The sequence below is a fragment of the Myotis myotis genome, unplaced genomic scaffold (genome assembly GCF_014108235.1).
Source record: "Myotis myotis isolate mMyoMyo1 unplaced genomic scaffold, mMyoMyo1.p scaffold_m19_p_2, whole genome shotgun sequence".
In the NCBI taxonomy this organism is placed as follows: Eukaryota; Metazoa; Chordata; class Mammalia; order Chiroptera; family Vespertilionidae; genus Myotis; species Myotis myotis.
Window position 1 is genome coordinate 165766470 of NW_023416324.1, and position 70850 is coordinate 165837319.

The 70850-nt window shown below is 48.5% G+C and overlaps 1 protein-coding gene and 1 long non-coding RNA gene across 2 annotated transcripts; one reads left to right on the plus strand and one right to left on the minus strand.

Annotated features, from left to right (window-relative positions):
• Window positions 1-14901: 14901 nt before the first annotated feature.
• Window positions 14902-17421, minus strand: HES1 (hes family bHLH transcription factor 1). The gene is made up of 4 exons (XM_036350303.1): window positions 17056-17421; window positions 16824-16919; window positions 16499-16586; window positions 14902-15824 (listed from the first exon to the last, which is right to left on the minus strand). Exons 1-4 carry the CDS (start codon window positions 17161-17163, stop codon window positions 15274-15276), a joined length of 843 nt encoding a protein of 280 aa, XP_036206196.1. The 5' UTR covers window positions 17164-17421; the 3' UTR covers window positions 14902-15273.
• Window positions 17422-18214: 793 nt separating this feature from the next.
• LOC118676421 lies at window positions 18215-31910 on the plus strand. Its single transcript, XR_004974108.1, has 3 exons — window positions 18215-18593; window positions 22609-22684; window positions 30342-31910. It is a non-coding gene; the product is annotated as an uncharacterized LOC118676421 (long non-coding RNA).
• Window positions 31911-70850: the final 38940 nt, after the last annotated feature.

The following is a 70850-nucleotide window of genomic DNA, read 5'->3' on the forward strand; positions in this document are numbered from 1 at the left end:
AGAAAGAAAGAAAGAAAGAAAGAAAGAAAGAAAGAAAGAACAAAAGAAAGAAAGAAAGAAAGGTTGAAATTGAAGCCAAAAGGAGAGTAGAGCAGGGAAAGACAGAAGCTGAAATTAGGAGTGGGCAGAGACTGGGGACAAGGGTGGATGAATGAGAGATTGAAAGGGGCTCTGTGTCCTTGAGCAGATAACATGCACTTGCAAAGCACGAATGATAACCGTTAGCATGAATGATAACCATTCGTTTCTAACAGCGGCATCCGGCATACATAGTTCCATGGCTCACATTGTCTGCACATAGTGACCCTCACTGAGGGGACAGGACTATTGGGAGGGCATTGTGGGGATTGTGGTATCAAGTTGGAGCTGGGACCATATGACCCACTGCTCCCATTTTACAGGCAAAGAAACTAGAGTTAAATGAGGGCAAGTGAGAGTGTCAAGGTCTTGGTGAGTTGGGGCAGAGCCCATCTCCAGATTAGGCTCTTCTGCCTGTATCTGGGCTCCTCCGGGAGATTTAAAGAGGCAGCTTTTTCTGGAAAACATTGACTGATGGCCGTGACTCATTAGCACATGAAACCAGTCAAACCTGGCCTTTCTCTGCCCTCCCTCTCTAAGTCACACCCAGCCCTGCAGCCTCTTCATCTACTTCTTCAACCTCACTCACCTACCACACCATCTGGAATCTCCAGCCTTAAAAGAAGTACTCATTTTTCTTAAGGGACCTCTTCAAACAAAATCTTTATTTACACCTAAATGCTCCAGAGATTGAGAGGCGGATGTCCCATTCATCTGTCTCTCTACAGCAGTGGTTCTCAACCTTCCTAATGCCGCGACCCTTTAATACAGTTCCTCATGTTGTGGTGAACCCCAATTTCATTGTTACAAATTGAACATAATTAAAGCATAGTGATTAATCACAAAACAATATGTAATTATATATGTGTTTTCCGATGGTCTTAGGCAACCCCTATGAAAGGGTCGTTCGCCCCCCAAAAGGGATCGCGACCCCACAGGTTGAGAACCGCTGCTCGACAGGATAGCACATAGTAGGTGTTCAGTAAGAGTTTAATGTTAGTAGGGGATAGAAAGAGATGGAGACCGAAACTCTAGGCAGCCTGGGGCACCATGAGTTTTATGAGCTCTGAGAAAGAATTTACCTGTCAAGACTCCTTGTGGTTAAATGAAACTAAAATGTAAATCTCATGAACCTTGCACCCCAGGAGAAACCACACACTGAACTTCTAACCTCCTGCACCATCCTGTCTGTCTATGCTGGTTTGAGCCCATCACTGTAGGGAAGTTCCTCCTTCTGTCGCCATGCTACATCCAGCCAATAGACTGCAACCTGCCCGGACCAATCAGAACTACACAATTTGGAAACCTCATTTGCATGAAATGGATCAAAATGGGAACTCTGGGCAGGAAGTTTCTCCATAAAAGGTGGCCTCCCCTTTGTCTCAGGGGCACAATTTAGGTTGCTACCTGAATCTGTGTCTTCCCAACTAGAGCACTTTTTGCTCAAATAAATGATTCAATTCCTTATTACAGTTTAAAATTAATTTTGTTTCACAGCTTTGTCTGTAGGTTTTCTCAGTAGAGCCTTGGACCCGTGGTCTGGAAAGGAGAGGGCCTTTAAAATGTGCCTATTAGACAACCAGGAAGTTTGCAAAGGACTGAAGGAGGCTCCCAAACCAAATTAAAATCAAGTCAAATCAAGTTAGTAGAGAAGATCTAGGGAATGGGGACTCCAGCTGGAACAAGCTCATGAGCCCTTGGCCTTTCAATATTAGTTTTCAGAGATGCAAGCACAAGCTTCCTTCAATAGCAAGTTATAACTTCCTTCACTTCCAGCCCAGCTCTGGAGTTAATATCTCACACCCATAAATAGGCAAGAGCAGCTGTGTGACATGCACCGGCATGTGGCCATCATGTGAATTTTGTCTTGATGGCTCTTTTGGAATGGGGTCTGCAAAAATTACATATTCAGTTACATACAAGTTTCAACCAAGGGAAAGAAGAAAAACATGAGGAATGGCCTGCAACCACACTTCAAAGAGGGTGGTTAAGATGCTCTCCCAAGGTCATAACCAAAGTTGAGGAGGATTTTAGAGATTCCCAGCCTGGACTTGTTATATCCTATAGTGTTTCCTGTAATTTCAAGTGATGTCATAGGTTTTTAAAATACAATTAAGTCTATTTTAGCTTAAAATTTTACACACACACACACACACACACACACACACACACACACACACGTGTGATGCTTGTTTACATACAGTTGCCATACCTCACTTTTGCTAAGAGTTGGCTATAGGACAAGAACAAACAAATCAAGCAACAAGCAGGCAACTCATATCCAAACATTGCAGGTCACTGGAATTGCTTTTAAAATAAATTTTAAAAAGCTTTATAAAATAAAAACTATCAACTAAAAACTAGAAAAAAAACCACTTTACAAAATAAAAACTATACAGAGAAGAAAATTACTATTAAAGAAAAATAATAAGCAGAAACAAATCCTGAAAGCTTCCAATGTTTGAGTATAATTAATCCATGGTGTTTAATGATATTTTGGGCAATAACATAACTTCTGTGAGTCACTGGGGGCAAGCGTAATGATGTGGACCAAGCTGGGACCTGGGTTTTAACTGTGTTACATAAAGAGGGCCGTGGGAAAGAAGGCTAAAAGGACAGGTGGGGCTATTTTAGGAGGGGTCTCGTAAGGCTTCCAAAGGAGTTTGAACTGCAGGGCGCAGGGAGCTATGGAAGATTTTGAAGGGGAGAAGGGAGAAGATGGAAGCTGCGCTTTAGCAGAGCTCATCAGTAGCCTGGTGGGGAGAGATTGGTGGAGTTAGAGCAAAGGCAGAAAGCCCAGATCAGAGGATGTAGCAATAACTGACGTACAAAGTATCAAAGACACTTGATCTGGGGTAAAGATGATGGAAGAGACGAGGCAGTATTTAGATGGAATTATGCACGCTCTTGGATAATGATGGCAGGTCAGTATGAGGGAAGAGAGAAATGAATGCTCTGAGGATGATGACTGTTAGACCCTCCATGCTGCTCTGGCCATTACTGCTCCTGAGCACTGTAATGTGGCTAGTCTGAATTGGAGATGTGCACATAAACCAAAGACTTAGCACCGAAAAAAGAACGTAAACTATCCCTTGATAATGTTACATAGGGGTTACATGTTGACATAATATTTTGGATACATTGGGGTAAATAAAATATTAAAATTAATTTTAGTAAATAACTACTTTAAAAAAATGTGGCTACTAGAAAATTAAAAATTGCCTATGTTGCTCCCATTTGACTTCTAGTGGGCTGCGCTGCTCCAGTGGCTTCCCATTGCCCTAGGTTCAAATCTGAGTTCCTCACCATGACCATGGCCCTATATGATCTGACCTCTGCCAGCCTTTCAGGCCTCATCCTGGGCCCCACCCGCTCTGGTCTGCATGTTTCAGACATGGCAGTGCTCTCTCCTGCCTCACGAGCTTTGCCCTGGCTGTGCCCCAGTCTGTAATGCTCTCTGCTGAGAGCTTGGCTTGTTGGGGCCTTCCACCATTCACAGGTCACCCAGCGCATCTTCTCAGGAGGACTTCCATTGCCCTATTTTATTTTCCTCAGAACACCTCATTCATATCGAAATTACCTTGTTCATGCTTTTGTTTAATGTTTTACTGTCTATCTCTTCCTGACTACAATTTCAGCTCTGAAAAAGCAGGGCTCCTGTCTTTGTCTCCTCTGTATCTCCAGTGCCTAGCCCTGTGCTTGGCACATGATAGGTGTATAATATTTGATGAGTAAATGGGGAAATACAGAAACGTTGAGAAGCGGAAGGTTTTGGGGAGTGTCTCAATGGTTAACTGCTGTATAACAAACCATCCCCAAACTTAGCGCTTGAGAACCGAAATCAGCCAGCCCCACACTCGGCCTGGACATGAGAACATAAACCACATCTTACTGTTTATTTTAACAGGACTCTGTGCTCTTTCTCTGTCTTTATTAGCAGAACTTTAATATTCCTCTGCCTTCATTAATATGACTATTTCTTCAGGAGTCTCCTGCCCAGGGAAATGGTTTGATTGGTCATTAAAGAAACTTCTCATCAACGCTTCATTGGGAAACGTCAACAGATTGTGCTGTAAGATTCTTTGAATTGCTGCAGTAAAAATCCCTTGCCTTGCTGTTTCCACCAATCTCGGATTGTTATGTGGTGATTCTTGCCCAATTCTAATCATGTCTCTGCCTTAAACCAAGCTTCTAGTTATCAATATGTACCTCCCTCGTTGGTGATACTGACAAAGCTTTGCTGCGTGGTGTTTTCCCCTAACCACAGTAAAAAGTAAGCTAAGGTTTGTCTTATCAACAGGTTGTGCTGGTTTTATTTGCAAGCCAGCTTGATAGGCTTAAAAAATAAGCCAATTATTTCTCATCATTCTGCAGGTTGACTGGGCTCAGCTGGGCAGCTCTTCCGTTCCATATGCCACTGGCTGTGCAGCAGTCATCTCAGGACTCCACCAGCTGCAATATCAAGTTGTTCCCTCTCATATTTGGTGCTGGTGCCTTGGTGGTGCTCCTGGAGGGTTAGGCTCAGCTGGCATGCTGTGATGGTGGGTCCTCTCTCTCTCCATGTAGTTTTTTAAAATATATATATTTTTATTGATTTCAGAAAAGAAGGGAGACGGAGATAGAAACATCAATGATGAGAATCATTGATTGGCTGCCTCCTGCATGCCCCCAAACTGGGGATGGAGCCTGCAACCTGGGCATATGCCCTGACCTGGAATCAAACCGTGACCTCCTGGTTCACAGGTTGACCCTCAACCACTGAGCCACGCCAATTGGCTGCTCCATGTACTCTGGAGGCCTCTCTCTCTTCCTCTTGATGTGGTTGCCCCCCGCCCCCTCTCCCCCCGGCCAGGTCTCTCCATCAGTGTAGCTGACTTCTTACTTGGCAGCTCAGGACTCCCCAAGGTGCAAAGGCAGAGGCTGCCAGCTCTTCTTGAGGCTCAGGCCTGGAAGTGGCACAGGGGCAACTTTGCTGCTTTTGATTCATTAAAACAGTCATAGGGCCAGACCAGAATCAAAAGGGGGAGAAAAAAACTCTTCCTCTCTACTGGGGAAATAGCAAGAAATCTGCCTCCACCTTAATCCACCAGAGAACTGAACTCAGAGACTTACTGGTAGACAGTCATTAGCCATCATGACTGGGGAAGAGAGTGGTCAGGCAGGGCCAAGCCCACCAGCTGAAGCCCTGGGGCTGCCCTCCATTTGCTGCATGAGCAAAGGAGCCCAGCAGTGTCTCTGAGCAGCCCAATGTGCCAGGCAGATCCTGGACTGATCTCAGCAGAGGAAAGCATCAGAGTGCCTCTGTGTGCCAGGCTAGCGGTGAGAGACCCAACAAAGACACTCAGGACTCAGGAACATAATAATTAAATGCTGAGCCAAACTGTACCGAGTGTTGGCATAGCCGGCACTTAGAAAAGAGAACTACTTCCTCTAAGCTGTTGTCAAAAACTCATTTTTAAAAACAAACATTTCAGCTAGAAAAGTAGCATAACCACTTTACAGAGTATTTGGAAAATGGGAAGAGGGGAAAAAACCAAACCCCCACCCACATTCTCTTTCAACACAGCCACCCTGACCTCCCAGCCTAATTCTGTGCTGGGTGCTGTTGGGGTACCTGGGAAACTGCTAAGGAATTCTGGGTAGCTTTTGGGGGCCAATCAGTGTTTACTCACAGAGAGATCTTCCCAGCCTTTTGCAAAGGGATGTAGTTGGGAGAAAAAGACTCGGTCAGGGCTTTTCTTGGGTCTTCTGTCCACTCATCAAACCAGAACGCCCAGACTGGGCAAGTGTGGTGTGAATAGTCCCCCGGCACTTGGCGGAAGGCTGGTCTCAGTGAAGCCCTGGTGGGCGAGCAGGCACACTGAGGTCTGGGGTGCTGCCTGGAGGTGAGAAGGGCAGGAAGGTGGGAGGTGAGGAAGAACGGAGGTCTTGGAGATAATAGGACGCCTTTGGAAGTTTTCTCATAGAGACATGATTGGATATGTTACAGCTGATGGATTGGAGGGAGACAAGACTGAAGGTGAAGAGATCCATTTAGAGGAGGTGAACCCAAAAAAACTCGAAACTCCTGAACAAAGGCAATGACGATGGGGGTTGAGATTCAGAAGACAGGGAAACCTGCTGGTTCCTGGTGACCTGTGAGATGTGGGGATGAGAGAGGTCATGGGGCTGAGAGGGACACGTTGAACCTGGGAAACAGGGGTAGGGTACCTCATAGAGATGAAATCCGGGGTCATGAATTGAGTTGGAAACTTACTGACTTGCATGTGGAAATGTCCCGTGGGCAGCTGGGTCCATAGTATGGAGCTCAGGAAAGAAGATGCCCATCACTGCCATGAGTGGCTGAGTGACAAGAGGAAAAGGACATGGATAGAATTTCAGGGACTGTGACCTTAATGGAGTGGGTAGAGGGGAAAAATCCATGATGGATGTTGAAAAGTCATCAGAAAGATTGGAAGCAGTCAGGAGAAGGAGATGCCACAGGGGCTAAGGAAGGAAGGAATTGCAAGGATGGAGTTTGCACATGGTCAAAAGCTTACACATGTTGGCAGAGGAAATGACAGGAAAGTAATCATCTGGTGTGTTCTCTGAGTTGCCCTGGCCAGAGCATGCCAGTAGAGATGGGGTTAAAGAAGCCTGGCCTTGAGCGGGGGCAGCGAGAGACAAGTGGGGCAGTGAAGCTCTGAGCAAGGTTTCCGGAGTCTTGGTGAGAAAGGGGCAGAGAAGTTGCAGGTAGAGAGGGAAGTAGAGGGTTGGAGAAGTTGACTTTTAAAGATTGTAGAGGAATAAATGTGTTTATACGCTGAAGAAACAAGGCAAAAAGGTAAGGCAGGTTGAAAATTCAGGACTAAAAGCAGATGTTCTGTGGGCCACCTCCCCGATGAAGGAGAAGGGATGGATCCAGAACACAGGCCCTGAGAAAGGAGTGCAGGAGGAAGCCGGGTGAAGGTAAGCTGAGGGGGAGATGTACAAGGACCAGAATGGCAGGAGGACAGAGTTTTACTTGAGGAAGGAGAAGCCCTGTTTAGCATGGGTAGGGGAGGCAGAAATGTGTCCTCACTCCCAGCCCAGTGTGCACTCCTTGGTCCATGGTACCCATGCTCCCAGGTCCAGATGCAAACCCCAGCTCATAGTACCCCACTCCTGAGCCCAGGCACCCACATTACCCATCCCCCTGTAACTGCTCCCCACCTTAGTCACACCTGAGGTGGGAAAATGAAGTCATCAACCCAGCAGGCTCAAAAGAAAGGCAGAACCAGGCAATGAGGGGGTTCATATTGAGGCTGCAGTTGGAGGGGCATTTACTTAAAACAGAACAAGTTTCCAGGGAGTCCAGTGAAAGTCTGAGGAGGGACCCACCCAATTAGGGGAAGTACGGAGCTGAGATCTGGACCTGTGGCTACAGGTTGTATATTAAAAAAGAAAACTTGGCTTTTTAAAAATTAAGTTGAATTCAGCTCAATATCAGTTTAGCTATATTTCAACATAATCGATTGTTTGAAACTCAACTTCTATTTCTAAGCCAGTGTATGTGTGTAAATATGATGATAGCCTTAGGTCTTTGATATGGGAGCTGTGCAAATATCTGAAGCAAGAACAACATTTTAAGTTATTCTTTTGAACTGTTCCCAGCATCAAACTGTTTCAAAATGTCTCTTCTTTGGATGCATACTCTCTGTTTTGAACTTAAAATAAAATCTCAAAGAGATCACACAAAAGTAATTTCAGAATTGTTTACATGATTATGTATTACTAGAGGCCCAGTGCATGAAAATTTGTGCACTCCGGGGGGGGGGGGGGGCGCCTGGGAGCCCTGGGGGGATGTCTGCAGTCTTGCCTCCCTCTGCAGGAGGCAACCAGGGGGCCAAATGGGGGATGGTGCCAGCACCACTGGTTGTGAGCCACCCCCCTACCCTCACCCCCCATCGCCATCCCCTCCCTCTGCCCACTGGCACCCGCCTTGGCTGGCCTGACACCATCCACTCACTGGCCCCGCCCCCCACTGACTGGTAGTTCTGCAGTGTGGTCGATTTGCATATTAGGCTTTTATTATATAGGATGTTCCCCCTCCCAAATCTGGGCCTCCCCATTTTGCTCCTGTCCCAAACTCCAAAACAAGAAAACAAAAATGACACCAATGAGTCTTTGGTTTCAGAGTTCTTTAGAGACTTGTTCTCCCCTGAAAAGCATTAATGGACAATTCCACAATTATTCTGTTTTGTAGAATTTTAAGGGAAATATCCATCGTCTCCTGCAAGATTCTGTTTGTATGAAAATAATTATATGGGTCCTAATTATGGAGTAGAAGACAGGAAAAAATAACTTTGTGTGCTGAAAAGTATTTGTTTTTCCTAAATCTGGGGTGTGGGAAGCCTTCCCACAAGTTTTGTATCCCATTCCTGACCCTAAATATCTATTAGGTCTTCACTAAAATGAAGAAATGCCTTAAGCACTTTTACACTTACTTTTACTTTGAAATGTCACATATGGCAGTGGCTTCTGAAACTGATTTTACATGGCATTTGCCCTGTCATTGCCCTGTTAAAGAATAATATTCCTGTTTTACATTTTGATGCCTTAAGGACAAATTTTATGGCTCAGGGGAAAAGCTGAAAGAGGGAAACTGTGTGGCAGAAAACATGAAGTCATGGGTGGTGGTGTTTGACAGTATCAATAGGATTTTTCTAGGCTGGAGATTTTTATAAACTGGATTTATAAATTTCAGGTCTCACATTGATGACTAAACCAGCAAAGTTAGTTTAACATGAAAACAGATCACATTAGTGAATAACAAAATAGTAAGTTACAAACAGTGCTCTTTAACTTCACCATCATTAAGTGATATTTGCAATTCTAAGGGGGAAAATGCATTGATCCCTGCTGGACTAAATATAAATCACCACTGAAAATATATCTGGACATAAAAAGAATAGTAACAGTAACGCCTTATTATTAATTTAGACTGAAATTATTTACGTGGACTGCAATCATGGCTCCTCTTATTCTTACTGTAAAGAAAGATTGATAGTATAAATGATATTGCAAGAGGCACGTTTCACCTGCTTGAGAGAATACATTCTTTACATGACTTTAATGCATTAGTTTTACGACAGCAAGTGCCTTTGTAAGTGGTGAATTCAGACCCACTACAAGTATTTGCAAAGTTTCCTGCTTTTCCTGTTGGATATTTAAAATTCAGAGTTTTCACTAATTTAGACTGACATTCTTGTCTAACAGACTAATTCAGCAGTGTACCAGTGGAAAAACTCTAGCCCGTTGGGGAAATATGTTTCCTTGGTGGAAAGAGTCCTGATAACCAACAAATCATATTCTCCATTCAGAAAATAAGTGGGGGGAAAAAATAATAATAAAGGAGTGAGAAAATGGACAGGGTGGGAAGACATTTTTTAGGATGAAGAGGGAGAGTGATGGTATTTTTAACTCTTGCTAGTCTGTTTTCCAGGTAAGATAACCAGACGTTGTGAGCAAATCCCATCAGATGCAGCCTCCTTGGATGTGGGGCACAGTTGTCACTAACAGGGCAGGTCTCCAAGCATCTAACGTGTGTCCTATTTCCTTACAGCAGTGGGACTACAATGCCCATCCTTTAGGTCTGTTATCACATCTTTAACTGTAGATAAATACTTGGTTGTAAAATCACCCCAGGACTTGGTTGAAAGTTTTGAAATATGCCCCATGTAGGCTCTTATAGCCATAGAGCACATGTTAAACTGTACCAGGCACAGAGAAGCATGCTGAGCAAAGAGAATCACACTGACTGTGGAGTTGAAAAGGACTTCCGGTCTAGCCTTCTCACCGTATCAGTGAGGGGACTGAAGCCCAGTGACTTATGAGGAATTGCTCAGCATCTCACAGGGAGTGGCCCATTTGAAACCAGGATTTTGTGGCTCTGGTCGAGTTCCTTGACCTCATCAAGGTGATGATGCAGACTCAGAAAATATTAGCATTGTAAAATAATTAATCTAGAAATTAACCATTTGACAATAACTTTTTTTAGGTGGAATTTGACTCTTTACTGCCCCAGGAATATGGTCACAAAAATTCACAAAGATTCATCATAATTTGGAGGACCAAGAAGTTACCTGTCATGACCTGTGACCTTCTTTTGTACCACGATGCACACTACTCCTTTATGGCATTTAACACAGAGTAATTTTTTTTTTAACTGGTTTGTCTTCCCACCAGACTGTGAGCTTTATAGCTACAGAGATTCTGTCTTTCTTCTCCTTTATTCCCATAGTGTGTGGCTCAATAATTATTGAGTGAATACTTGAAATTCAGAAACCAAGGATGAAGCAGTGATCCTTTAATATGAGGCCTGGTGCAATTACAAGCCGATCCTGAAATCGCCGGGCAAAAGGACTGGGTTTCTTATTTGGCGAACAAACTTCACCGTGGTTGTTTAAAAATCATCACAGCTGACATGTATTGAAGACTGATGTCCCAAGCACCATTTTTTTTTTTTAAATCCTCACCCGAGGATAATTTTCCATTGATTTTTAGAGAGAGTGGAAGAGAGAGGGAAAGACAGAGAGAAATATCGATGTGAAAGAAACACATGGAGCAAGGGCCCCAACCAGGGCCCTGGTGGGGAGGAGCCAGGGGAGGAGCCTGCAAATGAGGTATGGACCCTTTACTGAAATGGAACTGGGACCCTTCGGTCCGCAGGCCGGCTCTCTATCCACTGAGCCAAACCCGCTAGGGCCAACCGCCGTTCTTCATGCTTTATGAACGTTTACCCATTTCATCCTCACAACCCTATGAAATACCACCCGAAGAGCCCTAAGTTCCAAATGTGGCCCAGAGTTACAAAACTGAGGCACAGAGAAGTAATAATTTGCCTTGGTTTTACAACCTAAGCATCCAAAACCAGATCATGCGCTTTTATATGCCCTCCCCCCCCCCCCCCCCCGCCCCGGACTACACTGCACTAAGCCAGGACTGATGCAGACAAGGCAGCCTTCTCTTTTTTTACCTCTAAGGCAGCCAATGGACGTATTTGAAAAGTAACAACCACGGGCGAACTTCCTGAAATGTCCCCAGACTGGCCCTACCTGCGTTTTCCTTCACCTCCCTAGTCCTCTCTCTTCCTGCTGAACTCATCTTCCACCTCTCCACTTCAAGTGCCAACTCTCTGCAAACCTTACCCAGTTTCCTCTCGAATCAGAATTAATCTCCGCGCTGAGATGCCCTTTGTTCAAGCTTCGGTTTTGGCACTGACCGCCCCACGCCCGGGATGAGTCACTGGCGTGCGTATCTCTGGCTAAACCGAGAGCGCTGTGCGCGCAGGGGCCGCGCGGGACCCGCTGGGTCTCTCCTGCGCTGGCCGTGGCTTTGCGGCGCACTTAGTAGGTGCTGGGCTTTGGGAAACGAGGCTGATTGCTTAAGGAGTCCAGGGTGACCGCCTGGTGACTGTCTTTTGGGGGGGACGCCTCTGTGGGCCGAGATGCCCCCGCCCCGCCCCCACTCGCCCTGCCGGCCCCGGCCCCCGCCCGGCCTCCCGCTGGGCATGGCTCTGCAGGCCGCCAGGGCCTCCGGTGCCCTGACACCGGCCTCGGCCCAGTTTCCCGGCTGCTAACCACGGCCGGGAGCTACCGGGAGAACTGGAAAAACACTGGCAGGCGGCCCCACCCCCAGGCCCCGGCGGGCCGGGCGGCCGCGTTTCTGCGGCGAGGGCCTGCTGCTTGGGAGGCGCTGGGGCCCGGGGCGGGGGAAGCGGGGGAGGCGGCCGGGCGCGGGCGGCTGCCTGCCTGTCAGCAGGAGCGGGCGCGGGCTCGTGTGTCAGCGGCTCCCTCCTCCCTCCCCCGCCGCCGCCCGCCCGCCCGCCGGGCCTCCCGGCCTCCCGCCGCCGCCGCCGCCCGCTCCCCCCGCGGCCTGGCAGGCTGCCGGCTGCACAGGCGGGGGTTCGCGCCGTTCTCACGACCTCTCAGGTTGCCTGAGCTCATCTGGGAGCTATTCATTTCCTGCCAGAAAGCAGCCGGGCCTGCTAAGCAAACCACCTTGGCCGCAGGGCCGCCGGGGCTGGCCCGGTGTGGCCGCCCTGGCCTGCTCCCGCCCGGCCGCGGGCCCCGGCCGCCTCCCTGGAACCCCCTGCCGCCCCGGCGGGCGGGCGGGCGGGCGGGCGCGCGGCGGGGGCAGCTCGGCCGCCCATCTGGTTGCACTTAGGAGCCGGGGAGGAAGCTAGCAGCGAGTAGTTACCGGCCAAGGGGTGTGGGAAAAGTTAATTGACTTTAATGACAGGTTTCCCGGGACGGCGGTGACGCCGAGGGGGTCCAGTTTAACCCCTGGGTCCCCACTCCAGAAACACGTGGGGTGGAAGGGGGAGCGAGAGGGTGCGCATCGCGGAGTCGCGCTTAGTCACCATTTAGGGGAGGCTCCTTTTTTGACCTGGAGAGACCCCCCCTCCCTCCTTCCAGTTCAGCGGCTTTCCCGCTCCCGGTGCCAGGGTCCGAGAGGGCCGGGCCCGGGAGGGTCTCCAGAGAGAGGCTAATGCGGGGGACCCAGGCCCGTGGCCCGCATCCCTACCTGGAGCTTGGGGCTGTGCCTTATCTCCTGGAGCCATCAGCGCCGCCGGGGGTGGGAGGAGGGCTGCTGGGGGTGCCCCAAGGCGGTGTAAGTAGGCAAGCCCGAGGGATCCTGGTGAGGGGGGGCAAGACTGAAGTGGCCTTTGAAGCTTCGCCTCCCCGCACTGATTGCTCCAGAATCAGCCTGGGTGCAGGACGGCGCAAAGTCTTAGGAATAAACCTACTCACGTTACGGGTGTAGAATTGTCCCGGAGAAGGGAAGTGACTCGTGCAAAGTGACACAGTGAGTTTAGTAGCAGAACGGGCATCGGAGCCCAGGGTCTCCCCTTGTCCATACTGTACAGAAACAAATGCCTCATCTAGTAATCTAAACCCATATTTCAGGGGAAAATACCACTTTTATTTTCAAGTGAACAAATGTTTACTTCTTTAAAAAAAATTATTACTACCCTCCCCAAGATACCTATGTACTGTTGATATTAATAAAAATTCACCTTTCCCCCCGTTGTTTCCCCTTAGCACAGGGAAAGACAGAGACTTAGTTTAAATTTGGTGTAGAGATTGCAGGGGAACGGGAAGAAGGGAGGAGAGAATGTAGAATTTTTTAAAACACAAATGTACTTTTATAAAAATGGGACTGATGTCTCCATTGTTCCTGCCAGGACAGTTAAGGAAGGACTTCTAGTGGGGCCAGAAGACAAGTTTACCTAATGAAGTATTGGAGCTTGGGTTGGGAGTCTTGATAGAACAATTATTATTATGTTTGTGTTTAAACAAGAGGGAAATCTTGGAAATTTATGATGAAGAAGGGTGTGTGTGTGTACTAGTATTTATTTGGGCGTAGGGTGTATTGGGCCCTTTTCACATACACGAAATGAAGCAAGTAGAAGCCAAATTTTTAAAAGTATCTTTTAAATCTCTTCCTCTGAGTCTGAAGTTGGATAGGAGGTATCTGAATAGGAAACGAACCGCTGTCTGCTAGATCATCCCTTCGATAGAGCTGCTCTCCACACTGGCCTGTGGGAAAGGCCAGAGAAGGCAGGGGAGGAGGTAAAGCTTTTGAAACAAGACAGAAAATCGTTGGTTTTATCTTTGTTAGGAAGGCTTCAAAGATTGATCTCTCCCGCCTCATCCTCCTCCCAGAAGCCCTTCTAAAGGAAGGGCGGGGGAGGGGGGCGGGTGGTGGTGAGAGGAGGCTGGCGGGAGGGGCCTGGCCGGGAGCAGGACTGGCCGGCAGTGCGGGAGGAGGGCGCGCCCGCCAGACCCACAGCGCCGCTGATGTGTCTGGTCTCGTAGGGCTCGTGGTTTTCATTTCCCCAACACCTGGATGCAGTCAAACACCTGGCCAAATCTGACAAAATCTGACAAGCCTTTGTGATGGGATTTGGAAGAAATTCCCTGCAGATCCTGGCACAGTTTAAAGCTGTCCGCTTTGAGTTAGGACTTGTTAAGGAGGGTTATGTGAGCTGAAACCCGAGACAAGCCTTTTGCTCCTATCTGGAGCCCACATCTTGCCTGGAAATGGGGCATGACCAAGCGGAGGGGTCGCTTGCTGTTTGTATTAAAAGGGGGAAGATGGCCTGTGTGCCTGCCAGCTCGGCCCCCACATGCTTTCTCTATTAGAGCCAAGCACAGAAACTTATCAAAAACATATGTCTGGTGTTAATCATCTGGACTTGGGCTCCACATGGGAGTCTAACTAGCTGTCCCTTGGCAGAAGGAATCTGTTGACCTTCTCAGCTTGCTTGAAGAGGGTGCAGAGAGGCATTTCAAACTTTTGGATGCTGGTACGAGGGAATGTCTAGCTGAACCTAAGGGCTGACTAATTAAAGGAAGACTTCCAACTCTTGAAGGTTGGAGGCTGCACTGGTTAAGAGTGTTTTTACTTTGAATGTTGGTAAGCTACCCCAGGGGGGAAGGGCTGCAGGAGCCTCCCTTAAAGTGACCCGGGCAATGGTACTAGATCCATTAACTTCATGAATTCAGTCCTGTTCAACCTTTCTCAGAAGGAGCAGGTACCCTGAATGGCCTACCCAACTATAAACTGTTTGAAATTCTTTAAGGAATTTATCACAAATTGATCAGAGAAGCCATATTGCGTAGGTTCTTGCAAATTAAATGGAATATAGTTCATGGTGAAAGGTTTGATGGATTTTTAAAAATGTTCTTTGAATAACAACAGAGCCAGTTCCTGAATTCTCAGATTATATGTAATTCAAATTCTGCCAAGTGCCTTTATTTTTTTACATATTCTGAAATAATCAGTTCTAAGACATAAAAGCCTTCACTTTTTTCTTTTATTATATTTTCTCAAATAAACTTCCCAAAAGGAAGATATTTTAAGAGCATTTTCAAACATCTTTGGCATCACATAAAAAAGAAATCTCGTGTAAAAAACGAAATGTCATCTGAACTTTTATAATACAAAGGCGCAATCCAATATGAACATATAAAATATATACAAATATAGTGCATGGTCAGTCACTTAATACAGCTCTCTACAAAAAAAGTAACTTTTTAGAAATTAAAAAAACAAAGTAACGACTTAATCACAAAAGTTCTCTTCTTTCCCAGCATCCAAGTTCCTGTTTAGTGTCCCGAGAGGAGAGAGAGAGAGGTTGAGTTTGGGGGGAGGGGTGGCCTGAGCCCCTCAGTTCCGCCAGGGCCTCCACATGGAGTCGGCCGTGAGCGAAGGTCCGCTGGAAGGCGACACTGCATTGGGTCCCACGGTGGTCCCGCTGTTGCTGGTGTAAACTGGGATGACGGGGCCACTGTGAGCAAAGGCCCCGTTGGGGATGAGGAAGGCGAACTGGCCGTCTGGAGCCGGCACCACCTGGAAGCCACCGAACACCTTAGCTGCCTCTCCGGCGGGGCTGCCCAGCTTGCAGGGCGCGCCGCCGGGAGGGGGCGCCGCGCCCCCGGGGATGGGCACGAGTGGCGGCGGCGGCGCGAATGGCGCGTGCTGCGGCCCGCCGGGTCCTGGCGGGGGTGGGGGCGGCGCCTGCAAGACCGGGTGCGGCTGCCCCGGGTAGGTCATGGCGTTGATCTGGGTCATGCAGTTGGCCAGGTGGCCGAGCAGCCGGGTGCGCACCTCGGTGTTAACGCCCTCGCACGTGGACAGGAAGCGGGTCACCTCGTTCATGCACTCGCTGAAACCCGCGCGGTACTTCCCCAGCACGCTCGGGTCTGTGCTTAGCGCGGCTGCAGACCAGAAGGAGACAGACAGGTCAGGTCACCGTAAGGCCCTGGCCCCGAGGCCACCGCCTCCGCCCTGGGAGGTCCCCGCGGCTTGCCTTCCTGACCACTGGGCCCGCAGAACTGCCTCCAGTTAGGGTGGGTGGGTTTAGTAAAACCATCCACTTCTCCACACTAGCTTGGCGACTTAAGCCAAGACGCTCCTTCTCTCCATTCTTAATCGCTGGATTTAAACCGATCTCGGCCCTAGATCTTACCCCCCCCCCCCCCCCACACACACACACAGCGCGTGCGATGTGACCTTGGGTAATGCCCTTCCCGGCCATCCGAACCTCATTTTCCCTTCTATAATGGGGGAGGAGGGACTGCTAAAGCACAAGACCTCCAGGCTCTACGCAGCTCAAAACGCCACAGTTCTAAGCCCTTTGGCCCCCACCCGCTTTCCCCGCTGCCAAGCCGCCCGCCGCCCTCGCCGCTGCAACCACTCTCCCTCCCTTTCCGGAACAGTAACAACTTGGAGTTGTGGCTATAAATAAGCCCCAGACCGTGGGAACGTAAGAGTGAGCCAAGGCAGTAAAATGTAGCTGAATGCCTCTCACAACCACGGGCGGAAGTCTGGAAGAAATCACCGCCCGGTGAGAGGGACGCCCGCAGAGGGGGATGCGGCAAGCCGCCCTCACCCGTCATCTGTGCCCGCTGCAGGTTCCGGAGGTGCTTCACTGTCATTTCCAGAATGTCTGCTTTCTCCAGTTTGGAATGCCGCGAACTCTGCACAGAAGAGGAGGCAAGGAAGGCAAGTGAGACCCCCGCCGGCAGCCTCGGAGTGCTGGGGGTCCCTCCCATGGCGCCGACCTCCCCAGACCCCCACTGAAGGGGACCGGCCCTCCCGCCTCAAAGAACGCAATGCTGGCGGGGAAGATCCGCCGGTGAGATTTCATTCTTACGTAGTACCCGAGAAATAGTATTTCATTTATTAAAGCTAAAAAAGCAGCATTATCCACTTACATCTTTCTTAAGAGCATCCAAAATCAGTGTTTTCAGCTGGCTCAGACTTTCATTTATTCTTGCTCTTCGTCTTTTCTCCATAATAGGCTTTGATGACTGTAAAGAAATGAAAAAGTCCTCAGTTCCCATGGGATCTGCCATTTCACCAAGGGAGTTTTAAGGGATAAAAGACCCCCCGCCCACCCCAGCTTAATTTCTTGGGGCTTCAGAGAGATACAGGTACTGCCCTTACCTTTCTGTGTTCAGATGCTGTCTTTGGTTTATCCGGTGTCGTGTTGACACTGGCTGGAGTAGCAGCCACCGGGGACGAGGAATTTTTCTCCATTATATCAGCTGGCATTTTCTGTTGATGTTTTTTTTAAATCCCTAGAGAATTTTATTTTTGGAGTCCTTCACACACACACGAAAAAATTGTTTTATGTCCCTTTTATTCGAGACTTTCACAAAACTACTGAGCAAGTGCTGAGCATTTATTATAATATCTTATGGCTACTTGGTGATCCGTAGCGCTATTCCAGGACCAAGGAGAGAGGTAGATAGGGGATTCCGCTGTTATCAGCACCGGCTCCGGATCCTGTGTGATCCCCAGGCCCTGGCGGCCTCTATATATATCTGGGACTGCACGCGAACGGCTCGTGTGAAACTTCCCAAACTTTCTTTCCCACAGTAACTTTCAGCCAATGGGAGGAGGAGACACGCGGCACCGCTCGTGGACCGCGCCCCCCCATTGGCCGCCAGGCACAAGCCCTGGCGGCCAATGGCGCGCGCCTGAGCCCGGGGCACCGGAGGCTACAACGTCAATCAAAAGGATTTTAACCCTTTGATACTATCCCTGCTGGGCTTTGCTTTAGGCAGGATTTTTTCCGCGTTGGTTTTGCTCTAGTTTAGTTTATTTCTTTGGGGGCTACGGTCTTTGCTCTTCATTTCCTTTCAAATGGGTAATAGAGCTTTGACGCTAAGTTAATTTGAAAAATATTTTTAAAAGGTTTAGAAGGACAGGGTAAAAGATTATACTTGTAGTGGTTAAAAGGGGGAACGTGTGCAAGGGTGTGAGTTACCGAAACATCCAACCAATTTCCCGCTCAGACTATACATTGGGGGGTGGGGGTGAAAGTCGATCATGCAGAAAAAGAACAAAAAAAAATGTCCTTTTGTCATGCAGAAAAGGGAAAAAAATGCCTCCCACCTTACATTTGCAGGTCGTTCAGAGCAAGGTGGTTTTTGATCTTCACCCCTCATTCCTCTTCAGGAGTTGGGGCTTGGATCCCGCTCTTCCCCTGGAAATAATCAGAATAATTTCCAACTGGGCAGAAAGGAAATAGAATTTCAAATGAAAGATGAACAAGGAGGACTTTGATGGCAATGCCTTAGGGATGCGCCATCTCCACCCTTTCCCTTTCCACCCGCAGGCTCTCGCTCGGTTCGGTGGCACCTAGAGGTGGCGGGCTGTGCAGGAGCCTCTCTCCTCCTCCTCGCCAGGCGGGCGGGCGGCGGCGGCGCAGCCTCAGCACCAGGCGCACGCGGGCCCTTTAAGAGCGACACCAGCCGAGCTGCAGTTTGACATCAGCCGGCCGGCGAGGGCGCGCCTGGAGCCGGAGCACGTGCCAGGATGTTTTATTGCCGCCGCGGCTGCGGCCGGGGCCGGGAGGATGTGTGTGTGCGTGCGTGTGTGAGTGTGTGTGCGCGCGCCCCGGGGGCAGAGAGGCGGGGGGCGGCGGCGGGCGGCGGAGCGCGGGGGCTGGTTCCTGGTCCCCAGGAGAAGCCAAGAAGGTAAATAGCAGCTGCTGTGCTCGAGCCTGGGAAAACTCCGCCCCCTGCCCCTGGCCAGGGCTCATTGGCGCGCGCTGCGTGTGGGGTGTGTGTGTGTGTCCGGGGGCCCCCTCCTTGGGCTGGGAATCCGAGGGGGCGGCGGGAGGGCGGGCTGGGAGCCGAGTCCCTGTGCTTACTGCCCCCCTCCCCCGCGTTCCCCCTGGCCAAGGTCAGCCCTTCGGGGCGGGGAGCGCGAGCCCCAGGGTGGAGAGTGGGGAACGATTCCAACTTCCCACTCCACCCCTGATTTCAGGCTTGGGGTTTTAACTCGGGCGAAAGCCTCACCAGCAACAGCCCGGGGGGGGGGGGGGGAAGAGGGGGAGGGCCTTCTTGTTTGCTCCTTGCCCCGGCCAGCCCGCCTTCCCTCCCCCCGCGGGGCCCCGGGCGCCCGCCGCGGTCACGAGATGCCTGACCGCACTTAGGAAGCGGCCGGGTCAGCCTCCTGCCTCCGCTCGGCGACTGCGGTTAGAGCGGCTTCGCGCCACCCGCCTCTTCCCGGGGTCCAGGGCGGCCGGGCGGCTCCCCCTTACTGCGCCCGGGAGGCCGCCGGCGGGCGGCCGGGAGGAGGCGGGCGGCGCGGGCGGCTGCGTGCTGCCGGCTGGCCGGGCCGCGCGCCGCGAGGAGCCGCCGCCGCCGCCGCCGCCGGGTGCCACGTGGCGGGCGCCGGGCCGGGAGCGCCAGGGCTCTGGCGGCGGCCTCCCTGGGGGATTTGCCGCGCGGGGCGGGCGACGCGCACTGCCCCGGCCTGCCGGCCGCCTCCTGCCCGCCCTCCCTCCCTCCGGCTCGCCTGCCCGGGTCGGCCACCCCTCGCCGCCACCCCCTCCGCCCTTCCCGCCGCCCGGGCGCTCGGCGCGCTGTTCCGGCGGCTCGGGGCAGCCTAGGCGTCTTGTTTGATGTCGCCCCCCCTTCCCCCCCGCCCTTCCCCAGGCTTGGAGGCCGCTGAAGGCCTGGCACACATTTCTCAGACACTTCATTCCTTCCTTCCTCCCAGCTCCCCACTGAGATAATGTTGTAAATGATTTCACCAGATCTCGTCCCGGCTGAGAGGAGGCGATTCCTGACTCTGGGTGACCTTGTGCAAGCCCCCCTCTTCCTTCCATTATGGAACGCCACTCTGTGCCAGACAGTGTGTTAATCCCCCGGATTACCACGTTGAGAGAGACAGTGGCAGCCTGCAAGGAGTTTCCAGTCCACTCTGGAGGCAGACAGACCCTGATTTTCTGATTGATGACCAGGCATTCCTCTACCGTTCCTTTTTCTTGGGGCTTAGATGATGGCCGGAGAGTTCAGGAGAACCTAAAAGAAACACTAGGGCACACATGTGTGGGCAACAGTGTTGGTCTATTTGGGGATACAGGGATGCCTAAGATAGGTATTACCCCCAGGAAGCCCACAGACTAGAGATACTATACTCATAAGGGCAACTAATGTCTATTTCCCAGTATATTTCTCTGGTATGTCCTAGGTTCAATAGAGACAGTTATATGCCTAGATCAGCGGTTCTCAACCTGTGGGTCGCGACCCCTTTGGGGTCGAATGACCCTTTCACAGGGGTCGCCTAAGACCATCGGGAAACACATATATAATTACATATTGTTTTGTGATTAATCACTATGCTTTAATTATGTTCAATTTGTAGCAATGAAATTGAGGGTCACCACAACATGAGGAACTGTATTAAAGGGTCGCGGCATTAGGAAGGTTGAGAACTACTGGTCTAGATAGAAGTAAAATGCTGAGGAGGTTTAGGATGATTAAATTACTCATAAATTGGGGTATCCTGGAATACTTCCTGGAGGAAGTGGCCTATGCTTTGTATCTTAAAAAATAGGATGAGGGGCATTGGAAATGTGGTGAGTCATGGGGCCGGGAGGATGGAAGTACCCATGGCATTTAAGTCATAGGCTGTCAAACTTGCGGTCCTCATTCAGGGAAATGATTTGGACCCCAGGGTGGGTGACTGGGAGGAGTATAAGAAGCGACTGAAGGAGGAGGCTTGAAGCTATGTCACAAGACCCTTAGATAAAGGACTCTGGACTTATCTTTAGACAATGGAAGGCTATAAAATGCTCTTGAGCAGAGAAGGGACATTAAGGTTCTCCTATACAAAGATGACTCTGGCAAAAGTGTGGAGAGTGGGTTGTAGGATTTGAAGGCAGAGAGCCCAGTTAGGAGGTTCAAGCCAGTAAAGGAGGTTCCTAAGTGACAGGTGTAGGCTGATACTCTCCTGGAAGCACCTGCCCAGAACCAGCTCACCTGGGCATTGACTGCACACTGTCCAGTGATCCAAGTTTAGTGGAAACCTGCCTTCCCTTTAATGTACCCCCTGTGGCCTGGAGTCTAACTAAGGAATCATTGTGATTATGACCATATTTACCTTCCAAGCCTCATTTCCACCTTTCAGATCAGCCCTCAAATCTGCAGCCAAATCTTAGCTCATTGCAGGCTTGATTTACTTACTCTTGCCCCTCAGGCTACTCTCTGAGAGAGAGAGAGAGAGAGAGAGAGAGAGAGAGAGAGAGAGAGAGAGAGAGAGAGAGAGAGTTTTCTTAACATTGCAGAGCAGGCTGTGCCCTGTCATGTTCTGAAGAAATGATGAACAATGTCTCCTTTGTTGACCTGCAACCTGGGCCAATGGGGTAGTACTTTGTTTTGTTATTTTAAAGAGATGGAAAAGTGATGATGACAGAAAATTGTCTGTTGCTTTTGAAAATGGTGGTGTTTTCCTGTGTGTTTGAAATCCTCTTGGTGAAAGGTGATGAGCCTATGAAGTTACCCTCCTTTCTGCCTTGCAGACGTTGTAGGCCTCTTAAAATGCTTCTGCTCAGCACCCGACTTTTTAAAAACTGCCTAAATACTCTGACCCAGATTCTTCCAAGGAACTAAACTCTTCCAGGGAAGCATGTTAACCCTTTCTAGGTTCCCCCAAATTTATGAGAGTCAGTAACTTCCTCCAGGAAGCTCTGCTATTGACTGCTGTCTGCTCTTGGGCCCTAATTAACTAGCTGGGTATACCATTCCTGTCCTTTCTAGCCTAAAAGTCTTTTATTTTTGGTCTAACTTCCATCTCCTCAGGATTGGGCACCCTGAAGGTACATGGAGAATGTTGAATGAGTGTTGACTATAGTCAAGTTAGGGTCTCACTGCAGTGCCTACAGCAGCCTCCTCAGTCAGTTAATCAGCAACTTGTTTCTGGCTACTTTAGGAGTGCTTAGATTGGGAGAATGAGCAACTAACTCACACACACACTTTTAGATAGACAGAGGGGTCAATTAAGTAACCAAAAATTTGCCATGAATTTGTGTTTGGGCCAAACAAACAAAGATAAAAACCAACCCAGGAAGTTGTGGCCCTCCACCCTAACTGTTTAAGAAGAAAGCTTCTTTGCAAATGTGCTCACAGACTATTTTTCAGTATCCTTTTCCTGGGCAGCGAAAATAGCACCACGTTGACACACTCTCCACCCCTTTCTCAAATGGAGAATTAAGCTCCTAAACTCGAGAAAAGACTTTGGCTTTGGAAGGCTCCTCTTAGATCGCAACAGCCTTTATTTTTCAGTCATTCTCCTTTCTCTCCCAAAGCAGAGAGAATATTGGACCGTGTTCATCAGCGGTCACGTCTTTGATCCCACTGTGAGACCAGCAACTCACAAGGCGTCTTTGCTACTGTATCATGCCCCTTTATTAGGACCAGAGGCTGCTGCGTTTCCTCTTTCCCCTTTTCTGCCCCCAAGAAGGGCTGTTCTCTGTCTTATTGCTTTACCTGTTTGCTTTAAACCGTAAAACAAATAATGCAGCTACATGTAGTGAGACTCCCCTTTGTCCTGGAGTATCTGAATGATTTGTGGGTTTGGTTTAAAGCTACAGAAAGGAGAGAGAGCGAGAGAAGAAGAAAAAGGTATTTTGCCTGAGGACTTGAAGGCCCCCCCCCCCCCCCCGCCCCTTTTCCTCCGCTTGACTGACTTTCTCACACTCAGATTCCCTGCAGCCTGCCAGAGACGTGGTCGCTGCCCTGCCAAGAGCTATCTGGGAGAGCTATTGAAAGAGTCTTGAGTAAGTACACACTGGGCGGATTTTCTCCTCCCCTTGGTACCTGCTCCGCACCTGTACCAGGAGCAGTCCCACACATATCACCTGATCGCAGCCCTTTCAGAGACCGTGAGAAAAATAAAGCCCAGGATAGAAGAGATGTTTGTCGCCTCTCCAGGGCTGCAGCGGGCTCCCCGCAGTCCCAGTGCCCAGGAACAGCACATTCCAGGCCTGCGGTGCTTGCCTGTTTGCCTGTGCGCGTGCGGGGTGGGGGCACCACAACAGGAAGGGGAGGGAAGCCTGAGATCACCTTCATAATGTCTGCCTGGCTGCCTTTGTTTTCTGGCACCTGCCTGACTGGTAGTTTTATGATCCTTTACTAGAATCATTATTATGGTTCTTGTAGACAAGAGTCCATCTATGCACGTCACAGCAGAATTCATAACTGGGACTTCTTACCTTAGGTTCATGGATGAACTCCCAGAGAGCCTAGAAAGCCCGTGAAATGGAATTCAAAATTGTTCTCCATGAATACTGTTTGAAAGAATGAATGGACGTGTTATTTTTTTTTTCCTGAGGTGAGGGTCCATAGCTTTCAGCAGAATTTCAAAACATTTTGTGACCTCGAAAGACTGAGGGAACTGAGCCAGACAGTCTCCACTTACAAGTGGATACCCAGCTTCAGGGAGGGCAAGGGACTGGCTCAAGGGTCCACAGCACCGTAAGCCAGAGTGGGGGCTAGCCACCAGCTGGGAGCTCTTTCCATCACACCATAGTGCTGTGGTCCTGGGTCAGTTTAGGGTGGGTTTATAGGGGGCTGTCCCCACCAAAGCCTGGATTGAAAGTGGACACATTAATAAAGACACTTTGAATTTCCAGAACTTTTTCTGGGTCTTAATTCGGAGACACTGGAGTTGCTCTGCACGCAGTTTTTGGATGGCAAAGGGATAGGCTAGAAAGCCAGGTGTCCAGGCAGAGAAGAGGATTCCCTAGAGCTTGGAGCAAGAGTCCTGGTTGCCATGCAGGGGCATTACAAACAACGGCAGCTCTGCATTCCACCTTTGATAAAAATAAGTCGCTACTTCTGAACAAAACTGCTTAGTTGGTTTCCAGCCAAGCTGGGACCTTGGACTGCTAACTGCGGGTGGAGGTGGAAGACAGAAGCTTTCAACATTGGCTAACGGCAGCCTGTAGTGCTTTCCGCCTCCCCCACCTCCTCTTGGAAAACTCGGCTAGAGCCAGAGAGACCACGGGAATGTGCGCTTTCTAATGGGCTCTGAAGAAGGATGGTTGCCAAGAAAGCCTTTCCCAATGGGGTGGGGGCAGGGCGCCCTTAACTCCCACGTTCGGCCTGGCCTCAGCAGCGTGGTTGGAAGGCTCTAAATGTGCTCTTGGCTAACCTTTTACCCTCTGAGCAGCATTGCAGTGAGGCAAGCCTGCAAGCCCGGGACACAGGAGGTCGTTCCCGAGGGATCTGACTTGTACCCTTGTGTGCAAAAGGCTCAGAACTTTACCCTGGCTGGTGACTGGGGGGGCCTCTGGAAGGCCCAGGAAGGGAGGCAAAGCCTAACCCCTTTCAACCCAGGACATGCGTTTGTTTGGATTGCTGATAGCTGTTCAGATGGTGATATCAGACCAAGTTTCTCAAAAAATCACAAACAAAAGCAAAACTCAGCTAGCCAGGAAAACTACTTAGGTAAAATTGTGAGCCTAAAAGTAATATGGGACAAATGTATATAACATTTTAATTAAAATCACCATCATTGTTATCTTTGCATTATCTCTCAGAGCAAAAGGGAAAGAGGAGGCAGGGGAAGGGACCTAAAAAGCAGCTGAACTGGCCGGCCCCCTCATTGAAGGCACTGGAAGAACTGAGCCCAGGAGGAAGTGACTTGCCCAAGGTCAAGCAGCCTCCCAGAGAGGGTCTAGCAAAGCCAGAACAGGCTCAGGTTTCCTGCCCACCAGTCCAGAAAACCACCCCGCTGTATCTCTATGTGAAAACATTTTGAAATGCCATCTACAGCAAGTGAGCAACATTACCACGAAAGACGGGTTTTCCAGCTGTGTGCTGGTGAGTGATTTGGGTAGTATGACAGAATATGCCCAGCACAGAGCACGGGTAAATTTCAGGCTTGCTGCGTTGTAACTCTCTTCTTGGATATGCTCATCACTCCATAACCTCTGGAAAAGAAGGGATCTTGACTTCCAAGTCCCGGGAGCCAGGAAGCCACTTAAAGGGCCCACACACGACAATCATCCTGCCTCATGTCATCCCTTCTTATAATGGCCAACCTGTTTCCTTTATTTGTGCTCTAAAAGGAAGGTTGGGGGAGAGAATATTTCCAGCCCTGAATCTGTGTTCTGTCAATACGAGGCTTGTGTTAGGCCCAGAGAAGGTGCGATGCTGGTGATATAGTGAAGGCCTTGGGGCACAATCACATCGACCTGCTGGCTGACTCACATTTAGCAGAGGGAAAGGGGAGAAATAGAAGAGATTTTCCCAGTGGTCAGTAAATGGTATTTGCATGTGAAATATATACAGAGGTGGGCAAAAGTAAGTTTATCGCTGTGAGTATATGAAACAGTTCATCCTCATATTATTACTAATTATTATATTTATTTGTATTATTATTATTTTGTATCCTTACTTATGACTCATCGTTTAGGTAATGATGGCTGGTAATTTAACCTGTTTTTGCCCACCCTGTATTTTCCTTTTGGATATCAGGCTTAGGGCATGAGAGAAGGTGTTCGGGCAGCCGCCACAAACGCAGCCTAAGACTGGTGGGTGCTGGCCTGGTTGAGGCCTTCTGGTCTCTTCCACGGAGTTGGAGGTACCTGTTTCCCTGCTTTGTTGTACTTGACACTTGACAAGACACTTTTTAGTCCATTGCGACATGTTGTCATTATATATATCCTTATGATTTAGAAAGACTTTGGTGGGAGGATGGGGGCAGAGACAGGATTCAAGTGGTCAGTGCAGGAGACATTCAACAGGGCCCTGGGCTACTGGGGGCACAGGGTATAGGACAGATGAGTTTTCTGAAAAATAGTACCTTTAGAGCAGGGGTGGGGGACCTTTTCTCTGCCAAGGGCCATTTGGATATTTATCACATCATTTGTGGGCCATATAAAATTATTAGCTTAAAAATTCATCTGCTATATTCAGTCAAACATTTAATTAACTCACCCCTAATGCCTTGGCAGGGCCAGACCAAATGATTCTTGGGCCTTAGATGGCCCTGGGCCTGACCTTCCCACCCCTGCTCTAGAGAGACAAGGCCGGGCAGGGAGCTTAGAGGCCAGGAGAGAACCGCATTTCCTTTCTTAGCCACAGGCGACAATAAGATTTCCAGAAACCGGGACATGGGACCATTTGGTGTAGCATATTAGTAACCCAGAGGATGCATCTTTGGGGCAAAAATGAAAGGTCCTTCCTCCTTTGGGGGAGGAGGAAAGTCAGGGGAAGAGATCTCACTGAGCAGGTAGGTGATTGAGCAGGTTCTAGGAAAGGCATGGAAAGGTGGTGGTCGTAGTCTCCCCTGGCCTGAGGCTGGAGCTGCTTAGTTCAGCGTCCAGTGCCTTCAGGGGGATTTCCTGGAAAGCCCTCGGCAAGGGAGACCAGGCCTGTGACCGAGGGTCCTTGTAGAACTCTGGACTCCGCATCCCTTTCCCTCATGAGTTAGCTTTGCTCTGTGCTGTCTGTATTGTCGTCAGCATCACATAAAACCCGTGGCCTGGACCTGGTTCAGGGGCTGCTTGGGCGAGACATTCTGTGAGGAAGAGAAAAGAACCTCTCCTTTTGCGGGGTCAGACGACCATGGCCAGCCTTGACTGAAATGCCAGGGGAGCGCTGTGTGACGTGCTGGTGTGCGGCCGCCTGCCTGACCCACAGAGGGCTCCGAGAAAGTGCCAGAGTGTCACCGGCTTCCCGAGGAGATAGCCACGCTGTGCACGTATCACACATGTATCCAGCTGGGACCTCACCTCGCTGGGCTCCCACAGTCACAGAGGGCCCAGTAACCGCGTTCAAGTAGTTGGCATCGTTGGCCGGGGTGGCTCTTCCACCCTCTGCACCCTCCTCACCTGCCCTCAAAGCCTGGCACCTGGGACAGACCTCGATGGCGTGTCTAGAAGTACCTGTCATCAGACAGATGGGAGGAGTCTTGGCTTACTTTCTTTGTGCCTGGTGAGCCTGTGTTGATGGTAGTCAGACAATACAGTCAGGGGTTTAAACCACCCAATTTCCAATGACCCGAACTTAACTTGAATTAACCTTCAAATATTTGAAGAATAATTGCATAAATGAACTTTGACTTAAGTCTATTTTATTGGCAATGTCATGGAGCCCTCAGAGGGTTAGCACATTTTCCCATTTTCTTTGGTTGCTGAATCAGAGCTGGGTTAACTTTGACCACTCCCAGTGACTACCTCTGGGCAGCCAGGATACCCTTGCGGACAGCCCTGCTCTGTTGCAGTCAGGGGAATTTAGAGGAATCTGTGGCTGTCCGTGTTTTCCCAGGCCTATCTTTATTGATGGTTATTAAAGACACACCACCACATGGCCATATGAAAGTACAAAGCAATTCCCAGGGTAAGGTTCGTGGGAAGAAGTGAGATACTGAGCTCCCAAATAATTCTACTGTAATCGCATTCTGCCATATCTGTGTATAGTTAATAAGTAAGACTTAAGCAGGCAGGTTCCACCACTGGGCAGCAGATGCAACGGCAAAAGAGGCCAGTGGGAGATCCCAGGTCCTTCTGGAAAGTGGGAAGGGAACTAAAAAGGAGGACAGCTGGGACAGGAGAGTCTGGTGGGCAGTCGCTGAAGCGGACGGGTCCCTGTGAGGAGGACCATGGCTTACCTCTGTGTGTGCCCTCACTCTCTTTATGCCACCCCTCATGGAAGCGTGCATGACCAAGAAGTAAAGAGTAATCATGCCCAGACACACTGAGTTCAATAGGTGTAAACACCACACACAAAACCACCTGTTTTCATCGAGCACCCTGCCACACCTGCTGTTTTACGATGGTGAGTGATATTGATAAAGGAGGCTATAAAAGCGAGGCGAAATGGCCTCATATTTAAATAGCACCTTCCTCTGTGAACTTGAAGTGTTTTACAGCTGAGATTTGACTGACCGGGTGATCATTTCTTATAGGAATGTTGACCACATATCTCTATATCTGTTCAGAAAAGAAACTGTAGCAGGTGGCTCAAAAGTAAAGACTTTGGAGACTGACCGCCCTGGTTCGCGTCCCAGCTTGCTCGCTTTCTAGCTAGGTGACATGACCATTCTGTGCCTCAATTCACTTACCGGTTACGTAGAAAGATCATGTTACCTTATAGGTTCGTTATGAGAACCACTGTATATAATGTGCTTAGAACAATGCCTGGCATATTGTAAATACAATGTAACTTTTCAGCTGTTTTTAGCATTGCTATATACCAGTATGTGTCTTGGGCGAGTAACATAGGTACCCTCATTCATCTGAAAAAAGTCACAAGATGTTAATATTTTCAAAGACATGGACAGCCACTGTGGTAAATTGGTCCATGAGTATTTGACAAAGCAGAAGCGTCAGCCAGTGTTTTATGAATCTCAGGCGGTGGGAGCAGGAGAAACCTAAAAAGGGATCTGGCTGCTTCTCCTTTCCCAGGGAGGAGGGTCTCTACCGCCCTAGCACTGTGGATGCGGCTTTGTCTGCAGTGTAGAGCTTGGTGTGGCCTGGCCCTGATCATTGCAATGAGCCTCAGGCCCACGGAAAGCAGAGTTCTGGTGGAGGCAGGGGCATCAGCAAGATGTGTGGGTGACTCCTTCCCCACCCTCCCCACCCCCCACCCCCCCCCCCCCCCCGCCAGGAAGGAATGGGGTGGCTGCAGAGGGACACAACCCAAAAGAGTAATGTGAACAGGCCCTCCAGGGACCCCAGCCGCATTTATATGAGATAAAGATTGGTGGGGAAGATGACTGTCTGAGGTCTTTCCTGCTCCAGCAGGTTCTTGTCGATGAGCATATACTTTGTGGTCCAAACTGGGACACTCTTGAGTGTTAGGACGTAATGCTTTTAACAGTTATGTCAGGACAACTGGCATCAGCTGGGACATGTGGCCATCCCACTTCTGTGGGCCCAGGACGGCATCTACTAGTTTCTTCATCCACCTCTTCCGTTATCTTTTCGTCAGGGATGCTTCCTGAGAAGAAAGATTCTTCTCCAGTCACTGATGTTTTAGCATTTCAGCATCTGTGAAAGGTGATGCCATTGATCTGCCTTCCATAGAGGTAGGAGCCCCATTTCTGAACCTAGAGTATAAAGGAGAAAGCAAGGTCAGAGGGAGGCGCCTGATGGTTGGACGGTTGTGCTCAAGGCATGCTTGACATGACGGCTTCCTCTTCGGTTAGAGTGTGTGTGCTCTGAGCTTCCTCCCCTACCAGTTTGCACCCAGATTGTGGCTACCGCATAGCAGTGTTACCGGGGACTCTTGCACCTACTTACTATGGCTGAGCACATCTGTTTTCCTTAGGCAGGTGAATGTGGAAAAACGAGTGCTAACATTTGAAATCCAAGCCATTGTTTCATAGCCGAAGGAAGACCCTAAAGGAAGGAGCATTTTCCCACATGAAATATTTGTCCTTTTAGCCTTGAAGTTGACTAAAACTTTAATAGAAAAAAAAACAAAAACACCCAGAAAATTTTTTCCAAATAGGCCAAAGTCAAGGTTTATTCTTTGTTAATTCCCTTAAAAAAAAAAAAAAAAGACAAAAAGAAAAATGGCTCCCTCGCCTGAGTGGTCTTCTATGTGCCTATTTAATGATTAATAATACCTTGTGGGCTATTGTTTGATGTGGCCTCTGCTGGTTTGAACAGGAGAATACTGATTCACTCGTAAGGCATTTATGAATCACGAGTGTTTACCCTGAAACAATAAATGAAAGGGGGAGATGAAAAAACACCCAAATATGCTGAGTTCTTTGACTAAAAACTGTAGATAACCCTGTGTGGGGCCACCGCTTTCTCTTGGAGAAGAAAGGCTGTGCACAGTGACCAAGACTGGGGATTTGGAGTTTTGTGAATTTTTTTCCTTTCACTTACTGATAGGGTTGAGCCAACTTTCCCACTCAGTTTCCGTACAACGTGCATTCATTTTCTTCTGATCTGTCTTTTGACTTGTAACCCAGAGGGGAAGCTGGAGCCCTGCCTTAACTAAAGTGGGGCTGGTGGGCTGAAGAGAAGGGATTCAAGAGGCTACGAGACCTGCCAGGCCTCCACTGGACCATGATGGGGAAGGAGGAGTCAAAAGATGACGACTGGTTTGTTGTCTGAACTATGTGGACCCTTCTTCCACATTCCACGTTTAATAATAACTCCTAGACTTGTTTCCCCTTTTTCCTGCCCCAACACCTAGAGTTCAGTGAGAAAAGACTTCCAAATTTGCCCCAATGACGTTTAAATATATTTTTATATTTTGAGGTAATTTTAGACTTATAGAAAAGGTGCAAAAATAGTACATAGGGCTCATTTAACCCTTGAACCAGCTTCCCCGGTGTTACCATCTTATACAATGATGGAGTGATCATTAAAGCTAAGGAAATCATCTTGCTCCAATCCTATAACTACAGACTTAATTCAGATTCCACCATTTTTTCCATTAATAGATTGTGTTTTCTTTCTGTTCCAGGACCCCATCCAGGCTTCCACAGTGTATTTAGTTATCTCATCTCCTTCATCTGCTTCACTCTGTGGCAGCTCCACCATCTTTCCTTGTCTTTCATGACACTTTCAAGAGTCCTAGTCAGTTGTTTCATAGAATGTCCTCCACTGGGTCTGTCTGACATTTCCTCGTGGCGATATTGAGGAGCTGCATTATTGGGAAGAACACCCAGACGTACCTGACGTTGTATTTCACTGCCATTAAACATGATCACAAGGTTAAGATCGTTTCTCCAGGATTGTCTATGATCAAGTTATGACTTTTGTATTTCCTAAAAGTTTTTTTGGGGTGTGCGTGTGTGATATTTCAAAGCAATGCAAATATGCTATTACGCTTGCACTTCTGCCTACTAAATGTCTCAAAGGATCTCACCTGTGGCAATGAATATTGTGGCAATCTAAAAGTCATGTTATTCCCCTCATTCCTTCTACATTTATGAATTGCAACTCTCCTTAAGGAGGAGTTGCATGGTGTTACATTGTGGTAAAGCAGAAATAAAAAATAACCCATACTCTTGGAGCCTAAATTTTAGATGAAGAGATAAACAAGCAAAATAAATAAGTGGATTTGATAGTATATTGAATGGTGACAAGTACTGCAAAGAGAAATCAAGGAAGGGAGGGGAGATAGAAAGTGCCAGGAGGTGCAGATTTAAATTGCATGGTTAGGGAAGGCCTTAGAAGACTTGAAGCAAAGGAGGGAGCCAGTGTGTGAAGCTTTCTCCAAAGAAGAAATAGCAAGTACAAAGGCTCGGAGGCAGGACCGCATCCAGCCTAAGTGCTCTAAGGAAGCCAGGCGGCCAGAGTGATGGGTGCCAAGTGAGCAAAGTGGGAAGGGGAGTGAGAGAGAGCTGATGCAGGCCTGGGGACATTTTACTGACCTGGCTATTGATCTGAGGAAGGCAGGAGCCATTGCAAGATTTTGAGCAAAGAGGTCACATGATGTGACTTCATATTATGAAAAAATCTGCTCTGTGGTTGGCAAGGACAGAGGCAAGGAGACCCTGCTTAGGGAGCTATGACATCATCCAGGTGAGAGATGGAAGTGGGTTGGACCAGAATGGTAGCAAAGAGGTGATTGGATTGTGCATGTGTTTTGGCAGTAGAACTAACACTGCTAAGAAAGGTCTTCAGCAGCTTTGGCCACCTCTTGAACGCCCAGGGCATCTATCTTCTCTCTCCCACCTTGAAGTGGGGCTTCAGGAACACGATTAAGAAGCACGGGCTGGCCACCTGGAGTCTAAGCTCTGCAGTCCCTCATTGGAGCCTTCTTTATCTGGGTCTACCTTCATTTTCTCTGCACCCCCACTTCTCTCTGCCCCAGGCCCACCTCTGCCCAGACCAGCCCACCACCATTTGCTCACAGTCTCCCACCCCTGCTCTGCCAAACAAGATCCTTCCCCTCCTTTAAGGTTCAGCTTTGCCACCCCCAGCCCCTCTAGGAACACCTTCCCTCTTGGTTGTTGACACTAACTAGAGCAGCCGTGGGCAAACTACGGCCCGCGGGCCGCATCCGGCCTGTTTGAAATGAATAAAACTAAAAAGAAAAGAGACCATGCCCTTTTATGTAATGATGTTTACTTTGAATTTATATTAGTTCACACAAACACTCCATCCATGCTTTTGTTCCGGCCCTCTGGTCCAGTTTAAGAACCCATTGTGGCCCTCGAGTCAAAAAGTTTGCCCACCCCTGAACTAGACTCTGCTTCACAGGTGCAACCCCGGAGACAAACAGGCTCTCAGACACCCCTGCAGCTCAGGGACCCTGGAACACAGAGCCGGCACCGACCGCTTGGTTGGCATGGTGCTTGGTTTGTTTGTATATGGCATACAGTGGAATGAAAACATTATGTTTCCTCTTAGTTATCCAAGCACATTTTGCATTATACTTCACATATATCCATACTTTTTTTTCATGTAAAAGTAACTGTGTTTGCCACTCCCTCTGCCCAGTCGTTCAAGTAAAGTTGAAATTCCAGAATTCCTCTTGTTGGTCCAGTCTGTGTCCCTGGGGGTCATGTGTATCTCAGGCTGAGAAGTCAGATGAGGAGTACAGGGAGAAACAGGCATCACTGAGCAGTCATTTACTGCTAATGAATTTTGTCTCTTTATCTACGGATTGACTGAGTGTATCAAAATGCATCTGGTTAGAAATTTTAAGCAGTACAAAAGTAACCCTTCCAGCCCAGTGGCCCAGTGGTTGAGCGTCAACCTATGAATCAGCAGGTCACGGTTTGATTCCCAGTCGGAGCACATGCCCAGGTTGTGGGCTCAATCCCCAGTGTGGGGCAATCAATGGTTCTCTCTCATCATTGGTGCTTCTATCTCTTTCTACCTCTCCCTTCCTCTCTGAAATCAATAAAAATACATTTTAAAAAAGTAACGGTTCCATGGGTGGCCCCATCCCCCAAGCGGTGTCCCAGAGGCAGTCACTCTCACCTGTCTCTTAAATACCCATTCGGAAGTGGCTAATGAACAGTCAGTGGCTGGTAGTAGACAGTCACTATCAACTGCAGGTAAACTGGGGCGCCATGAAAACCAGCCCCAGCTCTGCACTTTCCGGGGCCGAGGCAGCTCCATGCAGAAGGGCTGGCTCAGCACAGCCAACCTGCCATTTTGATTGTTGTCGTTGGCTCAGACCACACAGGGGTGAGTTTGCAAAGACACCACACTCAGTGGAATTGGGCAGTTGGTACCACCTTCTTTGGCTCTGGTTTTGTGCCCTCACAGGGAGATTCGTTGTCATTGAGATTTCCCAGGTTGGCTGTCGCCTCTCCCTCAAAGCCAGCCAGGGGAACACAGCCAAAAGCTACATCAGGAAGAAAGGCCGGTGGGAGAAGGGGTGGAGGAAGCCAGCCCCCGAGCTGCGATTACAGCAATGCAGGGGATTATAGGGAGTTTCAGGGGGAGCTTTACCCCGGACCCCACTCCTGGGCTCACCTGAAAGGCAGCCCTCTCCCTCCACCTTTCCCGTGGGAATTCGGCGCAGCCAGCAGAACCCCTGAACTCTGCTGGGCCACTGCCAGCAACTTTCAAGCCATTCCCCCTGCCGACTACCGTGACATGATGTCGTTTTTTATTGAGGCAAGATTAGATTTTTTTTTTTAAGTTTTCAAAAGTGTGGTTCACATGATCTCTGGTACTTTTCCTATTGCTTGAAGACCACAGAGCTGCCAATTTCAATTTGCTTCAGCTTTTATCACTAGAAGAAGCTTAAAAGAAAAAGAAAGGGGGAGAAAGGCTGGATGAAAATATTCCCCTGGGCCTTGGCAGTTAGTATGAGGGTGGCAGGGGACACACGCATCGCTCACTCCCTTTTGTGTAACGGGTGTAACAGGAAGATGTCAGAAGATTGAAGCTGGGACTGGCGGCTGGACAGCATACAATGTCTTCTAGAACGAAGGGTTTTTATGCCATAGCCAGAAAGGGAGCGTGCAGCGTGGAGTCAGGCACAGCAGCCAGGACAGTATTAAAGAGAATGCTGATCTATATGAAATAGGTAAAATAAACTCAGAAAAGCTGTTCTTACTCTTAATTCTAATTTCATTAATTCTTCTCTTTGGAGGCAAGATTTCCCATTCATTCATTCAGTCAGTCAGTCAGTCAGTCAACATATTTACTAAGCACATATTTACTATGTTGCTGGGAATGCAGGATGAATAAGGCAAAGTCCTATTTTTTAAGAAAAACTGAAGAATATCTATTTGCAGGGATCATGGTTTTTCAGATGCCAACTCAGCCCTCAAAATGGGTGGTGTGATGGAAAGTTAGGAAAAACGTAAGATCGAATCCTATTGTTTTGGCATAAAATCAGAGAAAGAGGTCTGGAGGAGTAAAGGACACGCTGGGGAAATAAATGTCTCCCACTCCATCGGGATCTTGGAGGAGAAACAACATGTAAATATCACCACCATTGACTATCAGATTCCTAACAGTCCGATGATCCCCACACCAGCCTGTGCAGTAGGAAGGGGCAGCATTCATCACAGCTCTGCATTGCATGGTAGGTGCTCAGTCAGTGTTTGCTGAATGACTGTGGGTAAACCCCCAATTTACAGGGCGGGACAGGTTCAAGAGTAATCAGGAGATCGATCCTGAGTCACCTGGTAGTAAGTGGCAGAGGCTGGACTTGAATCAGAGGTGTTGAGTACACATATCAAGGCCCATCATTCCTCCTAGAGGCACCACTCTGGAGATTTCTCCAAACTACTGCCCTTCCTTTGACTGGCAGGAGAGTGTCTCTGGACTCAACATCCCCCAAGGTTGCAGTGAGTTTTTGGAGAGCAATTTCAATGGATGGAGGACAAATTGACCACAACTGTGGACAGGACACGCCATGAACAGACCCGGTCTCCTTGGAAGTTTCTCCCAGGGTTGAGTTGGTTGGGTTAAGAAAGTTGGATGTTGGCTGTTCTTTGAGTATAGACTCCTAAGCTGTCCCAAATTGAGGTGGAAATATTTTGTGGAAGTCTATGCATCTCCCCAACTTATTCTGCCTCTGTCAAACATCTGGATCAGAAAAAGCTGGTTTTAGAACAAACTTGTGAAGAAATCACTTCCAATTTGTGTCTCATGAACCTTGATTTTTCTCCTCCACTGAGGGATAGAGTGGGGCAAGTCCCGGGGAGTTTTGAAGGATTCACCAGGGTTGTAGAGCAAGGAAGTCTAATTCCACTGGCTGGAAGGAACTGGAAAGCCACTGAGTCCCTTCCCCTGCCTCCAGGAACAGAGGATCACAGCACTGGATAGGCCCTGCCAGGAAAGCAGTGTGGGGACGAGAAGGAGCCTGCAGAAAAGGAGAGTCTGGGTGAGAAGGCGACCAGGAGGTGGAAACCCATCTTCCTGTCCACTTTACCCCGAGATAGGAGGTAGTGTCGAAAGCTCTGGACTGAAAGTCAGGGGAGGATCGAGTTCTAGTCCTGCCTCTGCCGTAGACTCACAGTGTATGTCCCTGAGGACCACATTCATTGCCTCCTCTCTGGGCCTTAGTGTCCTCATGAGTAGTCTCATGGTTTCCAACGAATGCCTGGGAGGAGTTTCCTCCCAGGGAGTGCGGGCAGAGGCTGGGGTGCTGAGCAGGAGGGGCACTTGCAAACCCTCTCACCCTTCTACCACAACCATTTGGCTTTCGCCTGTTCACACATCACATATCCTCATACCATTTTGGTTTTGTTTGTTTTTAAACAGTTCTATTGGTTTTTGTGTTTAAGTTTGAAAACCACCAACTAGATCAGTGGTTCTCAACCTCGGCTACACATTAGAATCACCTGGGGATCGTTTTAAAATCCTGATTTCTGGACCTCATCCTCCGGAAATTCTGTTTCTTTGTTACTAATGTTGTGGCCCCACCCCATAACAAAGAAACAGAATTTCTGGAGGATGAGGCCCAGAAATCAGGATTTTAAAAAGATTCCCAGGTGATTCTAATGTGCAGCCAATGTTGAGAACCACTGAACTAGATGCTCTCAAAAATTCTCTCCAGCTCTAAAATCTCAAGAGTATTCCCTGTGCCTCCCTGGCTTTTGAATTTTTTTCTCCTCTAACCTGTAGTACATTGTGCTTTAGCCACTTGAATGCTTGTTTTTCTTTCCCCAAAGGCTCCTTGCAGCCCAATTCCACAAATAATTATGAATATGTGGGACCTGTTTCAAAGGCCACCTGGGCCAGGTTACCTGGCTCTCAAACTGCTCATACTTAGGCGGTATAGGCTGGAGACAGTTGAACAAAGATTTACAAAACTAAACAGTTTTTCTTCGAAAATTCTTCATCAATAACTGGGACCTTGTCTTATTTCTCTCATCCATAGCCAGTGTGTGTAGGACACTTAATAAGTGCTTAGTAAACATTTGCTGAAAGAATTGATGAATGAATGTCTCATTTCCATCTTGGGGGGGAATCACAGATGTATCCCTAGCTAAGGGCCTTCCCAGGACTGAGTGGAGCTAGGTAGACTGTGTGGGCTCTGGGATTTCCTTTTATGAGCTGGGCTGATTACAGCTGTTGGGAGTTGTTACCTTTTATGGGTTGAATTGTGGTCCCCAAAATATATGTTGAAATCCTAACCTCCTGTACCTCATAATGTGACCTTATTTAGAAAGAAGGTGGTTGCAGATGTACTTGGTTAAGATGAGGTCATACTAGAGTGGGGTGGTTTTATAATCCAATCTGACTGGTGTCCTTAAAACAAGAGACACAGAGGGAGAAGTTGACCATGTGACGATGGTGGCAGAGATTGGAGTGATGCATCAGTCTGGGAGCGCGTTTCACTTCCCCCGAAGAGCGGGGCATGCTTGTCTGAGTTAAACGTTATGCAGAGTCATTGTCCTTCTCTCCTCAGAAATGGTGCCCCTTGCTTCTGAGTATCTTCCCCAAGTTTTGTTTCATCCACTTGTCCTGGGGTAGGTTTCCAGTTCTGGCTTCTCCTCTCGTGCACTTGATCACAGAAATACAGCCCCCTTCCATCCCCAAGGAGATTCAGGAATTTCATAGGACCCACCTCATTTCTGGTTACTGAATAACTGTTGGGGCATCGAATGTCAAGGCAAAGAAAACAGAAGGGCCTACGTGTTGGACCAAATTACCTCATAACCCAAGCTGTTCCCATGGTGTCTGCTTGCACTGTCTGTCAGCAACTCTTTCATCACCAGCCCCACTTACATCACACTGTCCTCAACACCCAACCTGATCATTGTCACCTGCTTACAGCACAGAGCGCAGGAGCACAGGTGAATGGCAGCAGCTTAAGGTTTTGATTTAGCCTGGGGCAGTCTGGCAGGACGCAAGACAGGCAGGGCCTTTTATTTTCAGCTTTAAGAATGGAAGATGTGAATGGGAAAGGAATGAGGAGCTTATTGTGTTTTGATTCAAAACTCACCATTAACATCCCAACCTGGATTTCTAGCCCAAAGCTTTTCTCAGCAGTAGAGGTGGAGAAGGGCAAACTACGCTCCCCCTGCCCCCCCCTACCACCCCCCCCCCCACACACACAAACACAAACACACTCCTTCCCCAAATCTGACCTAGGGCTTTTCTGCAGGAAGAGAAGGTCTGGTGCCATTTCTCTGGCCTGGGAGCCACAGCAGCAGTGCCTGTGGATGGACGTCTTCGATCCACCCATCTTTGGGCTTTAGTGGAGAACCAGACATGCTCCCTTAGGCTGCATGTGTGGAACTGCTTTCCACCACTGGTGCTGACTTTAGTGTCTCTGAGAGATTGCCACAAGGACACAGAATGAAAAATGGTCTCAAATAGCAAGTCACGGTTTCCTCAAGTTAGAGCTGGAAGAACTGGGAGGAACCCAAAAAGGCTGTACTTACTCGGTGCTGATGTTAAATTCATTCACTTGCTCACTCACTCATTGACTTATTTACTCATTGATTCAACAGACATTTCCTGAATACCCCCTACAGGCCATGCTCTGTGTGACATGCTGGAGAAATAGAGACAAGGCCACAGTTCCGTGACACTAATGTGACTTGGGCCTAAGGAGAGGTATGTCCAGGGGGTGGATGGAGTCATGGGGAAGAGGACAGCTCCACCAGTGGCCTGGGGAAACCCGGAGAAGAGTTTTAGTCCTGGGACTAAAATAGCGATTTTTTAAAGCATAGGCCTTGGGTCCTCAGCATCAGAATGACCTGGGGAGTTTGTTAGCTTGTAGATTTGCAGATTCCAGACTGCCACCCAAGCCAACAGAGCCGGAGTCTCCGGAGTGGCCCTGGGATATGCATGTTGAGTCCTAGGTACTAAGGTGTAGAATGTCCAATTCAGGAGCTTTAAAGCCTCTGCCGCACAAAGGATATTCCAGCGAGAGCCAAGCCAGTGAGCGCCCAAGTGAAGAAGGACGTCTGGCCCTGGGAGAGGCCCAGAGCTCCAGAGAGTGACAATAAACTCATTGTTTTATGTATATTTTTTATTGATTTCAAAGAGGACGGGAGAGGGAGAGAGAGAGAGAGAAACATCAATGATGATAATCACTGATTGGCTGCTTCCTGCACACCCCCTACTGGGGATTGATCCTGCAACCCAGGCATGTGCCCTTGGCCAGAATCAAACCCGGGACCCTTCAGTCCGCAGGCTGACGCTCTATCCACTGAGCCAAGCCAGCTAGGGCTAAACTCATTTATAACTGAGACCGCACTGAGGTAGAGCTGAGCAAGGGACGGCCTATTATATCTTTTTGCAAAATTCAAGGACAGAGCTCCATGTCGCATAACTGATTTTGTCTCAAAACTTTAGGAAATTGCTTTTCTGTCCCTGTCTCTTAAAGGAGGTTGTTTGTATAAGAAGGTTGAAGACATGCTGCACAATTCCATTCCGAGGAGATTACTGGGGTGAATTGTTTATGCTGCCTGTTGCTCAGCCACCTGCTCTGGGGGATTAGCACTCTCCTTTGAGGCTCTGTTTGGGGGGGACCTGTGTGGTTCCCGCTTACAGCTCCAGGTAATCTTCCACTTCGGAGAGAGAGCGCCACCCAATTTCCAACGTTCTCAGTTCTCAACAAAAAACAAGAGGAAGGACAGCGAAGGGGCAGGCTGTGCGACACTTCCCATAATGTGCTGTTCTGTTTAGTGAGTAATAACAGTTGGAGGAAATCAAAGCTGAAAGTTGGGGTCCCCTTGCCATCCCTAGAGTCCCTTCCATGGCATTGCAGGTGTTGCTGGAGTTTGGGGTGAATAAGACGGGCACAGCCCCTGGCCTCGTGGTGTTTATGATGCACAGGGAAGAGAAACCCATTATGATGGAGTTCAAGGAAATGTGGTGAGTTATATTCATTCTCCCATGGTCCTCCATGCCTCATGGTCCACCTGGCCCAGGACTGGATGGCTCCTTGGTACCTGAGATATCCTTGTCCTGCATTTATTCGTGCCTTCATTTGCAAACATTTGCTAAACCCCATGTTATATGTCATGTTGAATGAATTGTGTCCCAGACTCTGTGCTAATAACCTGAGAGGCTGATAAAAAAAAAAATGATGAAAAGCCTGGCCTATGTGGCTCAGTGGTTGAGTGTCAATCTATGAACCAGAAGGTCACAGTTCAATTCCTGGTCATGGCACTTGCCCAGGTTGTGGGCTCCATCCCTGGTGTGGGTCATATAAGAGGCAGCTAGTCAATGATTCTCTCATCATTGATGTTTTTCTCTCCTTTTCCCTCTCCCTTCCTCTCTAAAATCAATTAAAAATATGTTTTTAAAAAATTGAGCAAAATGCAAAACCTTGTCCTAAGGATCTGAGTCAAGTGAGAAGTCAGATGAGTAAACAAATTGCATCACCGCTGGGAGAATGGCTCAAGTGGACAGCTGTGGTCTGTAAAGGCCATAGGGGAGTGTGGGGTGGGGTCCAGGAAGGGCAGAGCGGTCAGGTGGGACCTGGATCTGGAAGCATATGCAGGAGGGTTTTCACTCTTTTGGCATTTCCCAGTCAAAAAGTTAGCTGATATCTGTTCATCACTCAGTCACTCAGTAACTGTGGATTGAATACCTACAATGTCCTTAGTGAACCAATCTAACCAATCAAACCAACAACTCTCTCCTGGAAGGTGACAAATTGCTGTCAAGCACTGGGGACCATATAGAAGAAGTGGGAGAATCTGTCTCTTGCCCTCAGGGCATCTGCAGCTGAACTGAGATGGCCACATGTGTCCAGTCACCTTCAGAGCTCCTCTGTTTAGAAAAAGGTGGGTCTAGCCCACTAGCAATAGTGAGTTCCCTTCTGGGGGGAAGTGAGATGCCCTTTCATCTGGGTGAGGCAGTTTAAGTACAGCTCTTAAGTTTTGTAGCAGAATGCCTGGTCTGTTGTCTGCCAGGTTGGTAACTAAAGTATGAGCATCTATAGGCAGCTAATATATATATATGAACAATAAAGTTTATTTTATTATGTTCATTAAAATATAAAAATACAGCAATAGGTGAAAGAAGAGAACTGATCTAATTATTTGATATTTTTATTTCTTCCATGCTTTTACCTGGTTATGATCATTGCATATGCATAATTCTATCATCTGTGTTTTCTGTTTAATGTTATAGCGACATAAACATTATTTCAAATGACTACATAGTTTTCTTCACTTATGTACCATGATTTACTTAATATATTTAAGTATAGAACTTTTAAAATATTTACTTTTCTTAAGATAAATTCCCAGAACTGGAATTTCTAGTTAAAGAGAGAAGCATTATTAAGACCCTCAGTACATATTGCCAAATTGTTTTCCAAAGGGCCATACCAGGTTTTATTTCCATAGTATACGGAGTGCATGAGTTTAATTCTAAATTGCCTGCTATTTGTTCTTGCTGAAAACATAACTGAAATAATAAATTAAGCCCCATCCTTGTATGTGATTGGGTCAACAGAAAGAAATAGGTTTGAATTATATTAGTTTAGTTTCTTTACTTTGTATTGTAAATTAATACTGTGCCCTTAACTTTTATTATAGTTTATTATAAAACAAAATAAAAAAGACACATTTGGCATCTTTTGCTAAACCATCATTGATGATCCCATCCATTGTGTTATTCAGAGTCCTTTATAACAAGATATTCCTCTTCAACTTCAGCCATATTTCCATTTTCTTAAAATTGGATAATGGTACCTAGGATACCAAGAAGCTCATAGTTCATATTCATGTTTTCTAGAAGTAAGGTCTTAAAACCATCTTTCGGAGTGATTGAGAACAGGCTTAAGGACCACTAGCCAAATACACATCAGTGTAGCAGCTTAATTGACAATGAGGTAAGTTTCCAAAAGGTCGGGTTCTCTTTTAACCCTTGTATGGAGAATGGGGTGGGACCTCCTACTCCCTCCCTGAACTAGACTTTGGGACTTGCCTGCTCTGCCAAGCAGATGCTGAGCCCACATATTCAAGCTACCGCAAGGAGTAGATGACAGGCCTGCTTCTAGAAGGCTGGTAGAGTGGACGCAGCAGGAGAATGGAGACCATCCTGCTTGTGGTGGTGGCAGTGGGCAGTGAGGGACGATTCCCCGTGCAGGTGGCCTATCACAGAAGTCCAGGGGGACAGAGAGCAGGAGCCTGCCCTGCTCTGATCAGACCAAAGAGGACAGGCAGTGACTGCATCACAGCGCCCCTGACTCAGTGACCCCTCCTGGCATAGGTGGACCTCACCCATCTCATCAGCGACTCCTCCTCTCCAAGAGGAGAGACATGGAAAGTTCCATGCCAATTCTCCCCTTTTGTGGCCTGGGGCAGGCAAGTCTCTCCTGGACAGAAAGGTGGAGAAGAGAAAAGGAGGATTGCCCCCAAGGGTACTGAACTTCGGTAGCCAGCTTAACCAGATGTCTAGCATAATTGTCCTTTTCCGCCCTCAGTGATGTTTCTGATTATTCCCTCCCTGTGTATCTTGAGCTTTGCTATCATTTAAGTGAATTTATTTTTTGATGTTAAGCAGCCTACATTTTTGTATTACATTATATACAAGGAAATAACATGTGCTAGACACAGTCAACAGATCAAAACAGGTCCCGGGTGAGGCCTTAAAAGCTAGAGTCAGTAAGAACTCTGGTTATCAGGCATTTTCTATGGGCATCCAGGCTTGGGTTGTGTTTGACTGGGTGTAAGAGTCATGTCTTCAAAGGCAGTGCTGGGGGTGAGAATAATCATGAGTCAATATGAACAATTGTCATTCCTTTAGCCCAGTGGTAGGCAAACTGCGGCTCGGCAAACGCAGCTCATGAGCCACATGAGGCTCTTTGGCCCCTTGAGTGTGGCTCTTCCACAAAATACTGACTTCTGCGCACGGGCCACGAAGTTTCAATCACACTGTACGTGTGCGCCGGCACGTGGTGTTTCGTGGAAGAGCCACACTCAAGGGGCCAAAGAGCCGCATGTGGCTCGCGAGCCGCAGTTTGCCGACCACGGCTTTAGCCCTTTACAGTATGTAAAGCACTTTAACATCTATTGGACTGCGTAATCCTCACACCAGCCCTACGGAGTAGGTACTATTATCATCCCCATTTATCCATGAGAAATGAGGCTCAGAGAGGTCGAATGGTGGGTCTGGGACTCCCATCCAGGTCTTCTGGCTCCAAATACCATGCCCCCTGTCCTGTCCTGTTCCAGCTGAGGAGACCCACGTGACTCTAGAGAGCGTGGGAAACTGTGGTGTTGAGTTAAGGCTGAACCCGATGAGGAGGTCCCTGACAGCCAAGCAGCACAAATTTTTTTTTTTTTTTAATTAAATCTTTATTGTTCAGATTATTACATTTGTTCCTCTTTTTTTTCCCCCCATAACTCCCCTCCTCCCAGTTCCCGCCCCACCCTCCGCCCTCACTCCCCACCCACTGTCCTCATCCATAGGTGCACGATTTTTGTCCAGTCTCTTCCCGCATCTCCCACACCCCTTTCCCCCCCAGGAATAGTCAGTCCATTCCCTTTCTATGTCCCTGATTCTATTATAATCAACAGTTCATTCTGTTCATCAGATTATTTATTCACTTGATTCTTAGATTCACTTGTTGATAGATGCATATTTGTTGTTCATAATTTGTATCTTTACCTTTTTCTTCCTCTTCCTCTTCTTAAAGGACACCTTTCAGCATTTCATATAATACTGGTTTGGTGGTGATGAACTCCTTTAGCTTTTCCTTATCTGTGAAGCTCTTTATCTGACCTTCAATTCTGAATGATAGCTTTGCTGGATAAAGTAATCTTGGTTGTAGGTTCTTGGTATTCATCACTTTGAATATTTCTTGCCACTCCCTTCTGGCCTGCAAAGTTTCTGTTGAGAAATCAGCTGACAGTCGTATGGGTATTCCCTTGTAGGTAACTGAGTTTCTTTCTCTTGCTGTTTTTAAGATTCTCTCTTTATCTTTTGCTCTTGGCATTTTAATTATGATGTGTCTTGGTGTGGTCCTCTTTGGATTCCTTTTGTTTGGGGTTCTCCGCGCTTCTTGGACCTGTAAGTCCATTTCTTTCACCAGGTGGGGGAAGTTTTCTGTCATTATTTCTTCAAATAGGTTTTCAATATCTTGCTCTCTCTCATCTTCTGGCACCCCTATAATTCTGATGTTGGTACGCTTGAAGCTGTCCCAGAGGCTCCTTACACTATCCTCGCATTTTTGGATTCTTTTTTCATTTTGCTTTTCCGGTTGGGTGTTTTTTGCTTGCTCGCATTTCAAATCATTGACTTGATTCTTGCGCTCCTCTGATCTGCTGTCGGGAGTCTGTATAATATTCGTTATTTCAGTCCCTGTATGCTTAATTTCTAGTTGGTTCCCCAATATAATATCGAGGGTCTTATTAGTTTTCTTGTAGATCTCATTAAGTTTATCGGCGGCTTCTAAACAGTTCTTGAGAGACCTTAAAAGTGTGGTTCTGAACTCTATATCTTCCATTGACAATTTTGTCCTGTTTCTTTGTCTCCGCATTTTGTTATGCTTCCTTGGTGCACCCCCTAGTGGTCTTTGTTCGCAGTCTTATAGTTAAATCTTGATTGTTGTAGCTAATTCCAGGGAGGGTTTGACCTCCAGGCCAAGGGCTATGAGAATCAGCTGTGTCAGCAGTGAGAGAACTTCTGTCCCCTAGGGAGGTGCTAATCTGGGGTTTGCCTGAGGCTATCCGGCAAATGCCTGTGTGCAGGGCTTGGGCGGGGTGGGTCGCACAGGATCAACAGGGTGGGCCGGAGAGAGCAGTTATGGCGGCTCTCAGTCCTGTCCCCAGGGGCTCTGCCTCTCTGAGTCCCAGCACCCGCTGCAAAGCTCGGAGAGAAAGCTGCACTCGCTCTGACCGAAGCCAGACAGTCCCGCTTCTCCCGTTTGAGTCTGGGTCCCTAAAGACTCGCCCGGATCTGGAGCTCAGATTCTGCGACTCCCTCCCGATTGAAAACACCAACCGCGCCCTCCGCCGCCAGCCCGCTCCGCGCACTCCGCACCTCAGAATTTGACTTCAGCACTGCGCCTCCTCTGAGTGTCCGTATGCGTTTCTCTTTCCTCCTAGTTGTAGGACTTCCACTCAGCCAGCGTTCCTGTGGTTCTGGGTGATGTCCCTTCCGTTTTTTGGTTTCACTTTTGAAGTAGTTGTTCAAAGCAGCAAACTCCGGCATTAACCTATGCCGCCATCTTGGTTCTCGCAGCACAAATTTAATGCAGAAGAAACTGAGAGCCATCGAAGGCTTTTGGGCAGGAGTGTCACGATCCAGATGGTGAGATCCATCCATCTGATAGCTAGTGTGCAGAGGTTGGGGAGGTGAGAAGGAGGGAGCGTAGGAGTAGAGATGCTCAGAAGGTGGAGTCTGGAGAAAGCCTGGTCTCCAGGTGACATTGTTAGTACCCACGATATTATTGGCTTTTTCTTGGGATTTATCATGATGCCCCAAATTGGAATTAGATACAATTGATATATTCTGTCCCTCTCATTCCCTATCTTTATTAATGAGCCAGCATCCCGGATGTTTTCTCCATGTGGTTTTGTTGTGCTTTTTTCTCAGCATTTCTGCACTACCTCACCTCAGGACCCTCTCTATAAGCAAAATTGTGATTAAAATAATGCCCTAACATGACAACGAGTTGGGAGAAACGTTGACTTATTATAGTTAATGAATAGTTACTAAGAACCAACTACGTGCTGTTGGGGGGCAGGACTGGGAGAGAGGGTATGGGGGAGGGAGAGGGTTTGCAAAACTGGCTCCTTCTCACCCTGGGAGGGAGAGGATTAGGTGTGGATCCACCCTGCAGGGTATGTCCCACTCTGAGGTTTGCTTTGCAGTGTGATCAAAGGGTGTCTCAGAGAGGCCAACAGGCCCAGCCTCAGAGGTTAAACCGCTCCTTCTGCTCTGCTGTGGCCACCCCCGAAACTGGCTGCCCCAAAAGAGGGAGTGGGAGCCTGTCTCCTCCCCTCCTCCACCCCTTATCTGCTCCCCTGGGGCTGCACTGGAGCGCCCCACCCTCCAAGGGGAAGTCTGTGCTGTGAGGTGCAAGAGGGCACCTAGTCCAGCGACACTGACTCGCCGTGTGCCCTTGGGCAAGTTATTTCTTGTCTTTGGTTCCTTCCTCTTTCAGAATCGGAGCAGTTCCTTGTAGCTCTGAAGATCTGAGGGTGATTACTGCAGAATTGCATGGTGTGTGTGTGTGTGTGTGTGTGTGTGTGTGTGTGTGTGTGTGTGTGAGACTTGCTGTTTAATAGGGTGCTAAGACAGCAGGGGAGTCGTTCTTCCCGCCCCCCACCCCCTCAGCCGCACACGTGTGGCTCTCATTACTGTCAGGAGGCCTTAAGTCGGCCACATGGAGATGAGAACAGACCCCTTAATTAGGCACTGTTCCCAGAGCGAGAGAGGGACCAGCCTGGGCCTGGCTGCCCTGGCCTCATGGGGAGCCCAGCCTGCAGGGCTGGAGGGGGGCGGGAAGGGGAGGCTGCGGCCCGGGCATCTGAAGGACTCAGCAGGTTTACACTTCACTGACCCGATGGATGAATGGGGCCCTGTCCACCCACATGGGGGCCTGGAATCTTCAATTATGGCAATTACATCAACAGGTCGGAAGGGCAGTGCTTTCCACTGAAGAGGTTGAGGGATTAAAAGAAAAATCCTAAAGCCACTGTTTTATTTCTTTCTTTTAAAGGGATTGGGTTGATGGAAGAAGACCCCCATCTGCAGTTTAATTGGGCTGTGGGTAGAAAACAAAGATGTGCCATGTTTGGGGGGTAAAATCTGGCTGGCATGTGCTCACCAGCCTCTGGACTCTGGTTCTTCCCTCAGTTGACTTTGTACTACAGTTCCTGGTGGGTGTGCATCTCCTTTGTCGTCTTCCTGAGGACTGGACGGGCACCTTCATCTCTGAATCCTCCCAGCATGCAGTGCAGTGGATGATAGTTAAGACAGCACTGAACTGGTGTCAGAAGGGCTGGATTAGACCTTGGAGAAATCAATTAGTCCCTCTGACTCTCAGTTTCCATATCTGTAAAAGGGGTATAATGCTCGCTATCCTTCCTCCTTTCTAAGGTTTTGAAGAAGACACTAGTTCCTGCTATATACTCGAGCTGATGGGCTGGTTTCTTTCTCTCAGCCACCTGTTGGGTAGATAAGACTCAAGTGTGGCCCTTGCACCAGCTGTATGGGTGTCACCTGGGAGTTTGTTAGAAATGTAGAATCTCAGCCCCACCCGAGACCTACTGAAGCAGAACCTGCATTTGACCAAGCTCCCCAGGAAATTCATGTGCACAGTCAAGTTTGAGAAGTACTGCTATCGACTGAAACTTCACATAATAAACATTAGTTAAATGAGTGAATGACAGGGAGCTTTGTGGCCTTTTTCTCATTTGTAAAATGAGGATAATAATACTTGTATTTTTTTTTCCCATATGAGGAATGATGTGAGGACCAAATAAAAAAGTAGTTTATAATTGTAAAGGTGTTTTATCATCACTCACTAACCCATTCAGCAAACATTTGCTGAGCAGCTATATAAGGCAGGTTTGGGGTTATAAATGTGTTCTCTGTTTATGAACAATTGGAAGCATTCTAAAAGTCTGGTTTTTAAAAGAACTGAGTGCAAGATAATGTGGTCAGGGCTGTGAAATAGCTGTGCTCACCACAGGGAATAAGGGGGGGAGCCGTCAATTCCGATTGAAGTTCAGGGCTGAGTGAGGTGGGAGAGCCTTCTCTGAGTGGGTGGCATCACACTTTTGTAGGCATGAACCAGGTGGAGAAGAAAGAAAACGTCCTCTGGAGGCTCTGAGGTCTGACTCGGTTGGTAAGTACAGATGGGAGAGGCCTTGCTGCCTGGTTAGTTTCTTTTAGGCCCATCGTCTGCTTTCTTTTAGGTTCCAGTCTTGCATTGGGGCCATCAGAGAGCTGTTGTCCTGTCTACACTGCCAACTGCCTAAGAAGACATCATTTATTTTTGTTTTTGTTTTTCTTTTTGTTGTTGTTGTTTTTTTTTTAAATTAAATCTTTATTGTTCAGATTATTACAGTTGTTCCTCTTTTTCCCCCCATAGCTCCCCTCCACCTGGTTCCCACCCCACCCTCCGCCCTCACTCCCCACCCACTGTCCTCATCCATAGGTGCACAATTTTTGTCCAGTCTCTTCCCACATCCCCCCACACCCCTTTCCCCCCCAAGAATAGTCAGTCCACTCCCTTTCTATTCCCCTGATTCTATTATATTCACCAGTTTATTCTGTTCATCAGATTATTTATTCACTTGATTTTTAGATTCACTTGTTGATAGATGTGTATTTGTTGTTCATAATTTGTATCTTTACCTTTTTCTTCTTCTTCCTCTTCTTAAAGGATACCTTTCAGCATTTCATATAATACTGGTTTGGTGGTGATGAACTCCTTTAGCTTTTCCTTATCTGTGAAGCTCTTTATCTGACCTTCAACTCTGAATGATAGCTTTGCTGGGTAGACTAATCTTGGTTGTAGGTTCTTGGCATTCATCACTTTGAATATTTCTTGCCATTCCCTTCTGGCCTGAAAAGTTTCTGTTGAGAAATCAGCTGACAGTCATATGGGTACTCCCTTGTAGGTAACTGACTGTCTTTCTCTTGCTGCTTTTAGGATTCTCTCTTTGTCTTTTGCTCTTGGCATTTTAATTATGATGTGTCTTGGTGTGGTCCTCTTTGGACTCCTTTTGTTTGGGGTTCTCTGCACTTCCTGGACTTGTAAGTCTATTTCGTTCACCAGGTAGGGGAAGCTTTCTGTCATTATTTCTTCAAATAGGTTTTCAATATCTTGCTCTCTCTCTTCTTCTGACACCCCTATAATTCGGATGTTGGTACACTTGAAGCTGTCCCAGAGGCTCCTTACACTGTCTTTGTATTTTTGGATTCTTTTTTCATTTTGCTTTTCCGGTTGGGTGTTTTTTGCTTCTTCGTATTTCAAATCTTTGACTTGATTCTTGCGATCCTCTAGTCTGCTGTTGGAACTCTGCATAATATCCTTTATTTCAGTCAGTGTATGCTTAATTTCCAGTTGATCCTTTTTCATAACCTCAAGGGTCTCACTAGATTTCTTGAGGGTCTCACTACATTTATCAGCGGTCTCGCCAGTCTTTTTGAGGGTCTTACTAAATTTATTGGCGGTTTCTAGAAAGTTCTTGAAAAACCTTAAAAGTGTGGTTTTGAACTCTATATCCAGTCATTTGCTTTCCTCCATTTCTGTCATTTGCGACCTGTTTCTTTGTCTCTGCATTTTTTATGCTTCCCTGTGTTGGTAGAGTGTCTTTGTGTGCTAGGTGTCCTATAGGGCCCAGTGGCTCGGCCTCCCCAATTACCTGAGGTGGACACTCTTGGTGCACCCCTTTGTGGGCTTTGTGCACAGTCTTGTTGTAGTTAAGCCTTGATTGTTGTAGGTATCACTGGGAGGAATTGACCTCCAGGCCAATTGGCTGTGAGAATCAGCTGTGTCTACAGTGGGAGAACTTCTGTGCTGAAGACACCCTTATGAGGCAAGACTTGCTTCAGTGGAGCTTTGGTGTTCACTGAGTCTGCCCCCTGAGTGTGTCCCTTATGGATCTGAGGAGCTGTAATTGGATGGTCCCACTCTGACCACTGGGTACACTGGCTCTTGGATCTAAGGAGGTGCTAATTTAGCCTCTGCCTGAGGCTACCCAGCAGGAGCTACAAGGAGATCTGCAGATTCCCCTTCCTTGTTTGGGGTTTGGAGGTGCCCAGATGAGGCCCAGCTGTGAAGCACTGCCAGCTGCTGTGGGGCCTTGGGCCTTCTCTTGGAAGTTCTGGGTCTGTCTGGTCCAGCTGCAGTTTGTTAGGTAATTTTCAGATTGCAAAGGGCCAGGGCATTCATATGCAAAAGCCTCTGCTGCAGCTTGGGTGGGACAGGGTCTCAGGGAATCAACAGGGCGGATCAAGCAGCTATGGCTGATCCTCAGCCCTGCCCAAAGGGGCCCTGCATCTCAGTGTCCCGGTAATAGCTGCAAGCACCTTTGAGAGAAAGCCACCCTTGAATTCCGAGTTCTGCCCGCTGCCAGACAGGCCAGTTTCTCCCCATATGAGTCTAGGTCTCCCGGAACTGGAGTTCAGAGCAGTCGGGGGCTTGTGACTCCCTCCCGGTTCAAAAAGACAGCCGAGTCCTCAGTTGCCAGCCCTTGCCGCGTGCGCCTCCATACCTCTACACTTCCACACCTCCTCTGAGTCTCAGTGTGCTTTTCTCTTTCCTTCTAGTTGTAGAATTTCCACTCAGCCAGCCTTCCTGTGGTTCTGGGTGATGTCCGTTTTGTCTTTTAGTTGTATTTTTGAATTTGTTGTGGGAGGCAGCAATTTCCGGTGTTTACCTATGCCACCATCTTGGTTTCTCCCTGTTTTTGTTTTTCTTTTTAAAGATTCTTCATTAGCTCTAGTGCAGCGGTTCTCAACCTGTGGGTCGTGACCCCTTTAGGGGTTGAACGACCCTTTCACAGGGGTCACCTAAGACCATCAGAAAACACATATATAATTACATATTGTTTTTGTGATTAATCACTGTGCTTTAATTATGTTCAATTTGTAACAATGAAAATACATCCTGCATATCAGATATTTACATTATGATTCATAACAGTAGCAAAATTACAGTTATGAAGTAGCAACAAAAATAATTTTATGGTTGGGGGTCACCCCAACATGAGGAACCGTATTAAAGGGTTGCAGCATTAGGAAGGTTGAGAACCACTGCTCTAACGGGTGAGGTTTATGGCCAACCTCAATGTCTTACTTCATAAGATTTTAATGTAACACTGAGTAGTGGGGTCAGTTAAGAAAGGGAAGTAGGTTTCCAGCTATATCATTGTTTTCCCCACCCCGCTGGAGAGGCAAGTTGGCACCTATGGTAACCGAGAATGGAGATGTCAGCACGATTAGGAAATGGTCAGTGCCCTCCTCCGGCACCACTGAGACCTGTCACTGCCCTGCTCCCTGTTGCCACCCCACTGTGTCCACAGCAATAGTGGTCACAGCCAAGGGCCACGTGGCTCTCAGTCAGGGAGCAGTCTGCAGAGTAGAGATACCCTGAGGCCCAGAGAGCAGAAACCCTCATACACCTGGAAGAGGCGACTCCCATGGGAAGCAGAAAGGGAGTGGAGGTTCTGTCTCAGCTCTACCTGGCCACAGCCGGGAGACAGGAGTGAGAGTGGGTGACACCGTGTGGGTGTGTGCAGAAGCAGGCACGGAGCAGGGCAGGCCCAGGGTGTACACCGAGTTCACCGGAAGGTCAGGAGACGTTCCGGTGGCATGAGGGCTGAGCTCTGGCTTGCTGGTCTGGGCCGCCAGTGTCTGCATGTGGTGCCTGATTGCCACTCCTGATGGAGAGGGAGGCCCTGTGCAGGGCTCCTGGGCGTGGCAGGAAAGACCGATCTAGATACTCAGGCTCCTCTTCTCAGTTCTGAGGTCCCCAGTGATAGGCAAGGACTTTGTCTTGGTTGTACGGGACAGCGCCCTTGGTGGCGAGTTAAATATTTAACCAAACTTGCAAATAAGGGTTATCTGTTTGTCTCTGGCAAGGACATTGGGGCAAATGGCTTTCTGCACCACTGCCCTCGGTACTAGTGTTTATTCTCTTGGGGCAGAGGGAAGAGATAGAGCCTCCCCTTATCTCTGGTCCCTTTTAGTTCTGTTAGCACAGGCAGTCAACTTAAAAAAAAAAAAAAGAGAGAGAGACAAAACCCAGGCGTGGAGCTCTGGGTGAATCTTCACTGTGAGCTTGAGAGCAGCACGTGGCAGAGAAATAGCCTGAGGATTGCAGCCAGGTGGGACTGGACTCAAACGTGGACTTCTCCCCTGAAAAACTGCAGTGCTCAGGAAAGTGCTTTTACCATGCCCTGCCTCAGTTTCCCCATCAGTACCGCAGAACTGGGCTGTGCCCCTTGCTGGCGGTGAGGACTGAAAGGCGGTGCAGTGACAGGGCGGTGCTGGCTGGTTTGCTGGGAAGCTGGATGTGATCGGCCCGAGTGGGCTGGACTAGGAGACTTGAGGGCTTTCAGTTCATGAACAGCATCTCAGTGTCAGAGCTGGGCACACAAGGAACCTCATGTCAACTCTTCATCAGACAGAAAAGGAAGCTGCAGCCAGAAATGCCCCACCCTGCAGAGCCTCTGTGGCCACCACGCCTGTCCTCAGACCACACCCCATCCCAGGAGAAGCTCCTGTACCCTCGGGCTTTCTGGACCTGTTCTTAGCACCCACCCTGCCACCACCTGACCTGGTGACTGCTCTCTAGCTCCAGTCGCCTTGTTGTCGGACTTAACTCTTGCTAGTTCCCAGCCATGGCCTGGAATCCACTAGCAAGTGACTGATCACACACCCATGCATTACTTCTGCTGCCTCTGGTGCACACACCTCCCTTTTCAGTGGGGTCCAGAGCCCAGGGCTTTAGGAGAATGCTCTCCCCATCTCCCCACTCCTGGCTGCTGTGGTTTCTGGATTGACATTTCCTTTCTCTCTCCCTCCCTCCCTCTTTCTCTCTCTTCTTTGTATTTTTTATAGCTCTGGGAAGCAATCTTTGAGGATTTGGGGGGTGAACACGCTGTTTGCCTGCAGTAAGGATGTCCTTAAAGTATCATGAAATCAAAAAGGGCTCTAGCCTCCCCTCCAGAGGGCAGAGGGCAAGTCCTGAGCAAGCTCCTGACATCGGTGAATGAATCCACCTCCTCTAGATGCTATGGATTGTTGCAAAACATTCATCTCCCTGCTTGGGGCCTTAGTTTCCTACTCTGTAAAATGGGCACAATAATGATTCTAATCTAGGTAACCAAGTTGCTGGCTGGACCGCAGCAGATACTGATGTGGAAATGGTTGGTAGGCTACACGGCTGGTGCACTTGACCTGACATAGTTCTCAGCCCCATTCTGGGGTGAGGTCTGTGTATGGTTCCTGGATCAGTCCTGGTTGTGCTAAGCAGCCCCCTTCAAAGGATTGTCTGGTTCTAGGACTGCAGAACCACAGCCATGGGTTCCATTGGACCTCTCTCCTCAGACTCCTCTTCCAGATGCAATGCTCCTCACAGGTGGTAAGGAGGCTGAAGGAGTGCTCAAGGGTTATCTGACTCCAGATGGGATCTCCCATGGCAGACACGCCTAGACCAAGGACCCCACCCTGACCCCCCTTGCCCTCCCAGTTAGAGGTGATAGTGTAGGGCCCAGGGAGATATGTGGAGCTGCATAGGTGACATGGCTCCCCTGGGTAAGGAGGGGAAAAAACACATTCTAAAGGGCAGCCATACCCATTGCCCAGGCAGTAACCCAGCCACCAGCAGCATTTGCATAAGGCATTTATTCACCGTAAAGGAGCCAAGAGAGTTGTCACAAACTTTTCAGAGACAGCAGCACCAGGCTGGGAATATTTACTAGTTCATTCATTTGTTCATGTCCTCAAACATGTGTCGATTTCTTTAATCTTGACGTATTTATTAAGCACTTCGTATGTATCAGAGCCGTGCAAGGGTCCTGGAGACATTATGTCTTGTGTTAGTCAGGGTAGATCAGGTAATGCTGTGGTAACAAACAACCCCCAAATCTCAGTGGCTGGAAGCAATACCAGTTTATTTTTGACTGTCTCAGCGTAGCTCTTTAGAGAAGGGTCTGCTCATGGTTGACAACTTGAGGGGTGCTCCACCATTTATGATGTCACCGTTCAGCATGAGCCCCTATGATTCACTGTAGCAGGGGGAGAGAACCCAGAGAACTGTGCACCCGTCTCTAAATGATTCATCCTGGAGGTGACACTCATACTTCTGTTCATATTTCCCTGGATGTCACATTGCCACACCTACCAGGTAACTTCAAGGAGGGGTAGAGAAGTATAATCCTTCTCTGGGCCTTAAAGAAAGGAAAGATGGAAATAGTGTCAACTCTGTTAATTTCTATCACATTGTGAACCGTCCTCCACCCCCAACAACCCTGCATATAGTTACTATTCTGGTTTTACAATGAAGAAACTGAGCATGAGAAAGATTAAGCACCTCCTTCACATTTGCATAGCTAATAAGAGGGAGATGTGGGATTTGAACCTGGGATGGTTTGATTGCAAAGCCTTTTCTGGTTCCTTTCTATCACACAGTCATGCCTACAAAATGGTTATCTCACAAGTCAGGGGACGGTAGCCCGTCAGCCAAAGAAGGATGGGTGAGGTGCTGTGTAGTTTTAGAGGACGGAGAGATTGCTTCCAGTTGGATAAATCCAGGAAGCCTTTATTGTGGAGGTGGCTTTTGCCTCCAGATCTTGAAGAGTAAGCCAGATTTAGACCGTCAGAGATGTTTATTTTTTCAATCAGTCAGTTATTCATTCTGTGTGCTGTGTGGGCGGCTTCTTATATCTGGCAAACCTTTTTGAAATCCATTTAGTTCACACTCTTTCCTCACATGAAAAGTCCTGGAGTGATGAGGATGGGAGGGGTGGTGGTTCTGAACTGGGTTTGACTAAGGAACTTTCCTGGAATGGGCCCTGGGGAGAGATCTGATGCAGTTGGTCAATTAAGAACTGGATTTTATTGCCAATTTATTACAGCCTTCCTTCCTTTCTCCCTCCCTCCTTCCCTCTTTGCCTTTCTCTCTCTCTCCCTTCTTGTGTCCTTAGTGCCTGGGATCTGCCGGGGCAGTGCTCAGTACTGGGGAAGGGAACTGACCTGGACACAATTTTTGTCCCTGGGAGCTTCGGGGTTTAATGATAGGAGGGATAAGGTTGCAGGGCCCCAGGGCCCCATGTTTGCCTAGGAACTCAAGAAGAAGCCCCCAGCGTGGGGCAGAGTGACCCCATGGAGGGGTGTGGGTAACTAGAGTAAAAGAAAATAAGCTAGCCACACAGAGTAGAGGTGGAGGAGGGGGGAGAAGCTTGCAGGGCAGCCAGAGGGGAAGTCCCAGGCCTGCTGTGAGAGGGGCTGAATGAGTCAGGACCAGCCTGTGTTATTCCCTGACTTGCAGGGGGTGGGGGCAGCTGGGCCCTCGGGCTCACCCAGAGGCCGCCCGACTGCACCTGGCCTTGCCCACAGCTGTGCTTCCTTGAGTGGCCCACGCCAGCAGCCAGCTTGTGCCAGGGAAGCTAGAGCAGAACTGGCTGCGGCACTGATTTTATTCTGCTTCCTATTCCCCCTCCCTGATCCAGGGAGAACTTCAGTTTGGAGGACAGAACTCTGCCTCCATCAGGGATGGCTCAGGTGAACCAAGGATAAGAGAAGCGGAAGACATCCTTGCATACAACTTGGGGCACACGTTTCCCTTCCAAGATTCACAGCAAAGCGCCTGAGGTTTCTACTCTGGAGAAAGTGTCCTCAGGCCATTCCTGGGGGGCAAGGGAGGAATGCATGCTCTTTAGCTGAGTCTGCACCCCTTCTACTCCAGTCTCTTCTCTCAGTCACACCATCAAAGGATCTCAGCGCTGGAAGGACCTCGGAAGGTATCTAGGCCAGTGGTTGTTCAACTGGCAGATTGTCACCCGGGAAGCTTTAAAAATAAACACACTGCCAGGCCCTGAGCCCAGGCGTCTGACTCCGTAGGCCTGGGCCTGGTCTGTGCTGGGAGTTGATTGAGCCGGTCCCACGCTCAGAGGGGTGGTCCCCTGGGGCCAGAGGCCCGCAGAGCACTTCCCTTGCTTGTGCTTGGCAACCAGCCTTTTCTTGTGAATTTATCGTTCTCATTAAGGGAATGGCTCTCCAAACCCGCTGAGAGGACCAACACCATTGTGCTCCTGAATGCAGGGCCGACCGGCCAGGAGAGGGTTTCTGCTCTGGCTTGGTTCCATTTCATCAAGGAGAAGGAGCCCTTCCCTGGGGTGGGCGAGCATGGTCTGTGCCAGGCGCAGCTGCCTAGGGAGTTCCCTGAGCCAGCCGTGGGGAGACTGATCAGCCAGCAGCATCCTCACCAGGGCTCAGGGCTGCCCAGCGGAGAAGAGGGGCTGCAGAAATACCGCTGACCGCCGCCCCGACATCTCCACACACCCGGGCCTGGCCGAAGAGCAGGCTGTCGGCTGGAGGAAGTGAGACTCTGGGCAGTTCTCTGGGAAAACACTTCACTTTTTATTTCTAAGTCCAAAGAAGATAATAGAGATTTTATTCCATGTGCCCAAGGTTTGCTCACGCAGGCTCTCATGTGCTCCTCAGTAACTGCCCTGGGAGGAAAGGGCACAGGATTATCCTTCTGTGGGGCTATGATGTCTGTTAGGTACCATCAAATTGCTCAGAAAGAAATTGTGTGTGTGTGTGTGTGTGTGTGTGTGTGTGTGTGTGTGTGTGTGAGAGAGAGAGAGAGAGAGAGAGAGAGAGAGAGAGAGAGAACAACTGATAAAGAAAATGGGGTAAATTTTAACAATAGTGGGTCATCTGGGTAAAAAATATACAGGGTTTTAATGTGGCTTATTCAAGACACAGAGCAAGTTACCAGTGGGGTCCCTGTCCGTGTAAGACCTACTTGTCACATCTCTAAGTTAATATATTTCTTAGACTCTGTTTAAAAGCTACTTCTTGAGGCGCCTTACCTGGCCTCCCAGACTGGATCGTGTGCCCCAATTTCAGGTACTTTTCCTGCCACTTTTCACAACAAGTAGGAATGAATTGTTTTGAATGTAATGCCTGTGCTCCTGCTGGACTATGAGCTCCATGAGGGCAGGACCTCAGCTGTCTTGGTCCTGGCTCTGTCCCAAGGGCCTAGCACAGAGACTGGAGTGCAACAGATGCCCAGCTAAGACTCGTCGAAGGGATGAATGAATGAGTGAGTGGATGCCAGGGCATGGGCCACAGATGTGCACCAGTGGACACTCCCATGCGCGGACACGCTCGCGCTCTGCTGTCTTAGTTCCATTGCTCTGTGTCATACTCAGGCTGGAGATGCCAAGATTTAGAGGCAGCTGGCAGGGTGGCATCATGCCTCTGGAAATGACATCTGGAATGAATGACATCCTTTGGGAAGAGAGGATGACATCCCTTCCCAGCCAGTGCCCCGCCCCTCCCCTCCCCACCTCAAGCCCAGATGCTCTTCTGGGGAGAAATGATGCCCTTACAGCAGGTGGTGGAGGGATCCCAGGGACAGCAGGCATGAGAGGGGGGCGGGGGTGCCGAGTGGAAACCGCTGCCTTTCCAGAAACAAAAGAGCCCTTTAAAGTCACTTGGTATCACGTCTTCCTGCCCTGGGCCTCTGCCAAGCCTGCCTTTTCCTATCTTGGAGCAGCAGTACCAGCAGAGACCTGTGTTTGCTCCCCCTGACGCCCTGCCATGGGGAATGGGGGCAAGTGCCGTGCTGCGCAGGCCTTGTGTGCCCATTCACCGAAGCATTTTGATTTTAATTTTTGAATAAGTAATACATCCACAGATTTCAAAGTTCAAAAAGTATAACCATACATGAGGTAAAAGTCCCCCTCCCACCTCGGCCACCCATTCATCCAGTTCTCCCTATCGATGTTTTTAGTTTTCAAATCCTTCTGCAGATAGTTGATGCACATACAACCAAATACATACTTCCCTGCCGTGGTAGAATTCCATACACTGGACACTGTGTCTTGCCTTTTTACCTAATATATATCTTGGCACTCTTTCCACGGGAGTCTATAAAAGAGTATCCTTGTTTTGTTTTCCTTGGCTATATAGTATTCCATAGTGTCAGCATAATGGGGCAAATGCTCAATATATCTAAGAAGCCACGCTCCAGCCTTCCCCTTGCCATGCTGTGTGCGCAAACCCACACTTCTGTTCCTGGATCCGATTGAGTACTATGGACTGATGGAGACTTAGAGATGGGAGGCACCTCACACCTGTGCTGTCTGGTGAAGTAACCACTAGTCTCGCGTGGCTGTTGAGCACTTGACACATGGCTAGCCACACTGAGATGCACTGTCTGCCAAACGCTCACTGGATATTGACGATTTCATTTTGAAAATCTAAAATATCTTAGTAATGAATAAACTAGATGTTTGTTACAAGTTGAAATTATGATGTTTAAATACACTGGTTAAATAAAACATGTGAAAATAAATGTCAGCTGTTTTTAAAATTACCTTTAAAAAATGTGGCTACTCACAAATGTAAAATGATGTAGGAAGGTCACGGTCGTGGCCAGCATATTTGTGTGGGACTATAGGCTTCCTTGGAGACTTGGAGCCCGGGGGGAAGCTGGGGTGGGAAGGCGCTAAACAGAGCAGAAGGAGCGAAGCAGAGGAAAACAGACAGATGGCCAGCAGCGTGCTGGAAGCCCCCGAGTCTCACAGTGACTTTCTGGGAGGCCTTGGGACCGGCCCCCTCCCTTCTCGGTCCTGGTGTCCGCCTGTGTCCGGATGATGACTGGGATTCGAACAGTTGCCACCAGGAGAGCTGAGGCTCTCTGTGGTTTGTTCTCTCCTCTATCCCCAGAGCTAGAACAGCGTCTGGCACAGACTGGGTGCTTGCCGAATGAATGAATGAATGCATGAATGAATGAATGAATGAATGAAGGAGAGTAGGAAGTAAAATGGAAAATGTAATTTTTCTTTTCTAGGCAAGTATTAGGCTCATCAAACTATCAGGACTCAGAGGCTGGGATCATAGGAAGCCTCGGACGAGGAAGCCAGAGCTCAGAATGCAGGAGCGACTGGGCCGAGGTCCCTCTGGGCGTTGATAGCAGAGACAGGAGCCCCTCCAGTTTCTTCACTCCCACAACCAAAGAATCATCCAGAGAAAAAGGCTGTTCTAAATTGGTGTCTGCCCTCGGTAATGCCTGCTGTAAATGCATCCTGACCGTGGCACCCCCTCCTTCTCCTTCACCGGTTTTTAGGGAAAGAATGGGAGCAAGGAACCCACTCAAAGCCAAGGGCTCAGCGTTTTCCCATGTCCCTCAGCCAGAGGTCCTTGCTCCAGCGTGATCACCAGGCAGAGCTCCCGTCCTGTCCTCTCCCCTGGCCTCCGGGGCCCAGGCACTGGCCTGGAGAAGCCGGAGGCCAGCCCCAGGCCTTGAGGAGCCAGCAGGCTGCACTGGGCAGCCGGGGGAGCAGCCTCTAAATCATTCCCGCAGGTGGGAGGGGCCGAGAGGGGATTTTCATAGATTATATTGAAAGAATTACAATGGCGAGGGAAGGGAGCCGAGTTCCCACAGAGTGTCCGGTCCCTCCTGAGGGGGGCTGGGGAGCTGGGCCGGCAGCCTCTTTCTCTCTGGGCAGCAGCACACATAGCTTTTAATAATTAAGTAACTTTAATTGTCCTGGGAAAGCCGAGCTCGCCTTGGGGCGCGCTGCACAAACTCATAATTAATGTTACCAAGAGAGATTAGCAAAGGAGAACTGAGAAATGATTCACTTTTTAAAAAGCGCCTCACTGTTAAGCCTTATTATCCTAAGTTTAGAACCTCATTTATCTGCTTTGGGAGGGGGGCGGGGGGAAGACCCGAGACCCAGAAACGAATGCCTGTGAGATTAAAACTCCATGCCTTTGTAATGTGGTTTAAAAACATCAGATGGGAAAATGTTGCCATTTAGTGACTCCATTCTGGCAAGTGGGGGAGAATTTAAGACACAGGAATAGAATTCATAAATTATAATGCATTAACAAAAACTCCAGTTTTTTGTTGTTGTTGCTTTTTTTGTTTTTGTTTTTACTGCTCTCCCTGTTCCTTAGAAACGATTTCATTTTAGGAGTTTTGGGAACAGCCTTTTCTCTCTGGTTGCCCATGACAGACATACCAAATTCTGTGTAATTTTCTATAATTATTCATATGAAACGATCCTAGTGGAGTGTCTAGCATATCAGAGTTCGGTAAATAGCTGATGAATTACTGGATGAGCACCTTAATGAAGAAAGGAGAGCTTCTGTGCTTGCTCAGACCTCCTGGATCCACACGAAGGGCCAACCAGCCTGTGCCTGGCCACTTAAGGATATGGTGGGAGAGCTGGCTGAGAGGGAGGGGCGAGAGCAGGCACGAGTTAGGAGTGGGTGTAAGAATGAGGGCCAGGCGTGAAGTGAAGCACAGAGCTCGGGGCCTTGGGTGGCCCTTATGCATAATGAGGGGTCCATAAATAGTGCATGACTGATGGCCCTCAACTGTGAGTGTGCTTCCTCACGAAGTCCTAGTGTCTCCACAGCACTGCCCTGCTTTTGTCTTCCATTCACGCTGCAAATATTTGTTCCCTAAATCATGGGTGCCCTACCCTTTCCAAGCACCACCATGGATTTGCTTACATTTAGTTGCCTCATATTGATTGGACGCCCACTATATTCCAGGCACCCTTTTACACGGACATACCTTGAAACAACTAGAATGCAGGTGGGAGCATTCTCTCCACCAGATACACGGTTCCTTTCTTCTCTCTGAGCCTCAGTTTCCTCATCCACAAGATGGGAACCATGGTAGCAGCTTCCCCGAGGCTCTGCTGAGAGTGTGGATGGCAGGTCCTTGGCAGGTGGACAGGTGATGCTGGGAATTCCTGGAGCCCCTTTTCCAGGTCATTGTGGGGGAGTTTCCTCTTTTCTTCTGGCTTCTCGGAAGGAAACCTTAGAGAAGGTTTCGGTCTTAGGAAAGGGGACTGTTCTCCCCACATACCCACACAACAGGGCTCAGATGGCCCCTCCTCGCTTGTCCTAGAGTGGGAGCTGGAGGGTGACTAGTCCTGTGCAGCCACCTGCCAGCACGATCAGGCCTCTCCTGAGAGCTGTGCTGTCTGGAGAGGCTGGTGGGTAAATACGAGGTGGTGGTTGATTCAGCTCAAGGTGTGATTCCTTTCAAGGTCGCTCCATGTGATCAGATAGCTTACAAAGAACAAATGCTTTTAAGACATGAAGGAATGAAGTCATTCTCTCCCTGGTGCTGTCCCTTTGCAGCATTAGGCAAATCGCATCTGGGCCTTTGTTGCCTGAGGGGAAAGAGTAGAAGGGGCTTCCCCAGGGCTTCTCCCAAGGCACTGGGCTCTGAGGTGGCAGAGGCTGGGAGTAGCATCCAGGCCTGGCCTGGAGAGGAGGGGGCTAGGAAACAGGGCTTGCCAGGCGCAGCATCAGTGAGTAGAAATCACTCTTAGAAACCATGGCTAATTAAGGGCACTGAGCGGAAAAGCACGCACTGAGAATAAATAGTATTGCTAATAAACATGGTCCCTCAACCTCTTCCAAAGGTTAGATATTATAGATTACTTTCCCATGCATCATCTCATTTGATCCACATAAAAGTTCCAGGTCAGAGAGTACTATTCCTATTTTGCAGATGAGTAAACTGAGGTTTCTGAGATTTTAGTTGACCTAGGACTTGAGCCCAGGTTCTCACACTCCTACCACTCTGCCCGATGAAAGGCTGCTCATGATAATCCTATTTCCTTCCGGCTCTTCAGTACTGAGATCTATACTCCCGCTCTTTCCAACAGGTGATGCCATATATTTTACTATTACATGGGCGCTCAGGAAAAAAACAGACAAATTTCTGTTCATTACTCATCTTTCAATCCATTGTATATTCAGTTTATTTTTCCCGAGAACTTACAATGTGTTTTAGCTAACCAGGATCCCTGACTCCCAGTCTTTGAGCTAGGTGTGATTTTTGGATTTTAAAATGACATGCACAGGCCCATGTAAGTGAAAACGTGTAAGAGAAAAGAGTAAAATGTTAGCTCCTCCCTCTTATTCTTGATTCTCTGTCGCTCTCCCGGACACAATCAGTCTTGCCAGTTCCTTGTGCATCCTTCAGAGATAGCCTATGCAGATGCAAGCGCACACGCACACACACACACACACACACACACACACACACACACAGTGCACAGTGCGCACCCTTCTTCCAAAATGGTAACGTACTACATGTACTGTTTCTGTATCTTGGTTTTCTGTTTCCATACCTGGTTTTTATCAGGGAGATAGCTCCGTATTAGAACACAGAGAGCCACGCCAATCTTTCTAAATGGCTGATTAACGTTTCATTTTATTTAACCTACATTTCACTTGCAAACTACTTGCCTACTGATGGGTTTTTGGGTGGCTATCATCATCTTGCCACTTAGGTTTTCCCCAGGCCTGCCCTTTGTGGTGGCTGCCGGGCATGCCTAGGCTGTTGCCATGCAGTGCAAGCTCCAGATGGGCCCTCATGTCCTGGCCTCACCGGGTCCTGTCCCAGAAGTCCTGACAGGGGCTCCTTCAGACTGGACACTGGGCCCTGAGCGGAGCCTCCCCCCAATTCTCCCAGGCCAGACTGAGCTCCCTTAGAGGAGAGGGTCCTTTCCTGCTGGCTCAGCCAACCCTGAACATCATCTTGGAGTAACTGGTGCAGTAGAAATGGCTGGGGACAGAGAATAGAACTTGAGAGATGGAAGTTCTAGTCTAAATCTGCATTTTTTAGCTACTTGACTTTGGACAAGTGCCACGGCCACCCTGGACCTGAGTTTTACTATCCATCAAATGGGGACATTGGGCTCTAGCTAGTATCTAGCGTCCTTCCCAGCCTGTCTGCCTCTGGACCCTTGAGTCTCCCCGAACCTCAGAAGTAGCAGAGCGCCCCACAGAGGGTCAGCCCCAGCTGGAGCTGTGGGTGGGGTCCACAGGGCTCGGTGACCTAGTGAGCCTCTCCCGTCGCTGATCTCGGTGAGGCAATATTGAACCCAGGCAAGTTTGGCCTTGTTCTCCCCCACATGCAGCGTGATTCAGGGCCTGTAGCGTGGCTTCCCCACCAGCAAATGAGCTGCAAGACACTTTTCTTGGCAATGGGCTTAACGAGGGCTCCGGGAATGTCTGATTACTCATGTGTTTTGCAAGGCAGCAACTCCTGGCTGAGAAAAGGAGGCAGCAAGCGTGGCTTCCTTCCTGAATTAATGACTTAAGCGTTAAGAATGACTAATCAGTTCAGCATGGAGCAGAACCGGGTGGTCGAGCTGAGGCTGGGGGTGGCAGCGAGGCAGATGGTGCTGGTGTTGGCTTTAGGGGGGCAGAACTGGGGTCACGTGTCCTTCCCAGATGCAAATCTCCACTGCCCCCTGGAACCTGTCTACCTGGGACATCGTGGCTGTCAGCAAACTTCCCCTCTAGCTTCAGGTCTGGTCCTGCAGAAGCAAAGCTAAATGCTGACACAGAAATCCAGGAGTAATATCCAAAATGCCTAAGTTGCATGACATCCTCTACTGTGTACAAGAAAGATTTCTGCAATGAATCTATTACTGGGAGAAGGCATACAGGTGGGGAGCATTCTCTTTGCCACCCTCCTGTGACAAGATCAACAGATGGAGGACTTTCTCCTCTCCTATCTCAGGCAACCTATTGCATATTCTAGGATGAATGGGGACAGGAGGGAATATTTCTCCTTTAAAGCAAGGTCTCTGGCTCAGAGTTGCCCTCTCTACCACCCCTCTCCCTCCCCCTGCCCCTGCTTTCCAGCAGTGATTAGGCAACTGCTCTTTGCTCTTTGCTGTGGCTCAGGGCATGCCCGGACTGTTGTCATGCAGCACAAACCCTGGCCTCACCTGGTCTATCCCAGAAGTCCCGAAACGAGCTCTTTCCACCTGGACACTGGGATCTGTGGAGAGTCTCTCTTCTCTCCTCGGCCAGGCTGTGCTCCTCACATCAGCCCCCTGACTCCTTGGAGGAGAGAGGTCCTCTTCTGTGAGCTCCTCTCCTTAGCATCCTTTTGAAATTGTTCTCCTGAATGACATACAGGACACGTGGCTTCAGTCTATGCCATGTGTGGCTTAGGCTATAGGAAATCTCTGAGCATCCTGCATGTGCTGGCCCTCCTGTCTTCAGCAACATGTACTGGCCCCGTCTCTGGGGTTTGTATTGGGACGCTTTCCCCTGCACTTCCATAGGTAACCCTCATTGAGGGTTCTCTAAGTGTTCTGCTCTTCCCACAGACTCCCTTTCTAGGGCTTCATAGGCCAACATGCCCTCTTGAGATTGGAGGGTCTAGCCATTTAAAACAGGGCTCTGGCCCAGCCGGTATGGCTCAATGGCTGAGCATCAACCTATGAACCAGAAGGTCATGGTTTGATTCCTGATCGGGGAACATGCCAAGTGTTGGGCTGGATCCCCAGTGTGGGTGTGCAGGACGCAGCTAATCAATGATTCTCTCTCATCACTGATGTTTCTTTCTCTCCCTCTCTTCCTCTCTGAAATCAACAAAAATATATCTAAAAATAAAGCAGGGCTCTGCCCACTGTAGACAATTGTTGAATGAACAGATGGGTGAATGGTTTTCATCCTGGGCACGAACACATTCCCTTTGCCTTCAAAACTCTAAAATCTCCTTTTGCTACATATACCTGGGCCGGCCGCTTAGTCCTCAAGGATTTCTTTCCTGGGAACACCTCCACCTTTCTTGGGACATGGCAGCAAAGTTCATCGTGTCAGCGCGCCCCGGTTGCTTACAAGTTTACCAGCTTCCCGGCCTGACTGAGAAGTCATCCTCAACTAAACTCTTTAATAATTAGGATGTCACCCTACTTGGCCTTTTCTTAGAAATCCCCCCCACAAATTCATTGTATGGGCTCAGAGTGGGCAATACGACCTTCACAAGAGCAAGGCACGTGCTTGAGGAGCAGGACTTCCCACGTGTGAAGTGACATTTATCTTTTTTCTCCCAGAGCCTTTAAGTTGCATACCCTAAGTCTCAGTGTGAAATGCCCAAGGAGTGCTCCCTGTCCCTCCCTTCTCTGCCCAGGGCCTATGGGCTCTGGGCCTTGGGGTTCTGCCCTTTCCCATGTGGACTGCTCCTTGGCCTAGGGGAGTGCAGGCCCTGCTCCTCACAGAGAGGTCATGCCTCAGGAAGGAATGTACACCGAGGCGGAAAGGGGGCAGAGACAAACCTGTGTATTTCCTGTACCTGGAAGACAAAAGCTAACACATTGCCTGTTTTAAGATTAACAAGCTATTTGACTACAGAGATTTTGTTCTTTTCTGTTCCTCACTCTATCCCCTTCCTTTCGGGTGCTTGACACACCAAGACATGGGAGTCACAGGGAATATGGGTGGTGTTTTATCTTCAGAAACCCCTTTTCAGGCAACTATGTGAAGAATGTTTTCATACTTTGGGTTGGATGGGGAGGGAGAAAAAAAGGCTTAATTCCCTGAGATGGATATTGCTCTGAAAACAGACATGCAAATGTTGGGCTTGTCACCCCCTAAAATGTTTTCTTTATTCTTGAGAGTTATGGCATACTGCCTGCTGAGCCTGGGAGATCTGACAGGTGAAGGAGCGAGCCCTGGAGGTGGGGTGAACAGAGTGTGGGAAAGGGGGGACAGCAGAGGCAGAGGCACGTGCCAGATGAGCAAGGCCATCCCTCCCCAGTCCCTCAGGCTCCCTGAGGTTGGAGCTTGCCTTCCAGGGAACTGAACACCGGGATAAGGGAAAAGCTCGTGCACATGCTCAGACACTCTTGTGCCTGCTCTGCAGCTGTGGGGCTAGCTGGAGCTCCCGCCAGCTGGCTGGAGCTCAGACCTGCCAACCTGAGTATAACCATAGAGACTTAGTGAGAACTCGGCATGCCTGCAGACGCCACCGGAGTGAGGCTCATGGTGCAGAATCTCTCTAGATCTCCTCCATCTGGAGGCATTGGGATGGGAGTGGGGCAGAGTTACGAAGTGCTTCCTGTGGGCTACTAAATAATTGCAAAGCACCTCATGAGGCCTTGATGTCCCTAGGTGTGAGTTCACAGCTCTGTGGGAGAGACAGACAAGAAACACACATGCTAACGCAAGGCAGTCTGAGCAGAATGCAAAAAGAGAGGGGCAAAGATCCCTCATCCCCACACACGGTTAAAATAAGTATCCCAGATGATAAAGTGGCTTTAAACTATTTTACTGCATCTGTAGCTCTAGAGAAGAGCTGGTGTAAATTTTTCAGGGTTAGGTTTCTCATTTCCCACTTTGCCTAATGAAAGTATAGAAACAGGGCAGGAAGTGGCCTGCTCTGCATAGTTGGGGGAGCTTGGGTTGCACAGTCTCCCAGAGGTTGAAGGAAGAACTGTGGAGTGGGCTGCTATCTGACCTATCTCTCCGAGTTATTGTTTTGAGACTCAAATAAGGTAATAATTAGGATTACATTTTGCACATTATAAATTAGTAAATAACTAAAGAGTAGTCTTTTTCCTTGAGAATTATAATTATAGCTTTGAAAACTCTCAGGATGCCTTCAACTTATTGAGTATCCACTATGTTCCAGGCTTATCTAGGGACTTAACTCATGTTAGAGCCAACTAGAATGTAAGCTTGATGAGGGTCAGCACTTGGCTTTGTTTCTTGCTGTAGTCACAGGGCCCAGAAGAATGCTGGTTACGTAGAAATTCTTCAACAGGTATTTTTAGAGTTTGAAAAGGTGATTTTTGATCCTGGCAGCCTACTAGGGCATTGGCCCTGCTATGCTGATGCACAAACAGAGGTTTGGAAGGGTTGAGTGGCCTGCGCTAGGGCCCCCTGTCAGCTAATTAGTGAGTTGGGATTGGAATTCAGTCCATCTGTCTGTGGATCCAGCTCTTTCCATGATACCCAGGCTGACCTAGACTTCTGGGTCATCTGTCTCCTGACTTTGTTGGGCTTAGTTGTCCTTGGCAAAGGAGGCTGCTGTACCAGGAAGATGTGAAACCTTAGAATCAGCTTCAGGGACAGACAGCCTCTCCTCTCCAGACTCTAAGGACAGTGCAGAAGGTAGTCCCCAATTAACTGCAAAATGTTTGAGCTCTTCTGTTCAGAAACAGGTGGAACAGTATCTATGGAAGGCAGAAAGAATGGTCCCCCTCAAATGCCCATAATCTAATTTCTGGAACCTATGAAAATGCTATGTTGCAGCTCAAAGGGGAATTAAGATTGCTAACCAGCTGATCTTTATATGGGGAAATTGTCCTGGCTTATCCATTATAATCACAGGGGTCCTTATAACGGGGAAGAGCGAGGCAGGAGAGCCAGTGTCGGAATGATGTGATAAGAGAAAGGCTTACCTGGTCACCGCTGGCTTTGAAGATGGAGTAGGGGGCCACAAACCAAGAGATGCAAGCACCTTCTACAAGGTAGAAAAAGCAAGAAAACTCTCTCTCCTAGAGCTTCCAGAAAGAAAGCAGCCTGGCTTTCCCCTCTTCCCTGTTTTCCTCTCAACCGGACCTCACTCCTGCCCCTGGAATCATCACCCCCATGAGAACCTTTGCTTCTAGCCCTGCTTTTGGAGGAAGTTTCTAAGACAATATGCTTGAACAGAACAGCTGCTCAGCTAGTATCTGCTCAAGGTATATCCCGGGCCCCCGTCTCACAGAGCTGTGGGAACTCATGAGGGCGAGGGGTAGTGGGTGGCAGCAATCCCTGGGTCCTGCCAAGCACAGTTGCAGACCGGTCTGTCCTGGGGTCCTGGCTGAGGGTACTTCCTGGTCTAGTTAGAGGTGGATGAAGTCTGGAGGGGTTGTGGCCAGGCTCTTGGGGACATCAAGGATCCTCCTTATTTAGTCACCCAAGCCCCCTGATTCTCGTAGGAGTCCCTCAGGGCATGCCAACTGTTCCTATCATTCAGAACAGATGTTTTTCTGATGAACTTAATTGCATTATTAGCAACCAGACTACAAACTGGGTGATTTGAGAGCCGTCCCAGGCTGGACAGCTGTTCCCAGGGCTGGCTGAGCTTGCCTTTGCAATGGGCTCCTTCCCCACCCCCAAGGAGGCTGCCTCTGTCATGCTGATAGGTCAAGCTGCCCGATCTGAGGTTTTCCCACCAGCCTTGCCCAGAACAGATGGAAGGGGATCTCTTGGACATTTCCAGCTGATGCGGATTTCACAGCGGGCGGAAGAGAGTGAGGGGGAGCAGACAACCCAGCCCCTTCCCACGGCCACTTGGGAGGCCACACTGGTTGTTCAGCTGTCCACCTTCACTCCTTGTGAAAGGGGTGGGGCTCAAAATTGGGGGATCTATTTCAGTGGAGGTGAACCCAGAAGCTAGGATTACAAAATACCCCAGTTCCTTATGGTTTTAAACCTGAGCTCCAAGGAGCTGTGGAGAGGAGGGTGGGTGTGGGAGGGTACCCCTTACCATCACTGCTTCAGTCAGCTTCATTGTATAGTACCCACTGCAGAAAAGGTGGGAGAAGGGACGGGGCAGGGGGATGTGGGGGGGGGGGGGGGAGATGTTAGTCCCAGAATGCCCCTCCCTCTACTTTCTGCCTTCCAGCCTCTGCTCTTTGCTCCTATCCCAATCTCTTTTCTGCACCAGCACATCCACCTTACCCTCTAGACCGGGCTCACATGCCATTTTCTCCAGGAAGTTGTGCCCTTCCCACCCCCTCCCCATTTTTAGCAGTAATTCATCCTTCTTTCCTCTGATTGCTCAGATGGAGCCAGTCACTTAATGTCTGGGGTCATAATTACTTCTGTCCTTAGTTATCTCCCCCACTGGACTGGGTCCCCTTCAGATCAGGGGATAGCTCTTTTTGACTCCATAGTCCCCATGGGAGGTGCTTGTGAAAAAGCTGCTGTTTAAAGCTACTCTTCCCAATGACTCTGTCTTAGCCTGCTTGGATTGCTGTAGCAGAATACCACACCAGTAGACTAGTAGACCTGGTGGCTTAAACAATCAGCACGTCTCTCTTCCAGTTCTGAAGGCTGGGAGGTCCAAGGTCAAGGAGCCAGCTCAGGCAAGCTCCCTCCTTCCTGGTTTGCGGGCTGCTGCCTTCTTGCTGGGTCCTAGCATGGCGGAGAGAGAGAGGGCTCTGGTCTCTTACAAATACCATCCCATTGGGGATTAGGGCTTCCAGATATGAATGGGGAGGGAGGGCATAAACGTTTAGTCCAGTGTTGCCTGTCTTGTAATCACAACAATCTCTGAATTAAATATTGGGAAATCTGTTCAAAACAACTTCTTTTGAATGAATACCTACTGTGACAGGCATTGGGGGAAGGTGTTGAATGGTGAGTGAGACCCAGTGCTGCCCTCTGGGAGCTCACAGTCCAGCAGACTTGCTGTTGCACACCCAGACAACCGTGCATCTTGTCATCAGGGCTAGACGGGCAGGGGCGGGAGGTGGCGTTTGACAGGCATGGGTGGCGAGGCCCACTCCTAATCTCCCAATCTTCATGTTCCTGTTCCTCTGCTTCCTTGGCAGGGTCAGGAGACAAAAACCACGGGCCTCAGTGAAAGGCAGCCCAAAAAAGGTTTAATCTAATTTCCCTCATTTGGGGAAATCGAGGCCATCAGAAGAGAAGCTCCTTGTGGGCCCCATGAAGCAAAGCAGCAACTCAGCCTGTCTTGGGAGACCTCAGGGTTTGCATGATTGCTCTTAAGGAATCGAAGAAGAGCAGGAAGAGGGAGGGGTGCCCTGCTGCCTACAACACATTCACAGAGATAATCTGTCAAGGGAACGAAGGAGAAAAACAACGGCGAACAAGCCATCTATTCTTGTCTGTGCCATTTTCCCATGTCAGGAGCAGCCTGCTGAAGAATTTAGGTTCCTCCTTTCATGTTTCCTTTCACCACACTCTGGACAAAATGTCTTTCTTTCCCCCTTTTCCTTTGGCAAGATCCTGACCAAAGCTGTAGAAAAAGAATCTCTTCAGAACATATATATCTATCTATCGATATACATTCAGCCCCTGACAGTGACATGGAACTGCAGTGCCTCTTAATTGCCCAGGAAGTGACAAGGTCAAGAGGTGTCTGAAAGCGGCCTTGTGGTTCTGAGCATTGATTTCTCACCATTGTCGCCGTGCCACAAGCTGGAGTGGGGGGCCACGGCGCCTGGTTTTTGTCTACTGTTTGGATTTCTTCCTTTCTTCTTTCCTCACTCCCTTTTGAAAAGAAACTTCTGGTATTTTGGGTATTGACTGAAAATTCATAAAAGCAGGACGAGTTTCAGGTTGGCTGACTAATCATAATTGCTGCTTGGGTGCTTGGGGAGGAGGTCAGCTTCTTACAGATACACCCTCCCCTGATGTCCCCATTCTCTGCTACTCTCCCACTTTCTTCCCATTATCTTTGGACTTTTCAGGAGAAAATTACAATTAAGGAAAAATTTTAATCCCATGAATGGTCACTGGTTGTGTTTGTGATGCATAAGTAAGTTGCACCTTTTCTGCTTCACGTAGAGTTTTGAGGCAGAGAGTGGTTATTTTTTTGAGGAGGGGAACTGAGGTTTTGAATCATAGTCCTCAAGAAGTAGTATACTAAAAAACAGAGCCTTGGGTGTTTCTGGAAACTGTTGATCAAAGTTTTAGAAATTCCTGGGCAGCATTGTTTAGTTGTATTTTGAGATAAAGAAGTAAGAGCCTTCTCCAGAGACGTCAGAGAAACCAGTAGTGCACAGGGGCCCCTCTGAGTAATTTGTTCTTCAATAAAAACTATGGGAAGTGTTTACATCACCAGAGAAGAGGAATAGTTAATTCTTGGTCTGATAATAGAGGTGTCTTTCGAAATGTTCCCAAGTCCTAGTGGATGTTAGAATCTTTACTATGAAGAAAAGTCAGGGCCTACACAATGCAAATCTATAATTCTTCATGTTTCCCTGTCAGAGAGGAGCTTGTTGTGCACGTACAGCTCCTGGAATCTTCCAAAACTCTCAGGAAGGAGTCTGGGACATAGTATTTTTCTCTTCATTGTACAAATGACACCTTGGAAAGTTAAGGCCCGAATCTAATGTTAAACATTGAGAGAATCTGTAATAAGAGAAATTTTACCTCTCTTTACAGAAGTCTTGGATTTTCTTCCCAACCTCCCTGCTTTTCATCAAGGTTTGAAACATACCTAGAATAGATAAGCCAGACCTTTGGCTTTAAGTTTAAGATGTAAAGGACAGAACAAGAAGTTGGGAGTTGGGAGTCAGGTGCAGTTTTAGTTTCACGCTACATCTGGTCTATGCAAACCTTGTCTCCGCTCCAGACCTTGGTTTCCTCGTCTGAAAAACGAGCAGTTACACCGGTTGACCTCTGATCCAGTTGGGACCCCAAGGACAGAAACAAGAATACATTGACGTCTACTTTTGAAAGCTGGGACAAACTCATCATATTTCCGGATAGGGACAAATTACAACATAATGGACCTTTTGTCAACTGCAAATATTGACATCACAGGATTTGAGATCCAGCCTGAATGAAGTATTCCCAGTGCCTGTTCCCATGATGAGAAATAAATTGTGGAAGATAGACAAGATATAGAAGCTATTGAATAAACATTAAACAAGTAAATATATTAACATGATGAAGACACCCAGGTATAAATATACCATACGGCTCTTACTGCCAGGCTGTTACCTATCTACCCATCCAACAATGTACATACATTCCCTCCATCCATCCATGAACTCACCAATCTGCCCATTTGTCCATCTTATTCTTCTACGCTACATGGGAGATAGGGATGAGTGCCATAACAAGGAGGTTTAGAAAAGTGCCATGGGGCTCAGAGGAAGGGAGAGATCCCTTCCAGCCGGTAACCTTAGAGAAGGCTTCCTGAAGGATTTGAGCTGAGTGTTGAAGAATGGGTAGCGTGTGAAGAAGAAGGGAGTGTGGGGGAGACAGCATGCGCAAAGGCACAGAGATAGGAAAGGACTGTGCTTGTCTGGGGCACAGAGTGTAGTCCAGAAAGAAAGTCAAGTAAGAAAGAAGACTAAAGAAACCTTAACTTTGGGGATCAAGGCAATTAAGGAGGGAAACCGAGAGTGTG

What these genes read in the sequence shown, in the direction of transcription:
- HES1 (XM_036350303.1), bottom strand. Translation starts at nt 17,163, where the DNA reads ATGCCAGCTGATATAATGGAGAAAAATTCCTCGTCCCCGGTGGCTGCT. An exon ending in CAGCATCTGAACACAGAAAG is followed by an intron (nt 16,920 to 17,055) that starts GTAAGGGCAGTA and finishes ATTTCTTTACAG; the next exon opens with TCATCAAAGCCTATTATGGA. An exon ending in TGGATGCTCTTAAGAAAGAT is followed by an intron (nt 16,587 to 16,823) that starts GTAAGTGGATAA and finishes TCTTCTGTGCAG; the next exon opens with AGTTCGCGGCATTCCAAACT.